At 39.1% G+C, this 60892-nt stretch overlaps 2 protein-coding genes across 10 annotated transcripts; one reads left to right on the plus strand and one right to left on the minus strand.

The window, feature by feature from the left end:
* Positions 1-1568: 1568 nt before the first annotated feature.
* Atg3 (autophagy related 3) lies at positions 1569-29901 on the minus strand. Of its 3 annotated transcripts, NM_134394.3 has the most exons (11): positions 29511-29901; positions 26371-26412; positions 22237-22286; positions 19496-19566; positions 17895-18002; positions 14050-14099; positions 10800-10881; positions 6463-6653; positions 5635-5762; positions 3226-3294; positions 1569-1837 (listed from the first exon to the last, which is right to left on the minus strand). In NM_134394.3, the coding sequence occupies exons 1-11, from the start codon at positions 29580-29582 to the stop codon at positions 1756-1758; spliced, it is 945 nt and encodes a 314-aa protein (NP_599221.2). In that variant the 5' UTR covers positions 29583-29901; the 3' UTR covers positions 1569-1755. The 3 variants fall into 3 exon arrangements, with proteins under 3 accessions (NP_599221.2, XP_038943876.1, XP_063126333.1); XM_039087948.2 differs by lacking the exon at positions 22237-22286 and having other exon boundaries at positions 1603-1837; positions 29511-29544; XM_063270263.1 differs by lacking the exons at positions 14050-14099; positions 17895-18002; positions 19496-19566; ... (1 more) ...; positions 26371-26412; positions 29511-29901 and adding an exon at positions 13852-13953 and having other exon boundaries at positions 1603-1837.
* A 154-nt stretch (positions 29902-30055) lies between these two features.
* Positions 30056-51124, plus strand: Slc35a5 (solute carrier family 35, member A5). Of its 7 annotated transcripts, none has more exons than NM_001191927.1 (7): positions 30056-30238; positions 30997-31185; positions 36123-36221; positions 37256-37389; positions 41568-41635; positions 47461-48241; positions 49717-50341. In NM_001191927.1, the coding sequence occupies exons 2-7, from the start codon at positions 31017-31019 to the stop codon at positions 49780-49782; spliced, it is 1317 nt and encodes a 438-aa protein (NP_001178856.1). In that variant the 5' UTR covers positions 30056-30238; positions 30997-31016; the 3' UTR covers positions 49783-50341. The 7 variants fall into 7 exon arrangements, with proteins under 7 accessions (NP_001178856.1, XP_017453533.1, XP_038944504.1 ...); XM_006248343.5 differs by lacking the exon at positions 30056-30238 and adding an exon at positions 30267-30479 and having other exon boundaries at positions 37259-37389; positions 49717-51124; XM_006248342.5 differs by lacking the exon at positions 30056-30238 and adding an exon at positions 30342-30479 and having other exon boundaries at positions 49717-51124.
* The last annotated feature ends 9768 nt before the right edge of the window (positions 51125-60892 follow it).

Genomic DNA, 60892 nt, shown 5'->3' on the forward strand with positions numbered 1-60892 from the left:
TGCCCATTAAGTCATTGTCTTCATCATGGCCTTTTCTTCTTAATAAGATTTGAATGGCAATTTAAAGAGAAAATCAAAGGCATTAAAGGGAAGATTTCATTTTTCTTTACAGTTGAGCAATATCCACTGTGAAATGCACATTTCTCATCCATGAGTAACATCCATTGTGTATCTGTACATCTCTCATGCATTCATCAGCTGGACTTGATAGACTCCATTTTCTAGGTAGTATGAATAGAGCAGCAATGGATGAGCAAGTTATCTCTGGTGCGGGATGTAAAATCCTTTGATTTCTAACTGAATTTGATGTCTGACACACTAACCTGATTAAAAACCCACGACTGGAGAAAGATCACAGGCGTTGGGGGTGCAAGGTAACTTACTGACAGTGTTTCACTAAATAGTTAAGCAGTCAAGCCTCCTAATTCATATTTATGTTTATACCCATATCCATAGATAGATGCTGCTTTCAACCTTGGTCAAAGAAACTTCTTACATTGGGCAGCAGTTAATAAGAGACTGAATGCTCAGCTGTATGAGTCATCTATACCAACGTCCCCCAACCAAGGTTCAAGAAACATCATGGAAGAATGGCAGAAAAGAACGTTAAAACCTGCAAGAGCTGTGAAGTGCTATCTTTTCGACATGACATGGCTGATGCCCCACATTACCACCTCGTAATTTCTATGTTTGCTTACACAAAACTGGCACAAGGTCAAGTCAGTGGAAACTTGGAAGAGGCTAGGGAAGGGCTGTTATGGCCTCACTCCTTTCAGCAGAACTGCTCAGTTACTGGCTGATGAGGGAGGGTCACTTTCTTATGGCCAATTAGCGGGATGCCCATGCCCCAGAAGTTGGCCTACATCTATTCAAATATGGCATGTACACAAAGGGTCCTGGAAGAAGGGTGGGGAACTAAAGGGAGGTATGGAGGGGAGGTCAAATCACAATACATGGCATGGGTGCGTAGCACTTTCGAAAGCTTTTAAAGTTAGAGGGATATTCTTAGATAATGTAAACAAAATGGAAGACAAGACAAGACACTACGCTTAACAAACTAAGATGGAGACTGAGTGCAATGCAGGGATTTAAGGCAAAGGTTAAAAACAAACCAAAAAACAAAACCAAGGAGCTGGATTCTTCTCCACAGCTTAGAGTATGTTGTGTCAGAAAAATCTGCTTTTTAAACACCCAAGCCCAGATTTATAAACTGACACAATACAACTAAAGATTCCCCTTCAAATCCCACTATTCTACTGGCAGTTATGTTAAGAAAATTATCTCTAACAGCCTTAATTAGAAAGAAATCTGGATGATGCCAATAAATCAGGAAACAAGTAATGTTTCTTGGCATACAGTTAGCACTTGAGAAACGGGAACTACAAGCACAGAGCAGGTGTGGGACAAGGCAGGGAATGCAGTAGGGAGGAAAGGAAGGCACACAGCCTAGCACGGAATACTTTCTAGAGCTAGTTCTGACACTGGTAGATGTTCAACAGCATCCTGACTCTGCAATCATCCTCTGACGGGGAAGCCCTACTATAACCTTCTGATAGGAAATGAAAACATTTCTTCACACACATTTTATTAAACAAATAAGGCTGGTAGCAGAAAGTTTTTATTTAATGCATAAACATATCAGTCCCATTATTAGAGAAATTATTCTTATTGGTAAATATGGTCAATGGTCACATCTATGTATTAATTCTTTAAAAATCAGAAGCAGTAATTAGGATAGACTCTATATCCTCTCCACTACATTGTGAAGTGTCTTGTGTAGTCATATTCTATTGTTGGAATGACAGCTTGAACAAATTTCAAAAAAATTAAAAGATACCTGAATGTCTTTAGCTAAGGAAAATAAGATTTGTAGATAGTATTGTTCTAAGTCCATAATTATCAGTTTTATTAATTTATAAAAATACGATAAAATCTTATATTGAATCTATTAAGTTGCCTAGATAAGCAAATCTTTATCTGCTTAAAAGAGGTGCTCTACAACTGACTGGCTATCTGCTCCAATATTTGAATTTGAAATTTCTTAATGAGAAGTTCAGATATGTTGAATTACTACAATATTTATAAGGCAATGCTGTCTTTAATGCATTCAAATACGTATAAAACTCATTCGTTTACTTTGCTCCTTTACTGCTTACAAATTTTCTAGAATTTATATGAAGTTAAAATGAAACAAATATGCAAACACTGTAGCAAATGAAAAACAGATCAGATGCAAACACTTCATAAGGGATTCTGAATTCATAAGGAGGCATATAACAAACCATAGAATGGGCTGTACTGTACCATTTCCATTTCATAAATGGTGGAACTTTCTTTTATTGTATCTAGAAACATTGCAAGCTTACTTAGCTTTCAATAGGAAAACTATTATGAGTCACCTATAGTATTCCGAGCTGCTCCAGCCTTCAGCATAGAGGCAAATGTGAAAGTTAATGTACATCAACATTCCAGAAATAAATCTTATTGGACTGAAAAAACTTGGTTGTTTCCGTTATAAATCAACCCAAAGTTCCCCTGCAGAACATGTTTTATTAACAATTCTCAGGTTATCATACATTTAAGGTATGAGTAACCCCTCTCTCTCTCAATAAATGGTATTAACTACCAAATTCAACACAAACCTATGTCCAAATTAATTCAGTTTACTTGCCATGTCATCACTCTCTGTGAGTACTCTGAAGAACGCATCTTGCATAGATGTGACAAATTGCTTGGACATTAATACTCATTTGTGCTTCCTGTCCACCCAGAGACTTAGCAAAAAAGCCAAAAGATTATTTTTCCACAGGAGAAAAGTTTACATTTGTTCTTTACTTTTAATTAACCTGTTTAGCTTGAATTCCTTGCTTCAGGGTGGGCTAAGGTTGATACAACCTTAATTTTACCATCACCTGATGAGAACACATTGTGCTAACATTACCTCTTTAACAAGGTAGAGTTCACTGGCACATGGGCACACACACACACACACACACACACACACACAAATGGAGTATAACCGATGAGTGTGTGGTATGTGGCCTACTTTTCATAGTATATAACACATCCCAGAGAAAATTAAATTTTCACAAGAACTTCCATACATGAGGAGCTAAAATAAACTACAGGTTGCTATGAAAGTTACACTAAATTTCCAAAATGAACAACAACAACAAAAACATTTGTAGGAGCCATTTTCCCTGACACATATACACGTAAGGATACATATGAACACCAAGCTCTCCCCCGCCTTCTGCAACGGTCTCAATAATTTTCTTCATCACTTCAGCATGCCTGAAAGCAAACAACAAATCTTATTAGCATGGAGCAATTTGAGCAAAATTTTGTATTTATACAAAATTTTAAAAAAGCCTTCTGTAATTCCTCAAGTTAATTTTTAATATAATTAAACTATAAAATACTCTGTAAATTGCTGAGCCCTGAAAACACTTTCATTTGAAGGGATTTCTAAAAGTTATAATCATCACCACAGACTCAATAGCATCAGCTAGCTTTCTGATAACAGAGGTAGAAAACCCAAGGGAAAACCCTGCCAAATGGTAAATGTGAAGCCAGGGCTGTTTGCTCTGGAAACATAACAGGGTATGCAAATACAAAACAGAAAGAAAAAAGCTATGAGACCCTCCATAATCTCGTAATTTTACATGTTATTGTTAAAGTGTGTGTGTGTGTGTGTGTGTGTGTGTGTGTGTGTGTGTGTGTGTGTGTGTGTGTATAGATATATGCACACCATGAACTGTGAGGTCATTGGACAATTTTCAGGACTTCATTCTCTCCTTCCCTAGTGGATTCCAGCATCATGAAGTAAGAGCTTTTACCAATAAGCCATTGTGCCAGCCCTTAAATGTTTAAATATTTATTTAGCTTAGGAAAAATCGATAGCTGAAAGCTCAAGAAAAGCTAAGAATCAGAGCCAAGTTTATATTTCCCCTCTGCATTAGTGAGTATTATTTATTTGGTTCTACTTAAAAGAAGACTCTGGGTTTACATGAAGACAGTACTATCTCAAGGTTCTGTCCTATGCACAGATATATACATAATAAGTCAAGTCTCTCCAACAGTGCAAATTGAGTGGCATCAACTACAGGGGGGAAAAGCAATATACAAAACAAACAGCTCTTCATACATTACCTAGTTCCTACAATGCTATTTCAGTTCTTTTTTTCTTTTTTTTTTTTTTTTTTTTTTTTTTCGGAGCTGGGGACCGAACCCAGGGCCTTGCTAGGGCCTTGCTCCTGCTAGGCAAGCGCTCTACCACTGAGCTAAATCCCCAACCCCACTATTTCAGTTCTTATACACAGTCCTTTACACAGAGGAAGATCCTCAGGAAACTTGCAGTCCAAGGCAGTCCTAAAAATGTCCCCATTTCTTCTATAGGGCCTCAAATTTTTATATCTTATCTCATTCTATTTCATATAATAATCATTTGTTTTATTAAAATGTTTAATGTAATTATCAGATACAAATCCCTTCTTCTCAATAAAGTAAACTTATGCCACAGATACATATTCCACTCAATCAGAACCTATTAAAATTTGAAACTGATAAAACAGATTGAATCTCAAAAAATGATCAGCTTTAGATAAATTAAAATTAACAGCAGGCCATACTATAGGCTGTTCTCACTACAGAGAAGGGGAAGGCAGAGTAAATCTACCTATATGCACTTAGCCCAAGTCTTGTGCATGGGTCATATAAATGGAGAACAGGAGAAGAAACAAGAAGTAACAATGAATTCCTAATGAATTGCTTTACAGCAATATTAAAATTCTTGGCATAAATAAGCTGAAAAGTGGAAGCCGGCTTTCTCTTGGGTAAAAAGTTCAGCAAATAAAAAGGTTGCATAAAAGAAAAGGACACCAACAGTTTTTAGCTTTGGTACACACTGTGCAACCCAAAATGGGCTAGAATTTGCAATCCTGCCTCAGTCTCCCAAGTAAGAATGTTGCGATTATAAGGGTAACCCACCATGCTCACCTAAACAAATTTTTTTTTGAAAAATTCTCATCAAATTTTTCAATAGATTATCATCATTCTCAGTATCATGAATATTACTTGTTATAAATTACTAATCCAAAGAAACAAGCAGCATATTGCTTTTCTATAAAGAACATTTGAGACAAATCATGTACCTTGGTTCAGCTTGACTATACTTGGACTCAGGAAAACACACTGACAGAGAATGCCAAAGCTCGCAATCAGTTGCCTTGGGAAGGCTAAAGAAAGACTTCCTAAAGCAAGACCTACACTCCACATTCACGTAATGAGGCACCCGCAACACTGTACCCCATGGCTAAAGGATGAGTGCTGAGTTTACAACAAGCTGCCTAAGCTACTGATAAAATGAGAATGATCGAGAGATCTAATCTATAACTAAACACAGAAAACCGAAACAAAATCCTTAGTACTACATTTAAAATAAATCAGTAACACCGTCCTTTCTCTTGGATATTTAACTAAGCAAAAGAACATTTCTAAAGATGAAAGAGAGTTTTGCTAATAAAGTAAAATTTTGTTACTAATGTTTACACGTCCCCAAATAATGAACTAATGAAGTTGACACACATGAACAAAACACACATTCTCTTTCCCCATACACGTATACACCCAGACCTGCAGGGGTGAACTGAACACATAGGAGGTGGTGGGAGGTGAGGATGGTTTTCAATGGTCACTGTTTTCTTCACATGATCTTGACTGATGTCTTCATACATGTGCTCAACTGTTAAAGGCTGCCGTTGCTGAAAGCATAAAAAACCAAGCATGTGAAACAACTATCGAAGCTTGTAGTCTACATCTATTTATAAATATCAACTGTCTACTATCACTTGTAATTTACAATTTCAAATTATTTACAATGACCAGGTTGTTTGAGAAAGGATTCTGAACACTCGGGCTATGTAATAGGAGCCATCGTTAATGTTGAAAAGATGCCACAAATAGATAAGTTTATAGATGCCAAACAGTTTTAAATTTTAAGAATTTATCCCTTATGCCCACTTCATTTTTTGTTTCCTTCTAACAAGTCATAAAATGGCACAAGTTAAATGAGTTGATCTTACTTCAATTATTCTCTAATCCAATATTAGAATAAAAATTTGTAAGGGAATATAATGACATAATTGGTTTGTAAATGTTTACATACTCCACAGATGTATCCTGACAAAATAAAAGGAATTATGCAAAGTTCAACATCTCGAATTTTGAAGCAATAAACTTAAAAAGACTCAGGAGTCAGTATATAACATATTATTTTTATTTAATACTTAGCACTGTCACACTGAATAGTTTATTCTAATTGTGAATCAAGATCAATAATAATAAAACTGTAAAAAATTACTACATAAATTTAAAAGACCATATATACTCATGGATCAAATAAAGAAATTGAATTAAATGCACCAATTTAAAGTATTTACTTTCTCTTTCTTTCTACTGTACCTCATCATAGCCAAACAGCCAGAGCCGTGGCGTCTGGTAGTACTTGTCGTAAGTGATGTACAGGTCATAGGTTCTTGTTTGCAGAATGGCGTCTTCACCCCCAGCATCAGCTTTAGCTTTACAAGCTTCCACTATTCTTCTGGTGTCTAGGGTAGCCTCATCTGTTTCCAACAATCCACTCTCTTCATATTCTTATATAAAAAAGAAAAAGAAAAGTTCACTGAGTTGAACTTAACGTTTTAAGACTTTAATCTTTTTAGTTTGATATATTACCAGCAAAGTAGCATGGTCTCTTTTCTTCTTGATATGTAATAAACAGTTGTTCTCACCATAGAACTTACAACCTCGGTATAAGTTTTTTTATTCTTATCAAATCATGGGCTTTCACCTTCCCACTTAAAGTACTTTCCAGATTCTCTCAGACATACCCAACTGTCATGAAGGACCCTTTGAGACCATTGTTAAGAAGAATAAGCCTATTGGAGCACAAGCACTGCAACACCATGACAATGGCCATGATATAACTGAGATGCTTACAAATGGGCACCACATAGCATGCAGCACAGATATGATGGACAAAGGGATCACTTGTGTATCATGGATGAAAGATACTGCACAGTATAAAATGTCACTGTTTTACTCAGAAACATGCAATTCAAAACTTAAAACTGTCGCTTTTCTGGAATTTCACATTTAATATTTTCAAGACAGTAGATGGCAGGTACTAAGGCCTCTGAAGTTGTGTTATAAGGTAACAAGCATAGCTGGCCACCTGCAATGTGTTCTTTAAAGTTAGAAGTGGCTTCTGTTTCAGTAGTCCCAAGCCTATATTACTAGTTTCCACCTTTGTGGACTCAGAGGCAACTAATAAACCAATGTAACTTATTCCTGCACACTGAAACACTCTGAAACACTTTCCTTGACTTTCACATTATATTTTATTGCCTTTCTCCTAACTTTCCTGATGCTGCTGTTTCCTCGGTATTTTCTACTCTGCTTCTTTTATTGCACTTTCTTTTTTACTGTACTTTTAATACTTTAGCAACAGAAATAGGAAAGATTTCAGGCCTGGGACTTTGTCTTCTCTAACATGCTGCCATTAAAAACAAACTCATCAGATTCAGTGATTTTTTTTCCCAAAAAATCATTAGGGTTAGGGTTAGGGTTAAGGTTAGGGTGTATAACATGGACCCAGACTTGATTTTGCAACAACACTGGATGACGAATGGGAATTACAAATCATATATCTAAAAGTGACCTGACTCCTTTCCTCTCAGTCATTGGCATTTCTCCAGACATTCAGATCACATTTGTCTACCCTGCCTTTCACACTTCACATCTAACCCAGCATATTGCTTTCGTCCTATCCTCAAAATATTTTCACAATTCTGTTTCTCACTGCTATCAATATTATCATCCTAGCCCAAGCTACTATTATTCTGTATTTTTTTTTATTTAGTCTATGTTATAAAAAAGAGTTCCCTATTTTCTTTTTCCTCTCACTATAATTTAATTCTTGGTTGTCAACTTGATTAAATATGAACTTAAGTAAAACTGAAATGTTTAGACACACCTTTGAGAGATATTTTTCTTATTATTTGACAGGGAAGATCCACTTCTAATACAGATCTTTGAGGTGAGAAGATGCACCTTTAATCTGGGCAGTCTGTATAAAGGACAAGGAAGAAGGACACTCCTTTTTGCCTGCTTGCTCTCACCCTTAGTAGCAAGTCCATTCCTTTACTGGCATTAGAGCCTACTTCTCCCAAGGTTCTGGTATACACCAAAGATTAGATGAGACACGTGTCCTCATGGACTCAACAACTACTAGATTCTTGGACCTTTTGTTCATACACAGCCATTGTTGTATTAGCTGAACCAGCCTGTGAGTTATTCTAATACATGCCCTTTATAGACTCCTTCTATAAGTTCTGTTACTCTAAAGAACTTTGACTAACACAACCCCAAATTTTACAGTCACAGTGATTCTGTTCAAATGTTAAACTCCTCGTTTTACTTAGAAAACTGCTTCAGTGGCTTCTCCTCTCTAGTTAGGACACCATACCTCTGGCTCCCAGTCACTTGCCTGACTCCACTCTCACTATCTTATTCTTCTCTAGCTCTGGAATACTTTATAAAAGTCACACGTTCCCACCTCAGGACCTTTGTAGTATACTCCAACATAAACAGCGTGTTTACTCCCTTCATTGCAGATATATTCTCAAAGTATATTTCTTGACTAACAGCAAAATATAGAAATAGTACTCCAAGATATCTTATTCTCTTACCTCATCTTTCTCTCTTAACACTGAAAACAATCCAACACAATATATATTTCATTTTATCATTTTCTGTATTTTTATCTAGTTAAACAAGAATTCCAAAAGATCATGTCTGTTTCATCTCCAACCCTAAATGGTATCTCAACACATCCATTTTTAAAAAAATCTGAGGGATGGAGGCTAACAATGATGCAGTAGTATTTAACAGCTATGCAAGAGAATAAAAGGCCCGATGGAAGACATAAAAGTTAAGGATGAAAACCCAGTCACAAAAATAAAGGGAGAAAAAAATAAGAGGGTGTGCTAACACAATGAAACAATAAAGACACTAAGTACAGTAAGATGGTCTTTAACAAGGAGGTCATTACATGGCATAGCAATTCTTTTATCAAGTTTAAACTATCTGAGATTTCATTTCTATTAAAGATTAATGAAACAGAAGGGGCTGGAGAGGTAGCTCAATGGTTTGGAGCACTGGATGTTCTCATAGAGGACTAGGACCTCGTTTGCTACATCTACATGGTGCCTCACAGTTATTGGCAACGCTAAGATCCAACAACCTTTTCTACTCCCCTTCAAGAGCCTGAGGCACACTCACATGCAAGCAAAGCACTCACACACACCGAATAAATAAATGTAAAAAGATATTTATTAAGACTTCTAGTACCCCGCTATGCTCAGTCTGCACCATCCTCCAATAGAGGTTCCTGTTTTGAGTGTTGCCCTTCTGTCAGCACTGTTTTAGGAGGTACGGCCTGACTTGTGGAACAAGTCAGAGGGGCTGGGTTTCTGAAGGCTATAACTTAGCCTTTGGTTTTAGCTGCTCTGTTTAAACAGCCATTTTGCCAAATGTTCCTCATATCAACAGGGTCAACTCCACCATGTTTTTCCCACTAACGATGAACTGAAAGCTCTTAAACCCGAACCCCAATCGATCTGTCTTCTCTTGCTTCTGTCGTACAGCATGCTGATGGAGATGCGTTATTCTGTTAGAACAGCTGGTTTTCATCCTTCGTAATCATGTTTCATTAAAACACCTCCCTGCTCTTCCAAATCCATGGCCTCTTTTCTCATTAATGGTTGTTATATGCAGCAACAAATATAAATATCAGAACATAAACTGCTTATGTCTGTACAATGTCACTTATAAAATATGTTTGCAAGACAATTTGATATTGGTGTGCTCTTCCCCAGAGAAGACTCCTTGTCCCATTCTCAGCACTCCTTAGCTGCCTGTGGTTCCTGTGTAGGTTGAGGCCTCCTGAGCTTCCCTCCACCCACCTGGCATGTCTACTGTTGTCCTTTTTCAGCTCTTGTTTGGGTCGTCATGCTGATGAGCTGTTAAATGGATATAGGTCCTGACACTATTTGAAGACACAGTCTCATGGCAAACTCCCTAATCCTTTGGCTCTTAACAATCTTTCCACCCATCCTGTGGTAATGTTTCCTGAGTATTAAATGTGGGAGTTGTTTTGTTGATGATGATTCTTATCTGGTAACTAAGGTTATTTCAAAATCTGAAGGAAAAAAAGGATTCTGCACAGCTGCACCATCCACATCATGTACACTTTAAGTCCCTCATAGCCATGCATGACACACACCTGTAATCCCAGCACTCACAACACTGAGGCAGTGAATCTCAGGCCAGACTGAATTACATAAGGAGGTCCTGCTTAAAAACAAAACAAAAGAATGAAAAAACTACTATCTTTCCATGTCTAAAAGCACAGGACTGCACTCCTAACACTTAGAAGACTGAGGTAGGAGAATTTTTGAGCCAAGACAGTATAACAAAATGTTGTTTAGTGCAATCTTCGGGATTTATGACTAATCATCCTAGTAGAAATGATTCTGTCAAAATCACTTTCTAATTAAAATAGAAGGATGTAAAATCAAAATAAGTTTTATTCTAACCTGATGAAGTTTAAAATAAACTAAATATTCACAAGGCTCTTAAATGTTAAGCCAACAGAAAAGAAATCTTAGTGCACATGAAGCATAAATACTCTAGAATGGACAATCTAATAGAATTGACGCAATCTAAACTGGCAATACCTTCCATGTCTGCAGCTTCCCCTTCCTCTTCCTCCTCCTCTTCATCGCACAGCACTGAGCAGTCTTGGAGTTTTATACTGTCCTTTAAAATTAATTACACTTGAGTTATGCAAGCTCATGCTCATTAGTTCAATATTAAGCATACTTAACATGAAATTTTTATCAGCAGTATTTATTAGACAGCCTGTCCTATAAATGCTCCTATTCTTGGCATTGGTGATAGAATGAGGACACAGAATCAGTAGCCTCTCCCTGTGCACCCATGCTTCTTCTGTGAATTCCAGCATTAGTGTGGCCATCTTCATAAACCTTCACACTGAACACTGAGCACAATGGTATCTAACCACAGGAAAAAATCAATGTGATCTAATCAGACATGTATGTTCCCTAGAAACTCACATACCAATGACAAGACTAACCCACAAACAGATCACTGGAGTAACATGCTAATGCTGTGATTGAGAAGCATCAGAGGGTATTACAATAGGTTCCAAAGTCACCTTAGGTGACCATTTAAGTCATTGCCAATCAAACTCTCACTCACCAGTACATACTTTTTTAAAAACATTTATTTTGTGTGTGTACACATATATGGAGTTCAGAGGAAATTTTTAGAAGCTGGTTCTCTCCTCCCACCATGTGAGTTCTGAGGACTGAATTCAAGTCATCAGACCTGGCAGTAAGCACCTTCACTCACTGAATCATCTCACAAGCCCCAAACAGTACTTTTACTGTTAACTACCAGTGCACTGGTATTAAAAAGCTAGTTCAAAGTTATGTTAACCTGCCTATTTACAACTTAGAGAAAAACTATATATTTGTAAGCCAAAAACATTTGTAATTTGAAATGAAGATAAAGCTTTATTGTATTCTGACTTACTAAGAATATCCTAGCTGCATTAATCTAAAGTTATAAGAACTTACAATGATTATATTTTCATTTACCTTATTAATAATAATGTCTAAGAAAGAATAATGCCAGTGAGAGCCTACTTAGGGCTTATTTGCCACTAGAAACAAATCACATATATCTCTACTACACTTAAGATGTAAACCAGAGAAGATAGGAAGGATTTGGGGAAGTTAATGAACTCTCCACTGTGTATCTGACATCGACACAACAGGGTAGAAAGGAACAACACTTGAGTTCAAATGGAAAATATTGTAGAGACTTAATTACAAAAAAGAGAGAAAAGCAAATTCTATTTGTAGTAAAACACAGAAGCCATATACCTAGTTTAAAAAATTAGTTCTCCACTTCCTCTTTTAGAACAAAAAAGTTAAGTAACAAAATAATCATTACTGTATTCGTTAAAAGAATTTTTAGGCAGGCCTGCTGACTTAAAACAGGTAATTCCAGCTACTGGAAACCTATAGCAGAAATAATTAAACCAAGTTTCTCTGAGCTACGGCCAACATGGGAAACCTAGTAAAATGCTGTCTCACAACAGAGGAAGGGACAAGCAGCTCAGCAGTAAAGCCCTGGCCTAGCGCCCTGGAGGCAATAGGCTCCACCTTCAATTCCTAGTAGGAACAAACAAAACACCAATCATATTACTTTGCCATCTGTAGTTACAAATCTGAAGTAGACACAATAATAGACAAAATAAGCAGCATGCTCTGAAACAACAACACGATTTGTGAAATCTTTTCTCAGTCATACTTCCAAATATTACAAAGAAAAACAAAAGGTCAAATTCCTAGGCCAATGAACCATTACTCCCAAATAACAAAGGGTATTTTACTTTCTTATTCTTTAAATTCCAGGAAATAAATTCCAAAAGATACAGTTATTAAAACATGCGAAAAGGGCCTTATGTTAGTAATTTATGTAAGCAACAGGGGACATAGTTGTTCTAGCCAAACATTCTACCTCTGAGAGTTCTGAGAGATCTATTAAAAATTTGAGAACATACACACACATGGGGGGTTCGGGGGGATATTGAGGGGAAAAATAGCAACACATATACTAAAACTAGAATACAAAGAACATTTATATGATCCCTATATAAGGATAAAATAGAAATTAAGAAAGCAATCCATATTTTTATTTGTTAAAAAAAAGAAAAGTAGGACTGGAGAGATGGCTCAGAGGTTAAGAGCACTGACTGCTCTTCCATAGGTCCTGAGTTCAATTCCCAGCAAACACATGGTCCCACAACCATCTGTAATGACATATGGTGTCCTCTTCTGGACTACAGACAGGCACACATGCAGGTAGAATGCTGTACACATAATAAATAAATCTTTTTTAAAAAAAGAAAAGTAGCTGGGCAGTGGTGAAGCACAGCTTTAATCCCAGCACTCAGGAGCCAGAGGCAGGTAGATCTCAAGTTCGAGGCCAGCCTGGTCTACTTAGTGAGTTTCAAAAAAGCCAGGGCTACAGAGAGAAACCCTGTCTTAAAAAAAAAAAAAACAGAAAACATCAAGTATTCTGTATTTTTTCATAGCATTTCAATAATCGTATAAAAATGTGAAGCAGGGGCTGGAGAGATGGCTCAGTGGTTAAGAGCACTGACTGCTCTTCCAGAGGTCCTGAGTTCAATTCCCAGCAACCACATGGTGGCTCACAACCATCTGTGGTGCGATCTGGTGCCCTCTTCTGGCCTGTAGTCACATATGCAGGCAGAATGCTGTATATTAAATAAATAAATAAATAAATCTTTAAAAAATGTGAAGCAGATGCAATCAATCTGAGAAAAGATCTAAACCCTCTAACCTAAACCAAATGCATATGAACTAGCACAAACGCCTCACCCAATCGCACTTACATTTATCCACACAAACTTAAATGATTATTCAAAATGTCACCATTTTGTGATATTAGAGTACACAGTGAAACCTCTAAAAACAGAAATTTAGAAGTTACCACCAGCAATTTAAAAAACAAAATAATAAAATTGGTTAGAGTAAACTACAAAATGTAATATTAATATAGCACTAGCACCTGCTAACCAGCAAAGGTAAGCTCTCCCAAATTTTCCTTTTAACCATTCAGTGTACTTGAACAGCCACTTTTCTTATAATCCCTAAGAGTTACAAGCCTGATTACCTCAGTAACTCTATCTGCTGGTCCCAGAAGATGGAGCAAGAGAACCAACTAACCACAGCCGTCTGTCAGATTTCTCCATCCTTGCCTTGATACACATAATCCCGCAGACACACCCAATAAAAGAAATACAATTTAAAATTTAAAATTGGTATATAGGCAAAAACTAGGATCACTGACTTTAGAAATGATAAGCAATACCTTGCTTTCCAGTGTAATCTCCTTAACTGCTTCAGTAATTCCTGTAATACCTGTTTAAAATTCAGCAGAAAAAATTAACTAAAATTAAGCTGCAAACATCCTATTTATGTGAATAAACAATTTATTTAAATTCTCACAACTTTGAAGCAGACATATCTTGACAGAATCTTTACAAATGAACTTTTACAAATAACCCCAAAGGTGCCTCAAAAAAATATAATTTAGAAATTTATCTATACTACCATGACTTGGCCCATTTGCTATTCTTCATTTGAATTTTTATCACAACACACCCTATGTTCAAGAGATTATATGACTTCTATTTACACTTTAATTAGACATGCATCAAAATTAGGTTTTGGTTATGATGATATACTCTTTGCTTCAAAACTCTTGGTGATCTGAATGTAGCAAGACCATACCACACAGACCTTTTACTTTACCAAGTATTTTTAATTTTATCCTTGCAAGCTCCGTCTGTAAAAGAGTAACATTTCCCCCTATGAAGCATGGTGTTGACAGACAGACTTGGTTGATTCTTCTCACTGTATTCAGGGGGTCCATCCTCAAAAGCCCGTCACTGAAAGGTGTAATCAGAGAAGCAGCAGCACCACACCATAGCCCACATGTTTCAATCCCAGGCACCTATCAGTTCTCAAAAGGACAGTTCAACCAGGATGGGGAACTCAGTAAGATAGGAGTACCAATATTACTACAGATTTAAAGTCCTAAATTCAAAATGTATTTAACTCCTAATAAATGTAGCATATTTTCTTATCCTAAAATTGGCATGCCTTTAACATTCCTAAACCAAAGGATGATAAGCTCACCTTCACAAACGGAAGATGGCACACTTCAAAGACCAGCACTACATGAGTTTATGCCATAGCAGTTTGGCTATCATCCTATAATAGATATGATCAATCAAAACAGTAAAACCCAAATCTTCGTCAATCAAACCAAAAATACAAAATTATTTACTGGACATAAAAAGAAACCTCATCAATCTGCCAAAATATAGTAATGTATCAGTCAAAATATAATAATGTAGTAGCATCCCATTAAACCCAACCCCAAGGCATCGGCTGAACGAGTTTCTCTCTACAATGGGAAGTGGTAACGCAGAGATTCATGATGGTCAAAAGGGCTGAGACTAATGCCTACTAGATTCTTAGCCCTGGGTGTGACTCTTCACCAACACCCCCGAGGCTCAGAGAACTTCAGGGAAGACGTGGTAGAAAGGAAGGAAAAGCTGGTGGGTGCGAAGGAGTGCTGAGGGATGCTGTATTCTGGTATGACACGGACAATGCACTCACGAACTCACAGCACCTCTCTGGTTATCTGCACAAGACCTACATAAGATTAAAGCCAATCAAGCTAATAGCACGGATGGGGAAGGTGCTCATGAGTTCCATCCCAGGTGAGTATCACTGGCGTTGGTGGCTGCTCAGAGAGAGAGAGATTTGTGTTTGTTTTGCATACAGGTACCACTGGTGGGTTGCCCAAGCTCTGGTGGTTGGTCCCACACGCACATGTAGACTACACTACTTCAACTCAGTGAAAGCATTTAAAAAGAAAACAAAGGAGGGGATGCTTAGAGGTTAAGTGCACTGGTTGCTCTTCCAGAGGACCCAGGCTAGGTTCCCAGCATACACAGTAAATAACAACTATCTGTAACTCCTGTTTTAGGAAATCCAATACTCTTTCTTCTGGCCTCCCCAGGCACTCTACTGTGTGCACATGATGCAGACATACATATTGTTAAGTCATCATCCATATAGGCTACAGAGATGGCTCAGTGGTTAAGAGCACTGACTGTTCTAGAGGTCCTGACTTCAACTCCCAGCAACCACAGGGTGGCTCACAACCATCTGTAATGGGATCTGATGTCCTCTTCTGGTGGGTCTGAAAACAGCTACAGTGTACCCCTAAATAAAATAAATCTTAAAAAAAAAAATCAATAAGGACATGAGAAATTTTTTAAAAGGACACAAAGGTGAGGGGTAGCCAAGGATATGAACAAGGTATACTAGACATATGTACATATATAAAATTGTCAAAAAGATAATTTTTAAAATATTCTTAAAGTATAGCATACCTGACAAAGCAAAAGAAAGTTTAAATGTTTCTAAATTCAGCCACACTCCAGACTTGTGATGCTTTATTCTGTCAATCTGGTTAGTGTTGGAATAGCCAGCTATCTGGTCAAAAACTAATCCAAAGGTTGTAAGTGGAGGTACTTTTAAGAGGCTTGAATAAATATTAAAAACAGTACTAAATAAAGTAAATCGTCCTTCAAAAGGAAGGTAAATTGCATCCCATCAGGTAAAGGAGAGAAAAGGAAACGAAGGCCAAGAACCGCCTTGCAGTGTCGACTGCTCTTTAGCTCTCCAGCCTGTGGGGCACACCCTGCACAGTTCAACTGTCACATGAGCCAACTCCTTACACAGAGCTACTTATATCACAGTGCAGCAGTGATCCTCAAAGGGTGGGCACTGGAGAATTAAAATTTCCACAAGAGATCCTATCTTGGGAGAGAATGACATTTAAGTCCTGGCTATAGAGGGAGAGGGAAAGTGTTCACTTGGGCCTGACAATTCACGTCACAGCTAAATCTACATTTTATCAATTCCTGGACTTTGTTTCATCTTTTCTGTAAAATCATAGCATCACTGAAGAGAAGGAAGAGATCTTTTCTCTTCCAGGTGTAGCTAAAACTATAAATAAATCCATTCCTATGCCCCACGGTTTTCCTCTAGCATGACAGAAACCTCCACTTCCCCTGTCATTCTCACCCTTCCAGCAGTACCCTGTACACCTCCTACTGGTCTGCATCTCTAAAGATTGACTAATGTAGGGCTAATAAGAGGAAAAGCGGGTTGGGGATTTAGCTCAGTGGTAGAGCGCTTGCCTAGCAAGCGCAAGGCCCTGGGTTTGGTCCCCAGCTCCAAAAAAAAGAAAAGGGGGGAAGAAAAAAAAAAAGAGGAAAAGCAACAGTGAAACCTGGATGAGGTGAAGCAAGGGAAACTGGCCTCAGGTGGGAGGAGGGAGTACTGCCTCATCCCGAGACACAGATTAAAGTTATAATCCTCTAAGTATCTCTAATGAAGATCAGAATTTACTATATGCACTTAATAAACTGAAAAACAATACTATTGTTATTTTCCACAGAGGAAACTGATGTTACTTGTTCTGTATCTGTAAGTAAACATTTTTTAGCAGACAACTTTTTGTAGACTTTTGCCAGTCCAAGCATACTAACACCTACTTAGCTCTGTGCATTATGACTCTATATGTGGGTTCAAAGTTTAGGATAGTGTTTCTAAAATAAAATACAACTAGAAAATAAAGTATCTCTCCAGCTTTTCAGAGAAAACCACACTTTAAATAATCATTCTAGACAGTTAACAGGCAATTCACTACCCACATGCTACCTGTAACTTCCAGCCCCAAGAAAACTAATGAAGAGCATTTAAGTCTCTGAAGGAGGGGGGAGGGGCTAACAACGTGAAACAGATAGGAGAAGGACTGATGGAATGGCTTTAAGATGATGCTGAACCTACCACTTCCTCTGGGCTTTAGCACAAGAGATTCCGAGCAAACGCATATGCACAGTCAGTACTTTGTATGGGATTTATTTTCTCTTCAATTTAGAAACAATGAAAATAAGTGAATATTTCAAATTGCAATTGAGGCAGCAGATACTACCTTTCCTTTTTTGTCTTTGGGGACAAAATTGTACCTTATGTATCCTTTTTAAAATTTTAAATCAAGCCTTTTATAAAAGATTGTGAAAACTTTAAAAAAATTTAAGCTAAATACATGTTGTCCTGTACACCTCTCACCTGTGTTATGGTACGTGTCTACCCAGCCCCCATCACCATCATCTTCTTCAATGATAGCCTCCAATTCATCCGAATACTCCATCTGTTTACACCGCTTGTAGCATGGAACTATTAAAACAAACAAACAAAAGCCAACTCCAATTACTACTATATAACCCTCTAATAATAAGTCCACTGGAAAGAGAAGGCTTCTATCTTAAAAAGAAAAATATGAAGTAAACCTTTCCCTTCCAATGAGACTGGTAATTAAGAGCTACACTCAGCCCATAGACACATCATTATCTAGTCCTATTAGTCCTTCCCCAGGCTGTTTTATCAGAAGACAAGTAAAAAGGCTCTGGTGTGAGCATCTCTGTCTTCCTTTACCATGATCTGTGAGGAACAGCTGCCTGAAGCCATATGATGGTGCTCAGTTGCAAGCTAATGAATAATATTTCACTCTAATGGCTCTGGTCTCAGAATATGCAAACACCACCTGTCACACTGAAGGGTGGTAGAGGTGACCTCTGGAATGCAAGGCTAAAATAACTGTCAATATGAATTTCATAATTCTTATTTAAGTTCCAATTATTTACCAAGGATAAACAGATTAAAATTCAATAATCTGCTAAATTTTACTTCCTAATAAAGGTGCCAAATTTTTCATATAGTTGTATTAACAAGTACAATTATTTCATAAACCTAAAATTATTGATATGTTGTATAAACATTCTGCTCAAGATATCATCAAATTCATGATTAAACAACCAGAATATAAATTATCAACCTTAAAAATATATACACCGTAGGAAAGAACACCTGGATTTGTTTGGGGGTTTTTTGGAACTGTGTATCAAACACAGGGCTTTGAGCTGAGTAAGCCCTCTACAATAGAGCTGGCATTTGCCTTAACTATTGAGATCAAGTAGGAATTTTAATCATTGGAATTGAAGAAGTACTGCTCAGGCTGGCCTTGCACTTACTATGCAGCCCAGACAACATTCTTTCATGCATATATACAAGAAAATGCACATGGGAACATGACTGCAATAACTGCAGTTTGTTACATATTATCTGCCTTCCAAGTTTAGGTTAAATTACAACAGAAGTCAAAGTACTGTTACATGATTATTTTAAGATCACAATCTTCTGATGTTTAAAAATTAATTTCATAAATAAGATGACTTCTATTTTAAAACAGTTGTTGTACCTGTGGGTAAACTTTTGATGGCACAATGGATAATAAAATCTTTAATCTTAAGATTTTATATGTCAAAGGTGAAATCAATTTCATATTTCATAAAAATTCACATCTAAAGATTAAAATCAAACAGCTAAGTATATTGCAATTATAGAATCAACTTAAAAAACTATAAAGAGGAATCTAAGTTTTCCTAAGAACTTCTTCCATTATCATGACAACTAGATCTTTCTGATAAAAAGAACTGAAAAGGAAGAGATAAAAATCAATCAGAAAACATTACTGGAATAAAAAACCCAAATCTTCATGAAATTTTCGTATTTTCATCTGCAAGAAGCCGAACTTCAGTAATTAGTATCAATTACTATAAATTGGACTTTATTATTTCAATATACTATGCATGCAATGATATAATTCTTACCATTTTTGGTTACCAAAAACTGTTTCCCTGTTGGTAGATATGCCTTCACTTTCAATTCTTCCCCTGTAGCCCTTTAAAAACAGTGGAAAGCACAAAAATACAAAATATTGTAAAAGTCAAATGTGTAACAGATATCCCATGAAAATCTCAAGACTATTAAGGCTGTATTTCTGTGGAAATTGTTTTAGCACGGTTAGGGAAGTCTGCCGTTAAATAAGGGCACAGAAAAGCATATACTAACATGAGTAAAATATATTGGAAGATGCAGACAAAAGGAATTTGTATTTAATATTAGGCTAAAATGGTAGACTAATAGAACTAGGAAACTATTATACTTGCTTCTAAACAAAAATAAAGTGCAGCTCGTTCATAATGTAACCCATCATACCACCTCTCAGACAGTCAATATCAAAGTACTGCTTGTTTTGAGATAAGGGCAAGGGATGGAAAAGTTGTATATTACACACAAAGTAGACAACTAGCAAGATCCCTTACTCCCTAGAAGTGGGGATGGGTTGGGGAGGCTAAGGGGGTAGTGGTTGAATATGAGCTACATGAAAAAACTTCTTCATAGAACCTATCTCTTTGTACAATGACTATACCCTAAAAACTTTTAAAATCCCTCTTCCTACTGTTGTTTAAAATTGAAACTAAAGGTACTGAATCAAAGATGGTAGTACTGGAAATAATACTTAAAAGCAAACAACAAAATCTTGTTACAGCCCGTAATTACAGGATTCCCAGCTCCAACATGAGCTATTCATTATCAATACATTCTTTAAGGCTACCATTACTGTTGCCACCTTATAAATGACAAAGCTAACATTTAAAAGGGTCAGAGTGCTCACAATCAGTAATCAAGGCTGGCAGAGTCAGGATCAAGTCACGTGACCGCAGGACTCTTCTTCACCCACTCCTCCTATGAGTCAGGACCAACTGCTAGTGATTTGCAGTGCTCTGGCACCTCTCTCTGTGAATCTGCTCGGTCTTCTGTGCTCCATCTACTAGACCTGGCCAGGACGAGCTGGCATATGGTGCCGTCACAAGTATTAACACAAAACCTTAAGTTATGCTGCCTTTTCAAGCCTCTTCAATTTAAACTCATAGATTTGAGAACAAGATCAAGCCATGAATATTATGTATAAACCTTATGATCTTCTTTCAATAAGCTCAACTATCAGATTCAACACTGGTGCCTGAAGTTGTAAGAGAGGAAGGAGTTAAAACCATGATGGCTTATGTACACAAACATATCAGCATGCAAATATTTGTTTCTGGGACTACTTTAAAATTATTACTCCTTGGCCCCAGCAATTCAGACAAAAATGTAGGCCCTGTCATGGAGTATGACTGAGTTCTCAGTTACAGTTTAATTATTTCAACAATCACAATTTATAAAAGTGAAGCTGGCCAGTATTTCAGTGGTAGCCACCTGAGTTCAATCTTTGGCATCCATGAGGTAGGAGAGAAATGACTCCCACATGTTATCCTGTGACCCCCCACATGCATGCTCTGGCATGCTGAACTCAAACACACACACACACACACACACACACACACACACACACACAAATTTTTTAAAAATCTATAAATATAGTAATCATAACTAATACCTGTTAAAAGGTATTTATACACAACTCCCCCTTGCTGTGCTATACTTGCATCAAATAAGTTCTTCTAGCCAAGTAAGTGTTACCCTATTTCTATACTTATTCGCCTTGAAAAGGATGGAGATATGTGGATAAATACACACCAGAACCTAATTATAGCAAGAAATTTAGAACACATTAGAGAGCTTCTAAGGATTTTTAAATTTTAGAGCAAAACTACAGACATGTACACATATTAATAAATGAAGCTGGCAACCTGCCATTTCTTGGTAATACCCTATAAGACACACAGCAAATGATAAAAGCCAGTGACAACTATTTCAGGTACATGTTAAAAACAAAGATGAAAGGAACTACAGGTTTAAAATAATTCAGGTGATTAAATTCTTTAGCTAAAAAGGAAATTAGAACCAACTACATCCTTGTCATCCTAGAATCCAACAATCAGTACTGTATCTTTCAAGTATAACTAAAAGCATCATTAACAAGAAGATCCATGCTAAAACATTTATACAACATATACATGAAAACAGTTGATTATATAGACAACTATGACCTAAACAAAACAGTTCAGCCACTACTGAAATAACAGTTTAGAAAAAACCCATCTATTAGTACTAAAAATAAACTTTTATTCATTTTAAAGCATATTTGTGTTAAATTACTTTAGTATTTAAAAGTAATGTTAGTGAAAAAATTAATTATAATTCTTTATGGGCCTAGTCCCAGGTGATTTCCAAAGCAGGACCTCAACATTCACCTGTGATGTTAAAGTTCAGGTATTATATCTTAAAAAACAAAAAACCTCCATAAAATCTCTGCATTCTTCATAAAATGTTCAAATTTATTAAACTCCTAATATTTTTAAAAGAACCAAAAATCAGACATAAGGAGAATAAAGAAAATACTAGCAAAGGAAGTTAAGTGGATTTGAGTGTCCACACTTTGTGCTAACAAAGTAAAATACATGACACCTATTCTCCCCCGACCCCGCATTTCACTGTTTTAGTAGAAGAACCTAATGAAAAAGGCTATGGTCGCTCATCATCCTACTTTTCATGTGCTAACCAGTTTACAAACTGTGACCCTAAAGCTTCATCACTTTTCCAATTTTCACTCAACATTACTTACCATTGCCATGTTGGACAGTGGTGGACTAAGTGATCTCCAGCTGCCACAAACTATGCAGGGATTGCAAGGAATATGGAAAAAGCGGAAAAGATACATTGAACATCACTGAGTACAGGATGGCAAAATACCAAACTGATCACCCTGCCTGGGTAACTCTGAGAATCAATAATCAATTAAAATGAAAAAAGCACAAAGCCTGCTTTATCAACCTGAAGGTTTTCAATTAATAAACTTAAAGTTTTGTTTAGCACCTATAAAACCTCAATTTTGGAAGAAAAAAAAAAAAACATTGTTATCATCTCGTTTTGTGTTCTGTGTATCCCTGACTGTTCTGGAACTCGCTTTGTAGACAGCCTGGCCTATCACCTGCTCTGCATCCCAGCGAGGCACCACCACACCCGGCAAACACTGTTATCTTTAACTCAAGTTTTATTATCAAATCATGTTTCAAACCTGATATGAAATTGCCAAAAGTAAGGCAATGAGCCTCAAGTGTTAAAATCTATCTTGCAATTCGACAGAGTCCTGTTAAGGACTGGAAACTCAAGGAAGATGTTTAAAGAAACAGATACAGGTCTAATGTCAACCCATTCATTAAATTACAGTGTTTTCTTCTTCCTCCTATGTTATTTCTCAGTTCTTTCTATTAATTTATTTATTTACTCATTTTTAATACAGGAAACTTATCACTCTACTCTCTCTCTCCTCCCAGGACCTCTTCATACAGCCCCTAGCCACCATCCCCATCTCTTCTCTGAGAAGGCGGAGGACCCCTGGGTACCAACCAACCCTGGTACATCAAGTCCCTTCAGGACTAGGCACGTCCTGTTTTGCCTGCATGTATGTTTGCATTCTTGATGTCCGCAGTGGTCAGAAAAAGGCATAGGTCCCCTGGAACTGAAATGATGGATGCGCGTCTTCATGTGGTTGCTGGAAACCACACTCAGGTTTTCTGCACTATCTAGTGATCTTAATACTTTAGCCCTCTAAGATACTTTTTTTTATTTTCTGGTGGTTCTGTGGGAATCAAACCTGGGGCATATTAAATAAGCATTCTGTGTCTCCCCCAGCCCTGAACCAATATTGAAAAACAGTTTTATTATATTCTTAAAAGGATTCATTAAAAAAAAACAATTATAGTATAGTAACAACATGGGTTGAAGGGTTGGGAGGAACTTAAGTCCTAGACTAACTTTGAAAACATCTACAAAATCAGGCTTTGGGTCCACACTGGATCTCCGGCACCTCATCACACCAAATCTGGTGGCAGACACCTGTAATTCCAGCATTTCTGAGGTAGAAGCAGGAGGACCAAAGAGTTCAAGGGTCTTGTCAGCCACCTGGTACATTCCAGATTAGCCTGGCATACATGAGACAGTCCAAAAACATTTTAGAGGGAGAGGTGTAGAGGGAGAGGAGGAGAAAAAGAAAAGATCTAAAAGATTCCGTGGGCATTCTGAGTAAGCTGAACATTATATAAGCTTTCATTTTTCATCACGAAAAAATTCAGACTCAGGAAAAAGCAATTTAATATTTAAAAATGTCCTAGTTCACATGAACCTAGCTGAAGAATACTAACTGCTTTAAATAAAGAAAACAAGAGTTTTCGAGGCAGAGCTACATTGTAACAACTGGAAAGATTTGAAAATGCTTTCCCAACTGCCTCTATTTCACAACACTTCTAACCTAGAACTCTGTACTTGTGGATTATTACACAGCACAAAATCAGGATACACATCATATTCTCAATACCTTTTGAAAAGTTCTATCTAAAAGTCAATTTTCAATTGAGAGAGTAAAATTCAGCCACATAAGCACTCAGAAAATAGCCTAGTTAAGTGATAAATCACCAAAGTTAAGATACGGCGATATTATTCCAAACATAAACTTTCTTCTTCAGTTAATGCATTTGGGGGTTACCACAACCAAGTGTTGCTTTTAGCTGTGCAGTTGTCAGGAATTTGTCAACACACAGTAACAAGTTAATAAAATGTAAGCCAAAGAAATTATTGAAAATGAAAATTCATTAATTATACTGCCTTCAATCATAAGACATTAATTTTATATAGTGGTCTCTTGATAGTAACTATTTAAATATAACAAAACATTATGAAATAAAACTGAAAAAAGAAACCCACAGAATTCCACCAATAATTAGCACATGTGGATGTCTGTCCTCATTAGCAGAAGCCATTATTACTACTTTCAAAACTTAAGTGAAAGAACATGTTACAGTCAAATTTCAAATCACCAATTGCTTATAGTACCTTTTTCAATAGTAAATATTCTTCTGTAATGTTTTTCGATACATAATACTGGTTAGTACTGTAACCAACAAGATACAACCAATATTTGCATTTTAGCAAACACTATTCCTCAACTAACCTTTAATTCATGTATCACTATTTAAATTAGTTATAGCTGCATTTCCTTTTCCCCAATAGATACAGTATCACCCTGCCTCTCTTTTGAAACAAAAATCTTTCCACATTTCTCAATGAAAACAAAAAGAGAGCAAGAAACTGGTGGGTAAGAGCCCAGAAATAAAAAGAAACAAATTAAGGACTCAATTCAGTATGTAGTATTTATCCCAAGCAAATCATACCTTCCCATTGTCTTCCCTCTGGCTCATTCTAATTTAACTCAATCCTTTAATTAAGCTCTATCTGAGCCTAGCATTACATGCTTTATACCTAATTAAGCTAGTTTTGCCTTAGTTTTTTTTAAGGGAAAATTCATACTAAATGGGGCTATTAATTTATTCATGTTAGGATGAATTTGTTTTAAAACAAATTGATTCTATGGAACTGCAGCCAATAAATAGTTATATTCACACAGTAAAGATACAGCAAAGTATGCAAGCACAGCATATGATTATCTTTGCTCTTGATTTCAGATAATTAAAAAGCCACAGCTAAACAATGCCTGTTTGAGAAGAAAATTAATGAGATCCTTAAAAACAAAACTGACTTTTAAAATTGATATTGAACATATTACACCCATGCAAAGTAAGTCCTTTCAAAGAATTTCTATTCCAAACCCCTCATTTTATACATGGGTAAATATGATGCCTAGACCTATATAGCTAGCTGATTTGCCTAACGTGAGAGAAATTAGACAGATGGTTCTAGAAAGCACACCCCATAGGCTCTTTCTACATTTCATGTCTTTAGTAAGAATAAAGGCAGTTTTTAAAAAGTCTGTAAAAATGTCTGATCAGTACAGTAAGCCATTATTATTAGGCCTCAAAATGAACTTGATTGAGGAGAGTAGCACCATAACTGGAAAGCGAAAGATCAGTTAATTCTCTGGTTTAAAGCCTTTTAATTTAGAGCCAGAGCCAGAGCCTCATCACATAATACAGCTTATTTTATGTTTCTTACAAAACAAGGAATATGATTCTATTGCTAATGAATGTTTTCAGTGAAAACTGGAGATCAATTTTAAATAAATCTGTTGCTTTTACTAAAAACAAGTAACTGTAATACAAACATAACTATTAATAAAATTGAAGTCCCTGGATAGTTTGTCTGGGGGGTGAACTATTAATGAGATCATAATGCAAACTTGTTGAACAAATAAAATGAAGAAGTGAAATTCAAAATACTGCTCTATGGGAAAAGTTTAAAAAGTATAGGGAGCAAGTAAACCCCCCACAGTTCTAACCGTACTTAACTTTCAGCACAATTTGTTTAGCAGACAAAGTGAGAACATGGTAAAATACTCAGTGTCGACTATGTAAAACTAAGCTAAATGACAGGAGAAAATCACTATCACGTTTTCCACACAATATCATAAAATATACATTTGGTCTAAACAGAGCCAAGACAGGGAAGGCCAGAGCCAGCAGGGTATATCCTGACACAGCAATAAAGACCAGTACACACGGCTATCTTTTCAGCTCCCCTTCCCAACCATCTCTTCCACACAGTTTAACTACAGAGAAATATGAGAAGCAGCAAAACAAAAAGATGTTCAATATCATCTGCTAAGGAAAGTAGAAATTCTCTTAACCTAGTTATTATAGTTACCTAAGTATAGTTTTAATAAAGACGTTTTCTAATAAAGAGAAAAAGACACTAGTCTAAAATAATTCTAACAATATAAAGGCTTTAGGGTATCTTCAACACTCACCTCTTCTGGGGTGATTACACCTGTTTCCTTAAATTTTGATTCCTAAAGAGGGCAGAAAGGATAAAAGTATTAGACTATGTTCACACTCAACTAAAAATTATCTTAGGGACAAATATTTGCCCCTCCTAGACAATGAAGAATATATTATGAAACAAACAAAACACTAAAACCTAGATATACTGTGTATAGCACTGGTCCTTGCTAACAAAGACAAATGGTATAATGTACAAATGTATAATGGAGATGCATTGCAAGAAATCGCAGTACAATCTGATCAGTGCGGTTTTTAAAAAGCATGCTAATATTTAGAGCACATGTTTAGTGGTCCTGCGTGGTGAACAAGCCACTTCATCACCAACAATGTTTTATTTAAATTGAGTTATATTAGAAACCTGCAGAAGAAATCTTTAGTATTCAATATTCCCCATTATTCTCATCTCCACCATAATTTTTTCCTCTTGTTCTGATTTACTTTCTTCTGGATTAGGTCTTGTTATCCAGGCTGAGCTGGTATGTAACTCAAATCTTCCTGCCTCAGCCTCCAGAACACTGGAATTCTAGGCACTGTGTCACTACCGCCATGTCCAGCTTAACCATGTTATCGCCATGTTAAACTTTTAACAGAATTTTCTCCTCTGAAGCAACAATGCTATTGACTAATTTTTGTTCCACATTTCTACTTACAAGATTTTGTGGTACAGTCTACAAAATAAAAAAATCCATTTGTAAATATTTTTTATTCGATAAATATTTACCACTATATGACAGTACTATTTGAGACAATGTGCTATATGCAGAAAAATAAATCAAACTCATCTTTATACCAGGAAGAAGAAAAAACATTAAGTAGGGGAGAGGTAGTATTAAAATTAAAAAAACAAAACGACAACAAAAAAAAAAAAACCCTCAACTAGGAGTTCAACTTAGCACCTCCAGAACCCAATGGAATTTCAATTGGCTTGGTCTTGTACAGGTAATCATGGGCACTCTGAGTTTGAGTTTATCAGTCTCAAAACTCCAAAATACTTTCAAAGCAGTCCTCCCAACCTCTGGCAGATGATGGGCTGCAATGAGAAGATAAGTCTGTTTTCTTCAAGTTGTGGCCCCTGGTAGGTTGTCCATGCTCCAATGGATGACCCTATACACAGATGACCCACAACCTACATACAAGCAGCAGTGATTGGGCTCAGAGGATTAAAAAGAAAACATGAAATTGACAGAGGTATATGGTGAGGGTGACCTGGAAGGAATTGGAGGGATGGATGTAATCAAAATGCATTGTACACATGTATGAAATTCTCAAAAAATAAGAAATAAACATACATACATACACACACACACACACACACACACACACACACACACACACACACACACACACATATATGATAGACAAAAGACCAAACCATAAGGCTGTTTGGAGTAAAAGCACTGCTGGCCAAGGGAGGAAAAAAATTCTAGAAGCAAGTCTGCTTGATGGAATTCTAAGGAGGGAAGCTATGCCAAAGTACTCACAAGATAAAGGAGACTGGGACTTCTAATATCCAAAGAAATCCTTCAAGATCACTATAAGGGTTTTTGCTTTACTACACAGCTGTCATCTAAACAAAGCATGCCATCTCTAAACCTTCACTTCCTAATAAAACATCATCATGTCTTTCTGGATATTTCCTTTTTTCTCTTTGCCTTCCCTTATCTAGGAGGTATCAGTAAGGATTCTTTTCACAGGAGTGACAAGGAGGGGCCATTAATCCTGCTTTCTTTTCTACTAAAAACATATGCCACACATTGCCTCCAAGCATGGCAGCAAAACACTTTAACCTCAGAACTTAGGAGGATATCTAAGAATTTAAGGTTAGCCTGGGCTACACAATGAGTTCCAAACCATCTACATCTACACAGTATATATTTTTGATTCCTCAAAAACAGTTCTACAAGTTAACAAAATGCAAGTGGTATACACAATAGCCATTTTATATTTAATTGAGAGGTATTTTGCTCATCTCTCCCCCAGACTAAAATTAAACTGATGGCACATTATTAAAACACTGTAAATCTAGACAGATACAATATTCTGGAAACATAACATACAAAAGAAGCATTTAATTCCAATGTAGAAATTATTTTCCAATTCTCAAAATAGAAGAGTAAATGTTAACTAAAATGACTGTCACAGTAAACATATAAATAAAACAAGATTCTCATTTACAATTGTTCCGAACTCTTCAAACTAGATCCAAAGATGTATTATTTTCAAAAGTATTTTAGAAATAATTATTGAAAAGCATCCCCCCCCTTCACAAGGAAAGATCGAACAGCCTACTCAGCCTATTAGCAGATTTCACCCCTGCACTAAGATTGGTAAAGTTCTAACTGAAAGCTATATACAGAACAAAAACTACGTAAATTAAATTATCTTCTCATTTACTGCTCCCTTTTTGCAAAGCAAAATCCATTTACCCTATGTAGCCTAGAAGGTGTTAAGAAAGCTCTACACGAAGCTCTGGAAATTTACTTTGGAAAACAAGTAATCATCTGTGTTAACAGCTAACCTATCAACTTTTTCACTTAAAAATGTTAGAGTGTTTCCAATCTATACAATATACAATCCGGTGTGCTGAACTGTTGCTGGAGTCCAAGATTAATAACCAGTTACGGAAACTTTAAAGGCTTGGGAAACTACAAGTTTAGCTCAAAGTTAGTAACATGTTACAATTCACTATGTTCCTCTGAAACCTAAAGAAGTTAGGAATTAGACCACCCGGAAACCAAAACTTCCTATGAAACTTGGAAGGAAAAGTGCCATACTTGTTAGCCACCAAGCTGTCATCTCTTCAAAGGTTAACCCAGTTTACCGCTTTAAAAGACTTTGAATATCAGGACCTTAGTACCTCCTGCTCCGCACCACCTCGCCTAGCACTCCAAGGTACTGAGGAATGATCGGTGGAGACAGCAGGCGCCGAGCTTCACTCTAGTTGAAGCGGGGAAGCCAGCAAGCCTTCTACACTGGCCCAGAAGCCCAAGCCAAGAGGCAGCACCCAGCCGCGCGTCCTGTCCCTCCACCTTCTAACACACCCGTCCACGCTGGGGACCCGGACTTGGGCGGCCAATGCAGAGCAAGTCAGACCCTCCCCGCTTACCTTGAGGACCGGGGTCAGGTACTCGGCCACTTCCAGAGCCTTTCCCTTCACCGTGTTGATCACATTCTGCATCCTGGGACCGGAGCAGCGATGGGGCACGGAGAGACTGTCGCAATCCGGGCCAGGGAGTCAAAAACTGCCCCGGACGTGCCCGACTGGCATCGAATCCCGCAGCGGCACCCGCCCGGCCGGGAGGGAGGGGCGGCGGCACGCGGAGGCCCGGCCCAGCTGTCACCTGGCCGCGACAGCAGAGGCCCAGCCGGCTGAGCGAGAGACGGGTGCGCGCGCAGCCCCCGGCCTTCTCGAAGCTGTCTTTCGTCCCCCAAGCTCCACTTGAACCCCTTCCGGCTTCCCCTTCCTCTTCTCACACTCTCCCAACAGCCCCGCCGCCTCCTAGGCCTCACGTGACTCGAATCTCCCGGGACACGTGACAGAAGTAGGCCCGTGGGGCGGGACCGGCCGCTCCTCGTTCAGGCCCGCCCCCCGGAAGCGCCGGAATGGGCGCGCCTGCGCAATGGGCGAGCAGGTCGCTTTTCCCTGGCACTCAGCTTTGTGATCCAGCCCTGCAAGGCAGCGGGAGAAGGGTATCTTCTCGCCTTTGTTCCCGGCTCATACTTTCCCCACCAATGGGCCTTCAAAATCTACTGCTGCTACTACGGAGCTAGGCAGTCACTATCTCAGCTCTATGATGTCCGTTCTTCCACTAGAACCTTCCCTGAGCGACTGAGGTAACCGCGCACCGCGCCCCCGCGGGCAGTGTTGCACGAGCGTGTTAGGGGCTAGGGAGCCGCCCGCTATTCCTATTGCGCATGTGTGGGAGGGTTTCCCTGACAGCGAGGGAAACCTGGCAGTGGTGGAGGAGTGCTGACCACTAGCCTTCTGTTCGCTTGCGCCCACCTGATCTCTAATTTGGGCCCGTGTCTACGGCCCTCGACGGCTCTATGTGCCCATCCTACTTGTGCGCTTTGGGCAAGTATTTACCCTGTCTGGAATTTCGTGTCCATCTGTCATGAAAAAATTGACCAGTTAGGCTCACTGGCCCAAGACGAGCCTGATGCTCCCATCCTGGCTCCGTAAAAGTCATTAGCTGTGTTTCAACTATTTGCACTGTGACTTTTTTTTTCTGTAAAAGAATCGTTCCCAGTAAGCTCTTTTTCAACTCCGAAGGAAGAGGTGCTATTAAGAGTACCCCAAAAAAGTCCATTCCAAAATTCGTTCCTTTCGGACCAAAGTTAATATGAATAAATTGCTTTTCTGCAGTCCCAGACGGTCAGTTACGCACTTCCTAACTTATATCCAATCTGGCCATCCCCTTTCTGTCTCGAGAATTGCCACTCCTATCAGATTTTGGCAGTATTGTTCGTTTCCCGTAAGTTCTCTCTGTTCTCCTCAGCCGTCTTCGTTCTGATGCAATTGTGGCCAGACATCTGCAGGTTTCCTTTTCTGTTATGCAGTCTAAAGTAGTTGCATTGTGCTTAATCCTTAGGTCTGCCGAAAGGGCTGCTTATGAGAGTGCTCTTTTTAAGACAATTTAAAAAAAGCAGTGGAATGGAAAGAAAATGCTTCAGGCGCCCCGGGTTAGGCCCACCGACTCTGTACACATTCCTGTTAGGTGTCATATTCATCACTCTAAGTTCAAGTCGCATCTTACTGGTCAAATACTCTGCCAACGAAGGTGAGTTAAGAAGTAATGTGTATGGGGTACTTGTAAGCATTTGTCTGGCGTTCTTATGAGTAAATTATACACGATACCTTTTAAAGTGCCATGCTTTAAAAGGTCAACGATAAAGTGTATTTAAAATTTAAACTTCAACCTTGTGTTCCTTGGCAAGATTTTTTGACCCTGAATGAAATTTGGATCATTCAAGTGCAAAATAAAGCAATGTGCCATAGCATCTGATTATACCTCACCCAACAAGTGTTTCCGGATCTCTGGCAAAATAGACGACTGTAGCCTATTTGGAAAAACAATATATTGGCTTAGTTTCTTGGCATTTGTGTGAGTCAGCATAATTTATCAATGGGACAGTAAAAAGTTTGGTATGTATGCTCAAACTTTTTTAAGGGTTTATGCAAACATTCAATTCCACAAAACTGCATTGGTGACTTCTTAACTATTGACAACTATAAAATCATGACATCGTGACCAAGTAGGTAGCCTACTTGGGCCCCTACCTGTGAATGTAAGTCTTAACTTCGGGTAATATTTATCTTACAGGCCTGGGCTCAGTTTAAATGGTGTGTTCGTTTCTTCCCTCGTTGCTCTGACAAAATTACCTGCCCAAAGCAGGTTAAAGGGAAAGGTTTCTCTGGGCTGGATGTCTGAGAGTAGGGCTCACCATGGCAAGGAGGGCGTGGCAGTGGAAGCTTGTAGCAGTTATTCACATGTCACCCACAGGTATCCAGAAGAGATAGAATAGGCTCGGGGCCAGAGAGATAGCCCAGAAAAGCAAAGAACACTGGCTGGTTCCGTTCCCAGCAAATCTCCTAAACACTCTTCTTCTGCCACCTAGCTAGAAGTCTTCACCCATTCACATGATATTACAGGAAAACTCTTTTTAAAAAAACGTTATCGTCTCATATCTTAGTTATCATAGTCTTAAGATCCCACCCTATGAAATGCTGTTGCCTGTGGGTCTTCCCACCTCAAGATAAATTTACATAGTCCCTTACAGGCATGCTCAGAGGCTAATCCAATTGAGATAATTCCTCACAGGTATGACCAGAGGCCTAGTTTCTTAAGGGAGTCTAGATCCTTGGTAATATTAACCATCACAGTCATAGAGTTCAAAGTGCATAAGATACAGACCATGTCATTAAGAACTCAGTTTATTAGAAGAGATAAACATGTGTAATAGAAGTCTATTATAAGAAATGCAATAAAAAGACTATGTCCAAGATGCAGAGATAGCCTATGAAAAAGTATTGTGTATGTCTGGGAAAGGACGGCGGGCAGTGCATAGAAAGCAGGGCCACTTCTCATTAGATGCCAGTTGTTTCCCAGAAGACCAGGGATATGGGGTATTGAAATAGAAGACAGCAACCTATAAAAAGGAACAGAGGCAAAACAGCAAACAGCTGGGGCAGATTATATAAAGATTTATTATGTGATGGTGACCCACACCTTTAATTCCAGCACTTGGGAGGCAGAGACAGGCAGATCTCTGTGAGTTCAAGGCCACCACCCTGGTCTAGATCATTTCAGGACTGCAAGGCTACACACACACACAGAGAAACCCTGTCTTGAAAAAAAAAAAAAATCAAACAAATGGGAGAGAGAGAGGGAGGGAGGGAGGGGGAGAGAGAGAGAGAGAGAGAGAGAGAGAGAATATTGTTGACAAAACACTTAAAAGTGTTGTGTCACAAAGGGGGTTTGACTAAAGAGAGAAGCAACACATAGTTAAAGGCTATGCCAAGCTGTGGTGTTCTGTCTAGAGTGTGGGCAAATAAATATCTGAAGGATTATAACTGCTTGCCAGTAGAAGACTGAAAGAAAGCCAGTTAGATAGATTATTGAAAGTCAAGCCACATGATAAAGACTAATCAACGCTGCTATCAGAATATAGACGATAGAGTCAAGAATATTCAAAACACAAAAATACGCAATTGGACAGTGTCTTGAATGTGAGGGTTAAAGGAGATGAAATACTGGATTTTTTAAAAATCTTTCCAGTTCAAGTAGTTGGATAGTGTTTTTAGCTGAAATGTGGAGACTGTTAGTAGGAAAAGTAAGTTGGGTCAAGCTTGGAAAAAATTACAAGGTGTTTACCTTCCAGGAGGTATGCCCTATTTACTACAGTGTGTTACAGTGACCGCACAAACACACGCAAAGATAATACCTAGTAAAGGAGTAAAAGGAAGTAGTTACTTGTTTTTGGTGAGCTTTAAACTAAACGTTACAGAATTTAGATCACAGTTATTCTTGAACTGATATTTAGACTTTAGGAGCAGCAGCTTGTGCAGATGAGAAGACAGCAGTGAGAATTACATTAAGTACAAGGCCAACATTCCGAACATAAAGAATTCATCAGAGCTGGGAGCCAGGGTCATACACATTTGATAGGTTTTTAATCCCAGGATTTGGGAGGTGAAGGCAGGAGGATCATAGGAGGCAGAGGTTCACGTGCAGACTTTGCAAAGAGAGTTGGGAAAGGAAAGAGAGGTGGGGAGCCCCCCACCCACCCACCCACATGTTTTAGTGACTTTGTTGCTTAGAATGTGAAAGAGCTAGCAAACTCAAGGGAGGGTTTGTTTTGTCTTAGACTGTGAGAGGACAAAGTGCATCATGGCACTTTGCATAAAGGTAGAAGTGTGAGGCAGCAGCTGGTCATAGCAAATCCATGGGAATCAGAGAGATAAATCCTACCAGAGAGCTCGCTCACTCTTTCCCCTTCTTACTCAACCTGGACCCAAGGCCTTATGGTAGTTTGCCTCACTACCTTCAGGATACTTTATCCCTTGTCTAAAGCTCTCTGAAAACATCCCTACAAATGCACCTAGAGGCATGTCACAGGGGACTCCACATCTAATAAAGATGACAATGTAGACTAACCAGTTAACCAAAACAGATAAGACAAAATCGCCACACCATGAAAAGGTACCCATTAAAACAAGCGCCATAGCATTTGTAATTAGACAATATTTATCAAATATTTGAGCCAGACGGTGGTGGCACCCACCTTTGATTCCACCATTTGGGAAGCAAAAGAGAAGGGTCTCTGAGTTTTAGGCCAGCCTAACCTACAGAGCTAGTTCTGGGACAGCCAGAGTTACACAAAGAAACCCTGTCTTGAAAAAAGAAAAAAAAAATAAATAATTTGAGTACAATAATAAAGTAAGAAACCAAATGGATGTTGACTGACAGACTTTTATGAGGAGGGATGTGTGACAGGGCCTGATCTTACATTTCATTTATCAAATTTTAAGCTTTATGAGTGCTGAAAGTCAGATTAATAGAGGAATAAAGGAGCAATGCTGAAGTCAGAGTAGGTATTTATTGAAACTAATCCTGAGAAGCACAGATTCTGACAGGAGAATGGGCAGATGTAAGGCCATGGTTCCTTTCTCTGGAACTAGAGGAAAACCATGTCTAAGTATGTGTAAGAGATAAGTGGGCTGAGGCCATACATACTGTCACAGTTTGGGATTATCTGTGAGAGGAATACCAGAAAGAACTAACAGAGAGCAAAACTGAGCTAAATAACATTTTCACCGTGTTTACTATTGTAATTGGAGCCTCCTTGTGTCTCATTTTCTTTCATTTTCATTTTGTTTGTATATCATGATGAAGATTATGAAAAGTGCCTTTTAAGGATAACAGTGTGATTTAAGTCTGACTTTAAAATGAATAAAGGGAGGAGGTAGTCTTTGACCGGTGCATAGTTGAACAAGCAAATATTTACATTCAGCTGGACATTTATTAAATGCCAGTTATATGAAGGTGACCAAAGGCTGGTCTGTTTGTCTTTGGACATTTACTCTCTAAGAGTTTCATAAGCATAATAAATAAACAATATGGTCTGTCAAATGCTGTTGTAGAGGTTGATAGATTGTACCCAGAAACAGACAAGTAGTCAATTTGGCATGTGTTGAATGTTCAAGTGATTCTGCAGCAAAGAGGGGGAAAATTGGAGAGAGAAGGTTAAGTTGGCAAACCACCTACCATGTTTGCCAAGTTTTAGTACGACTAAGAGAAAGCAAGCAAATGTTTGCAAAAGAGAAATGCATTTGTAAAAACAGTACTTACCAAAGACTCTGTTTGTTCTTGTCACGATTATAAAGCAGGCTATCGTTAAGTACTTAGAAAAAAAACCAGGTTATTACTGAGACCAAAGCATGCTAACCAGACCTCATTCTTAATTCAGTTGACCTGTTACCTAGAATATGCTTTATAATTTGTCAATGGGTGTAGTGACCCAGAGTTACTGCCTCTCACCCTTAAAAATAGCAAAGTTCTTTGCCAGATAGTTTTTTCTACCCCATTGTACCATTTATGCCAAGTGCCGGTGAACCAAGCAGTGTTCTAGTATGTACTATAATATGAACCAGCTTGGGCTGGAGAGATGGCTCAGGGGTTAAGAGCACTGACAGTTCTTCCAGAGGTCCTGAGTTCAATCCCCAGCAACCACATGGTGGTTCACAACCATCTGTAGTAAGATCTGATGCCCTCTTCTGGTGTGTCTGAAGACAGCTACAGTGTACTCACATACATAAAATAAATAAACCTTTAAAAAATATATATATATATATGAACCAGCTTGGAAAAGTCTGAGTTAAAGACCCATCATTGGCAATGTTATCTTGATTTTTGTAAGGCAAATGAGTCAGGCTAAATACTAATTTTGCTGGTAAATTCCTAGCTGTTGATGAGTCAGGTGCTGACTGGTAATTAGCTGTTTAGAAGTCAGTCTCTGCCTCCACCCCATGGAACATTCTTTGCTCTTGGTTCTAACCTACCAACATATGTATCCAGATATGGAGACAAACTGTGCCAGCCGAAAACACATTTACTTTAACAAGCGTTATTTGATTTTTAAATTTAAAATATATTAATTACATGTAAACGCATGCAGAATAAACTGGATGGTTTTAAATTTCCCTGTTACATTTCAGAGAACAAGTATGACTACCTCCCTACTACTGTGAATGTGTGCTCAGAGCTGATGAAGCTGATTCTCTGTATACTTGTGTCCCTCTGCATTGTGAAGAAAGGTAATTGCTAATCCTGTACATTCCCTAAGTCATGCTATCAAGAAACATTAGAACCGGTGCAGCGTTTATATCATTTAGTCTAGTCCAGGCATATGTATATTTTATAAGCAGGGAAAGAGGATCAAAGAAAATGTTAGGAGAGTTGTATTGGAAGGAGGGGAGCTGGGAGCTTTTCCATTTTATTTCCCAGTGCCCTGCTCCTCACTGTTGAGTTAGATTTACTCAGTGGGCTTTTCTTAATTCTCCATCTCAGTTCCCCAGTTATGAGCCTTGGCACTATTGTATTACTCTTTCATCTCGTGCGAACTAAACAGAGCTTTTAGAGCATGAAAGTGCTTGCATAGGAAGTCTTCACATCACACAGTTTCAGTCTGTGATGAGTTTCTAGTCAGTTGAGTGCATTTCATAATTTCATGAAATGTCTGATTGCTTGAAGGGTTTAAATCTCTCTCTCTCTCTCTCTCTCTCTCTCTCTCTCTCTCTCTCTCTCTCTCTCTCTCTCTCTCTGTCTCTTCCCATTTCTATCACAGCATTGCCTCCCTAAGTCTCTGGAAGTCTGGAGCAGGAATAATAGATAAACCAATATTAGTAAAAAGTTAACCATCTCCTAGTCCATGTGCAGAAATGTTCACCTATGAGTTCCTTTCTCTGATCACCTCTTGAGGGGAGAATGAAAGCATAAAGGCTCCACTGGTTTTTTCTTTCACTTACTCTGTTGATAGAAGTAAAGCATATAAGTCTATCTGGAGTCGCTTTGAGTTACTAAGATTATAGTTCTGTTTCTGCTAAGGGTCTGGCCAGTTGTTCAATGGCACACAGGTGGGAACAAAAAGAGATACTAATAAAAATGCCATATTATCTTTTACTTCTGTAAACCTGAAGTCACTTCCTGGGCAGTTTAATAAGGCCCAGTTTATAGAATTACACTAGTAATCAAATATAGTGTCCTTTCAATAGAAACATAAGCATTCTCATTGAAGATTGTTTGCTGGTTGTGTGATTGTTTTGCATGATTCATATCTTTCTCCCTTCAGAAGATCATCAAAGTAAACATGTGAGATGTACTTCCTGGAAGGAATTCTCCGGTTTCCTGAAGTGGTCCATTCCTGCCTTCCTGTACTTCCTGGACAACTTGATTGTCTTCTATGTCCTATCCTATCTTCAGCCTGTAAGTAACAATGCAGCAGAGGAAATTCCATCCAGAAGACACGAAGAAGTGAATCCCCAGACTGGCCTTCCTTTTGCTCATTTTTCCACTGGCCTTTCTGACACTTCTCTAGAACCATCTGAATACGGATTTGCCTGTCTGTGCCAAATCTTCACATTGCTAGTGATCTCTGTGCTGGGTTTTTGGTGGGGTGGGGACTTGCTTTCAGGCACAAGGATTCAGAAGCCATGGTGATTTGTGTAAATGATCAGTCTCCCTTTAGTTTGAGCTCTCTCCTGACCATTCAAGACGTCCACTCAGATTTCCAGTATGCAGAAAATAGTACAGCTGATGGACCTCCCTTTCCCTGTTTTAATTGTGTAGTTTATCCATTTACTATTTGTAAGTATGTATACCCATACTCACTATATGACTTCTTCTGTTACTTTTTTTATATGTTTGTATGTATGTGTGTACACATGTGTCATGGCAGAAAGTAGAGGCCAGAAGAGCTCGTCGTGGGTGTCTGTTCTCTCCTTCTACTATATGGGCTCAAGATCAATCAAAGGGACTGGCTCTAAGCCCCTTTTCCCATCTTGCTAGCCCATTTCTAAATTAATCTTATCTATAGATTCCTTAAGAGTGTAGAACTATATCAATTCAGCTGATAATACTAGGAATACTCGCTTCTGATACATCTTTTGTATTAATTTGGAAAGGCATTGGTAATCACAACTAAAAGCCTTCTGCCTGGGTGGTGACTCACACCTTTAATCCTAGCTAGTGCTTCAGAAGCAGGGGCAGGTAGATCTCTGAGAATTTGAAGCCAGCCTGTTCTACATAGTGAGATCCAGGACAGCCAGAGCTATGTAAAGATCCCCACTCAAAAAAGAAAAGAAAAAAAAGAAATTCTGTTTTCTACTTTACCTGTAGTTAGTTAGGGTTCCATTGCTCCCTTCCCCCAATATTTTTTAAAGTGAGGGATTTTATTGCCTATGTTATATTTTTTAAAAATAATAAAATTAAACGCTTTAATTATAAGTAGTATTTCTATTGGCACTGATCCTTTCTGTGAAGCCTCCCTGATCTGCTTTAGAAACAGGTGAAGAAGAGGGAGCAGTAGAACATAATAGGAATCAAGAGCTTGGCGCTTTTTCACATGTGAAGTCTGTGTGACTGGGAGTGCCCTGTCTTCCTTCCCTCTGTTTCAATTCTTCTCTCTATAAAATAGAGGAAAAAATGCTAAACCAGCTCAAAGGTACTTAGGCCAACAAACACCTGCCTTCCTACCTGCTCTGTGATGTGGGGGACGTTTTTGTCTTTTGTTTTATTTGTTGTTTTGTTTTTCATTAATTTATTAACTTTATATCCTAATCAGAGCTTCCCTTCCCTCCTCTCCTGCCAGTTCCTCCCTCTCCTCTCCCTTCCCCCTTAGGCCCTTCTCTCTTTCTCCTCAGAGATGAAAAGACCTCCCTTGGATATTAACCCACCTTGGCCTATCAAGTTGCAATGAGACTGAGTAAGTGTATCTTCTCCTGTTCAGGCCATCTAGATAGGAGAGAGGGAGTCACAGGCAGGCTACAGAGTCAGACTCAGCCCTGCCTCCGAGTGAGGAGCAAGCTGTACATCTGTTACGTCTGTGAAGGACTAAGTCCACCCTATGCATGCTCTCTGTTTGGGGGTTCAGTCTCTGTGAGCCCCTGTGCACCCAGTTAGTTGTTTCTGTAGATTTTCCTGTGGAGTTTTCTGACCTCTCTGGCCCTTTCAGTCCTTCCTCTCCTCTTCCACAAGATTCCCTCTGCTTCACCTAGTATTTGGCTTTGAGTCTCTTTGTGTCTGTTTCATCAGCTGCTGGGTAAAGCCACTTGGATGACTGTTATGCTAGCCTCCTTTGCAAGTATAGCAGATTATTGATAGTATCAAGGGTGGGCTCTCTCTCATGGCGTGGGACTCAAGGTGGGCCAGTCATCACTTGGCCGGCCATTCCCTCACTTTCTGCTCCCTCCTTATTCCCTGCACCTCTTATAGCAGAAACGTTGTGGTTCGAAGGTTTGTGTCTGGCTCAGGATCACCACCTCTCCATTGGAAGTCTTGCCTGGCTATAGGACGTTACCAGTCCCCTCTTGCTAGGAGTTAGCCAGGGTCACCCTTACAGATTCCTGAGAGTTTCCATTGTCCTAGATTTCTAGCTTGTCCCAGAGATACCCCCACCCCACTCCACACACACAGACACACACTGATTCCAGTTCTCTCTCCCAGCATCTTCCCTACACTTGATCCCTCCTGTTCCTCTTCCTGCCCTTTCCAACCCAGTTCCCTCTCTACATCTACCCCAGATGTCTATTTTATTTTCCCCTTTCAGTGTGATTTGTAATAATGGTAACTGTTCAGTTTATGTAACATACCTACTTCTAAATTCTTCTTTACTCCTTTTCAGAGTTGATAATTCCTATCACAGCAATGTGATTATTTGTATTCAATAGTAAATATTACCTATATTTTATTGGAAGCCAGCAGATTAGCTGTACATTTATACCTGTTCCCACACACTCATGATTAAGCAGAATTGCAACTTCCTTACTCTTCTTCCGTATTTATTGCTTGGCTCTTCCCGAGCAGCTACAACCACAAATATTATGAAACAAATTATATGATTTATTCTATGTATTTCTTGCCTAATTCTCCTTAAGAAATTAAATAAAGGCACATAGATAGAAGTGTTAGGACAAGGACTATATATAATTAGATGCAGTCTCTGGTGTTAACACAGGAAACAGTCAGACTGACTAGTTATGTGCATTTGCACTGCTCTGTGTGACCGCTCAGCACCACTACTTCCCTACTCTAACCAGCCTCCTTCCTCATCACCTCTTCCTCTTCTCTCAACCTGAAGCTCACAAACACTTGTGTTATAGTTAGGCGCACTGAGAAAATCCACTCATTGTCTCCCAGGCAGACAAATAATAAATGATTGGGAAGCTAGAAGTGTTGATTACCCAGATTCAGTCATTAGACAGTATGTATTTATAATAAATTACTATTTTTATGACCACTAAATACATATGATTGACTAATTCTTATTACAAAATTCAATAGAAAAACATTATATTCTTAGAATTACAACTAGTTTTATTGAGTTTCACTTTTTTGTTTTTAACTGTTGTAGCTATGTTTGCTTTTGTTAGTGGTTATATAAGACTCGGTAGTGTCCGTTGTTTGTTTATTTAATTTCTTGATACAGAGTTTTACTATGTCTCAGACTACACAGGAGCTCCAGATCCTCCTGCATTAGTCTTCTGGGTGCTAAAACTACAGATAAATAAGAACACATCTGGTTTCTCTGTATGTCCACCTGGCAGTGATAGCAAGAAGTAAAGAAAAGTGAAACATACCTTTTGATTATTGTTTAAAAATATTAGCATTGCCAGATCCAGTTATAAGTTAACAAATCCAGTAGAATTTCATATATTCTGAGCAATACATACATGTATGTGTGTTGTAGTCAATTTAAACAGAAATATAACTGTATTCACAAAAACAAACTACTACAAAATCTAGGTAATACAGTTCTAAATATTTAGAGTGATTCAAATCAAATCCAAAAGACTATCTTATGTGAATTATGTTTTAAGTCATGTCATTTCAGCTAGAAAACTGATTGTTTCTAAAATAACAAAAATGCTTAAAGATGTACCTGCACTTTCTTACCATAGTAATAGGCCTTCATGTCCCCTTCTCTGCCCATAAAGCCAGTATTAACCAGTTGTAAAGGGCGTATGGTTAGAGCTCAATGGTAAGGTGTCAACAGCTCTTACTTGATTCCCAGAACTACACACACAAAATTAATAATTTTTAAAAGGTCTATAAAGTGCTTTGACAGCCGTTAAAATAAAAATACAAAAGTATTCTGTACTTCACCTTTAGATTTTGTATTTCTTGGTCTATATACATTCAGGTCATTTATACATGCCTTGGCCAAACTTCAACACATATTGTCAAATCCTGACTAACTAACTTGATCTTATCTGCATAAATTTAACAAGCAATAAAATGGAATTTAACCCTGCAGTGAAACTGCTGCCCTAATAACCCTCTGCTTTGTGACTGAAAAGCTTTTGTGTCAGGTGAACTGGCAAGCTGGAAGGGCCTGAGGTCAGTGCTTCTCCGGGATTGTAATCCTATCTTCTCTCTCTTTCTAGGCCATGGCTGTTATCTTCTCGAATTTTAGCATTATAACAACAGCTCTTCTCTTCAGGATAGTGCTGAAGTAAGTAATTCGGAATGGAAGCACAGGCCATCCTTTAAAGTGGGCCAGTCAGGCTGTCGGTAATTGACGCAGAGTGCTGAGCCTTCAGAATCCATAGGCCACCATTTCATTTCTCATCAGCCTTGTATATTCGGTTCCTTATTCATCCAGTGAGGAGAGCAGCTCCAGTGCTGCTTAAGTTCTCTGTCATCAGGTGTATGAAATACCTTGAACTTTTCAAAAGTAAGATATTTGATTACGATTTGTTGGTATTTTAATTTTTGTGGCTTTTTAAAAGATGTTTGTTTTGTGACAAGATCTTACTTTGTAACTCAGAATAGTCTGGAACTCACAGTCCACCTGCTTCGACCTTCCAAATGCTAGGATTGCTACCCACATCCAGTCTACAAGGGGCCGCACCCTTGAAGAACACTAACTTCCCTGTTCTGGCAGCCATTGGTTCCTAACCATTCTTTATGGAGGAATGGGACTGTGTGCCCACCTGCCTGCTGTATGCTCTCTTTCTCTCTCTCTTGAGCTTGCATAGGTCTTGTGTATGCTGTCACAGTTGCCATATACAGTTCATATACACATCTGCCCAGCTGTGTCCAGAAGACACTGTTTCCTGAAGTTATTCACCACCTCTGGCCCTCACCTTCTTTTTGCCACCTCCCCATTTAAGCCCTCAGCCTTGGGAGGAGAGAGTCAGACAATCTCTTATTCTCTGAACTTTGACCACTTGTGGGTCCTTATGTTAATTACCATCTAATGCAAAGCAAAACTTCTGTGATGAGGGTTAAGAGATACATTAATCTACAAGTGTAATGGTAAATCATTGGGAGTTAGTTTAGTAGTGTGCCTATTTATAGGATAATAGTAATAGATACTCTTCTAGGGCTATGATCCGTCTAGCCACAGGCTCCTGTCCCTGATAACAGTGCAGGTATAGGCTTCAATTTGTGGGGTGGGCCTTAAAGTCAATAAGAGGAGGTCGGCTACTTCTGTGACATTTATGTCACTGTTGTATCAGCAGGGATGTATTGCTAAGCTGATAGTTACTGTATTTCTCAGGGTTCCCAGCTGGGTAAGGTAGATAATTGCTTTTCTCCTCTGAGAGCATATATAGCACCTTCCGGCACTATGAACGCTAACCTATAGAAAGCTTACAAAGAAGGCAGGAAGCAGTATGGAGCCATTTCGAGGGGATGAAAGAACCTCCAGGAAGATGAGATCCAACAGAGTGCCTTAAGAGTTAAAGGGAGGACAGGAACAGAAAGGGTTAAGTGGGTAGAGAGTTGGAGACCTGTTAGAGGAGTGACTATGGAGAGGGATAACTGACACCAAAGACCTTCAAAAGTCATGTGGAAGCTACTGAAGTCCTGAAATATATACACATATAGACATAAATGAGTCTAGCTAGAGTTACCCTGTAATGTGACAGCAGTACCCCCTGTAGACACTGCAGGCTAACAAAAAGGCAAGTTCCAGGAATGGTTCCCTCCTTTGAGTTGTTGGCCAGTGGTACGCCCCATTCTTTTCTTGTCAGTTCGCCCAAGCCAGAGTTATCTGGGAAGAGAAACCTTGGTTTGAGACAGTGCCTCCATCAGATTGCCTGTAGTCAAGTCTTTGGGGCCATTATCTTGTTATCTTGATTAATGATTGATAGGGGGTTGAGGGAACCCAGTTCACTGCCAGTAGGGCTACTCCTTGGCAGGTGGCACTGGATGGTAAAAGAAAGCAGGTTAAGTAAGCCATGGAGAACATGCCAGTAAGCAGCCTTCCTCCAGGATCTCTCTGCAGTTCCTGCCTCACATTTTCTGCCCTGCTTGGGTTTCTCCCTGGCTTCCTTCAGGGAGGAACTGTGATTATGTAAGCCAAATAAACTGTTTCCTCCCCAAGTTGCTTTTGGTCAAGATGTTTGTCATAGCAATAGAAAAAAAAGGAGAACATCCCCCAGGCGTTATAGGCCCTGCCAGTGCTCTTGAGTCCTCTCCAGAAGCCGCATTATGACTGTCACTGAATACATCATGTACGTCATTCAGCTAATTTTCTTTGTTTCTTTTTTTTGTAGAACTTTATGCAAACATAATTATTTTTATTAGAGAGAGAGAGATGTGAGGATGACAAATGTGTGCATGTGTGATGCTATAGTACTCATGTGGAGATCAGAGAACAGGTCTCATAAATTGTTTCCTTCGGTTGTGCGGTCGCATAATCAAGCTCAGGTGGTCAGGCTTTTACCTACTGATCCTTCCTGCTGCCCAGATTTGTTCATAGTGGAAGCCGATGGCAGGCATTATTCCTCAGATCCTCTCTCACCAGTTTGTTCTCACCTTGCATAGTTCTGTCTCCTTAATTCTGGAAAACAGCCTTACTTGGGGGTTGAATAAAAATGGTCAATAATAATTTATATACCAAGTATAAGTTTTCTCCAATAGAACCAGAAAAAAAGTATTACTCATTAATACAATAATTTTCTTCAAAAATTTTCATTTGAGGAATCTTTATGATCATTATAAGTCTGTATCCCTAGGAACTCACTCAGTGCTACCAGGAAATATATTTTGTATCTTTTGTATTTTCTTGAGAAAGCAGTCAGGTGAGTCCTTTTATTGTTTTATTCTCTGCATTGCTTTAAATACAATAGAAACAATAAAACTGCTCTTACCTGACACAGTTGAACCTAATTTTCACTTAATAGGTAAGCTAATGATGGTACATTATATATAGTTACCTCTAAGAAGCCATAGGATTTGTTCTAGAATGCCAAAAATTATGTGAAATTCCCTTAAATAATGTTTAGTATCCCCATGTAATCTGCCGCGTTTTCCAAGTGCTTTATGTTACATATGCTGCCTAATATAATGTAATTGCTATACAAATAGTTTTAAATTATTTGTCCTGCCTGATATGATGTAAATATTTCTACTTTAGGAATGATAAACTTTGCTCCTGATCTATCTTTTTCAAATACTTTCAACCCATTAAGTCTGTGGACACAGAACTCCGCTCACTGGCCAGGAGTTCATCTTAGTGATGGGGGATATATCAGCAGCCTAAGTGGATGCTTGAACTGTGTTAAACACTGCTTATTGCTGATCCCCACCCCCAACACACACACACACACACACACACACACACACACACACACACACACGTACACACGTGCAAAATTCATCTTCATTTGACCTAAACACTTAGGCCACATACATCACTGTAACTTTTCTAGTTTGAGATCATTTTATAGTTTGTAACAGCAAAATTGGGATAGGTTTTTTTTTTGTTTTTGTTTTTGTTTTTGTTTTTTTTTTTCACTTCATGAACAGATTTTTTTTTTCCTTCAAGTGACCCTAACATCCTTAACTTATTTTTTCCTTTCCCTGCTAAGTTGAAAGTTTTCAGCATTTTTCTGAGAGGGCGCACCTTTCAGCAATCTGGAAGTTAAACTGTCAGTACCACACTTCTTTTGCACTTTGGGGCTATGAAGTAAAATAAGGGGAGCCTCACTGTGAACGCTGATGCCTCAGCAGTCCCTCAGAGCAGCAGATGCAGAGACTGGCAGGGCGGTGTCACACACACACACACAGAAACAAGGGGCAAAGGGTGATTCACCTAGAGGATGGGGCAAAAGGAGCAGGAGATTCTCTCGTGCTTCTCACATAGCGGACAGTTAAAATCCCAGTGTTGACAAGATGGCTCGGCAGATTAAAGTGATTGCTATGGAGACGATGAACTGATTCAGTCCTCAGGACACACATAGGGCAAGGAAAGAACTGTTTCTGCAAGTTGTCCTCTGATCTTCACATGTGCATACATGCATATGCACACACAAAAATGTAGTAAAAGAATTTAAACAAAGCAAATTATCTGTTCATAATTTATCATTTATGTGTTAAGCTGTAAGAGACTATGAGATCATTTTGTAAAAATCATCTAAAGCATAAATTGATGTTTGTGAGAGCAGATGCCTTCAGCCATCTCTGAACACCAGGCACGGTCCTACAGGACAGTGGAGTGAGTGCTCGGCTCGGTGAGCTTCTGCTGTTCACTAACTGAAGAGTGAGCTCACCATGTGGGGAGACGTCGTCACCTATGCACAGATCCTCAGCAGAGTAGCTGATGAAACGCCATATTCCTCTCCTGAAAATACCCCATGTTCATCCAAATTCTTAGTCATTTTTGTCTTCCCTACAGCATTAGCTTGTACCAATAGCTATTTGCAGTGGCTACTTTTGACTGTGTTTCACGGCTTTTCCTTTAGATTCTTTTCTTCACAATATTAGCAGAAAATCTGTAGCTGCCAGTATGAAAACCTTCTGAAGCTTTGAACGTCCTCATCTGCCATGTACAGTAATTAATTATAATTACTTCCATAAATTAGATGTCCATTCTCTATCTACGTTTTTTTCTTTCTACTCGTAGCTTTCCACTGCTTACTGTGCCACCTGCCTCTCAGCAGTGTTGTGGCTCTTTGTGGTTTTAATCCCATGTTGTGGGTATGACGGAGGTCTAATCTAGTCTAGTCTGATCACTGGGATCTAAATCTATTTAGAATGAGAAGGCATGATATACAGATGCTACTTCCTCAGCTACCGTCAGCACTTAGCAGTTTCAGAGAAGGAAGCTATAGAATTGAAGTCAGACCCATTTTCCTGCATATGTCCTGGGAGTTTAGAATGAGTCTTAAAAACTGTAGCTATCTAGGAGGAAGAAGGTACACAAAGCCATGACAGATCTCTCTCTTCTTCTTTCATAAACACATGAGCAAGGAAATCATTTACCTCTCACTTAGCTTTTTCCCTAAGAGCAGGAGTTGCCTGCACTGTGCTAGGCGCTCAATAAATCCTCTAGTGATTGCATTCTTATTACTTCCAGCTCTCACTTTGACACTTACGCTTTGCTTGGCTTTCCCCCTCTTCTCAGGGCCTTACAGACTGTCCCTGACAGAGAGATAGATGCACCTTCTTCATGGCCTTGCCATAGTTGTTTTTCGGCCTTACCTCCACAGATACCCTCCCTCAGTATAGCCCCCTGGATCGTATGTCTCAGGTCTGCCATCACTCAGCTACCCCAACTCTCTCCTGATTATAATGCAAGCTCCCTCAGGAGGGAGGGTAAATCTTTATCTGCCCAGTTTGCCTATTGATTGCATGTTCTTGAGCAGAGTAAATGACCAAGTAGAATACAGTACAAACCCTCTACAGTTCACAATTTTATTGTCAGGTGAAGCGATGAGTAAAGCCTTGTTGGGTTATACAATAAATGTTATCCAAGCGTAATTTTTTCTTCCCTTATCGTCCAATACTTTGTTTTATGATGGCTTATTCTTGGGCCCTTGACCCAGGAGCTGATGCCGTCAACAGTGAGTCTAGTCTCCTTTGGGAAAGGTTATCTCTCGATCACTGAAGCTCATCCATATTGCTTTTCTGATTCTTGCAAACTGAGCTAAGGTCCTCTGTCAGAATTTACAATTTATCACAGTTAAAATCCAAGAAAGCCCTCAAAGACAGGAGGCTGTGTTATACCTACACATTCATGGTAATTTGTAGGAAGGAGAAGTTTAAAATGTCCCTAAAGCGTTCTGAAAGTAAATAGAGGGTTGGGTTTGAGACACAGGCCCATCAATTTATAGTGCACTCGGGTTGTAGGGAATACTAGCAACTGGGTATAGTTTATCCAACCAAGTATCCGAGTTCCCAAATCTTCATTAGAACGTTTAACAGGGGAAGAGGAGCCTTCCCCTGTTTGTTTGTTTGTTTGTTTGTTTGTTTGTTTGTTTGTTTGTTTTTTAACCACTTCACTCAAACACAGATGTGGTAAAATCTTGTTTTCTCCCTTTTGCGTAGGCGGCATCTAAACTGGATCCAGTGGGCTTCCCTCCTGATTCTGTTCTTGTCTATCGTCGCCCTAACTGCCAGTACCAAAACGTCACAGCATGACTTGGCAGGACATGGATTTCATCACGATGCCTTCTTCACCCCATCTAATTCCTGCCTTCATTTCAGGAGAGACTGTTCCCTAGGAGACAATTGTACATCGAAGGAGTGGGCTTTCAGCGACGTCCAGTGGAACAGCACAGCCAGAGTCTTTAGTCACATCCGTTTGGGCTTGGGCCACGTTCTGATTATAGTTCAGTGTTTTATTTCCTCAATGGCCAATATCTACAATGAGAAGATCCTGAAGGAAGGGACACAGCACACTGAGAGCATCTTCATACAGAATAGCAAGCTTTATTTCTTTGGCATTGTGTTTAACGGGCTGACCCTGGTCCTTCAGAGCAGTAATCGTGATCAGATTCAGAACTGTGGGTTTTTTTATGGCCACAATGCATTTTCAGTAGTCCTTATTTTTGTGACTGCCTTCCAGGGCCTTTCAGTGGCTTTTATCTTGAAATTCTTAGATAACATGTTTCATGTCTTGATGGCCCAGGTGACAACTGTCATCATCACAACAGTGTCCGTCCTGGTCTTTGACTTCAGGCCCTCTCTGGATTTTTTCCTAGAAGCCCCATCAGTCCTCCTCTCCATATTTATTTATAATGCTAGCAAGCCTCAACATCTAGAATGTGCACCTAGGCAAGAAAGGATCCGAGAGCTAGGTGGCAATCTTTGGGAGCGTTCCAGTGGGGTAAGTGGTGTAAATGCACTTAGTGCTTATTCTTAAATTCAAAGAATTATTCAAGGAAGACAATGTCATGCACTAGACTTCTGATGCTGGCGAGGACTATGTAAGTCACAGTGCCCTGAGGATTTTGTGTATTAACTATATAATTGTATCACATAGAACCGCAAACCCCAAAGGTACTCATCCTTTGTCCCATCCTGACTCCCCCAGATATATGATTAGGGAGTGAGCCAAATACTTTATAGACATTAAGTAAAAGAACTGCTAGTGTGCTATGGGGTCTGACTCCTAGTTCCTTGCTTTTTCCACTACATAGTAGTTGTGGAAAAGAAAAACTAATCTTTTACATTGATAAATCATGTGAAACAGAAAACTTGTTACCTTAATCTTCCCCATAGTTATCTGTTTATTTCGCATATGGCTTTTAATAAGAGCTCTCTTAGATAAGAATATATTCTAAAAATATTTACTCTGAACTTACAATTTTTATCAACAAAAAAGACGAACATTTAAATTTCACATCATGAGTCCATTTTACTCTGTAGGAAAATCTGTCATTTACTGGGCTTATAGCAAAAGTCCACGTGTTATGTCTCTGAGGTTTTGATAACAGATTTTAAGATTAAAAAACAAACAAAAAGGGGTTGGGGATTTAGCTCAGATTTAGATCTGGGGATTTAGAGCGCTTGCCTAGGAAGCGCAAGGCCCTGGGTTCGGTCCCCAGCTCCGGGAAAAAAACAAACAAACAAAAAACACAACTTGATCATGTATCCCAAACCCAAGTCAGCAAGAGAGTACACTCAGGAGTCCTCTGCTCTTTCCAGTGAGGTGATAATAACTACCTTGCTCTTTAAGGAATTACAGTCATCTTAGGACCAAGACTTCTTTAAAATCATTTACCGTCCTTTAATCGCTTCCCTGAAAGACCTGCAGGTGGTGGTCTTAGTCTGAGTTGAATACACTTCACTTTTTTCATTATAAAACAACAAAAAAGATTCAGATTTATTTTATTGTCCGTGTCCGAGTGTCTTGCTTCCATGTGTGTATACCGTCCGCACGCCCTGTGCCCTCAGAGGTAAGAAGACACCCCAGGGACAGTGGTTACAGGTGATCGTTAGCCACAGAGAGTTGTGAAGGCCCGTGTGGGTGCTGGGAACCTGGGTCCTCTGCAAGGGCAGTAAGTGCTGTTCACCACCGACTCTCTCCTGTCCCATCTTTACTTTTTGATCATCATCTGTGCTTTTAACTGTAGTAATTTCAATTCTTTAATTTGACCAGATTATTTACATATGTGTGTGTGTGTGTGTGTATATATGTGTGTGTATATATGTATATGTATATATATGTACGTTTGTGTATATATACAGTTAACAAACTGAAACTCATAATTCAATGAATAAACCTTCGATTTATGTATTCAATAAGATATTGAAACATCTTGAATTCTAACTAGTTACTCGTTTCATGTTTCCTTTTAGGATGGAGAAGAGCTGGAACGACTTACCAAACCCAAGAGCGATGACTCAGATGACGACACTTTGTAATGGTACCTGGTTGGTGGACATCTCCCACTGTCTTTGCACATTTTCAGCATTTGTGGCAATTGTCTTTCTGATAAACTGGTGATGATTGAAAGCATAATATTCTTTACATGTATCTAACCACTGAATTAATAGCTCCATCCAAGACCTATAGAAGCCACAGGGTGGCAGCGTTCTGAGCCATGAACTTAGGGCTGTGTGTAACTGAGTACTCGATGAGTCAACAAGACACATATGCAGATGGCTTCCTCAGCCTCCGGCTTCCAGAAATCATGTGAATTTGACCCTACAGATACACAAATGGAGACAGCTTGCCAGATACTAATCATCGTGTCATATCATCTGTCTGCCAAGACCATCTCTGTCTGTGTCATTGTTATATTGTCTAGGCTGTCCCTCAGATTTTGAGGCCTTAGCAATAGTCACTTTGCTTTTATTAAAGCAGTAAGACTCTAAAAGTTTGGGCTGAAAGACCTAAGTATCTGGCTGTGCCATAGACTTTAAATAACTTCCTTTGTGATAAATATTTTTAAGCCTATTCAGAAATAAAATTTCAAATTTTTATTTGTTTTTTTTTGTAACTTATAAGAAATTGTATTCTTAGTAATCATCTTTTTTTTTTAAGCTTTATTTACATGTAGTTGGTTGCTACGTTATCACGGTTAGCACTTGTATTTTACATCACCTAAGCCATTGTGGACTTTGTTTGTTTGTTTGTTTGTTTGTTCCATCCCCGGTTTGTACATTTACAAAATCTTAACGTCATTACCTTTTAATGTTGAGTTATTGTGCTGAGAATTAAGTTATTTTATTTTTGAGTTACTGAACTCTGTAACTGTTACCTACCTTCCTTTGTATAATATCCTATTCTAAAAGTCAAGACTCTGGCTTTAGGACACCTTTATAAGAATCCTTTTGTAAAAACAATAATGACTTTTAAATAGAGTAGTATTACTCCAAGAGGGCCAGTAATCAGTAAGTCACCTCTCAACAACACTTCCTATTTATAAGTGCATGGTATTCTCAAGCTAGGTTTGCATGTAGCCAGTTGACACTCCATTGCTAGAGCAGTCACGTGACAGTAATTAAAATGTAAGGAAATAGAGGGACCAGTCCCGGGCGTCATAGCTGAGTGGTACTAGAAGCAAGCTTCACACCTGTGTGCTTACACACCCTGACATTGTAAACGGAATTGTAAGCTACCATGCGGTTTCACAGTCCTTCTTTAAGTCTCCATGCACTTGTATAAAAGATATTACTATTATTATAATCTACCTGTCTACCAAGAAAAATATAACTGTCAATCATTGCTAAAACTTTTTAATTAAAGTAAGTACTAAACTCATATCTTGTGTCTGTACTCTGTCATATGAGATGTGGTGGTGTGGAATGCTTTTAAATTTTAAAACAAGGGAATAAGGCAAATAATCAAGCAATTTAAAACTTGGTCTTTGCCTAAATCTTGGTGTCTAAAGAATGGTTAAATTCTCTACCTTATCGTAGGCATTCTCTCCCCGGGTTACAGGAAATGTGATCAGCCAGCGTGATTCATATTAAAGATAAGGAAAATAAGATAGACAGGACTTACTTTTAGAAGCAAGAGCATGGAAATTATCTTACTGAGCTTCAGAAGAAATTGCAAAACTGTCACCTACAGGACGTAGTATAGCAGCCATCTGTGTCAATGGTAGGGGCAGTTTGATTTTTCTTATTTACAGTGATTTTTTGCATTCTTACTCTTTGGAAAGCAATCATTGTTCACCATCAGACTTATTTGTGTTAACTTGCTACTCCCTGAAGGGGCTGAGCTAGAAATAAGATGTCAGATACATGCACTTGAGTACTTTAGAAGCATTTCTGCTTTAAGAAGGACAGTGTGAAGAAACCATTTCCTAGATACTAATGGAGTGAGAATTGTATGACCAAAAAAGTTGTCACACAGAAAGGGAGTAAACACAATAGACATGGTTTCTACTCCAGGAACTAAGTGGCAGTGAGGTAGCAGGACAACCCAGTTGACACACATGGGGCAGAAATCCCAGCAGGTCGTATTTCTCAGCATTGGGCAAGAAAACAAGAATGTGGATACTGATTGTGAAGGGGAAATGTCTTAGACCAAGATCCCAAGTCCTTCCAGCTGCTTCTTCCCCATAGGTTTTCAAGCTCTGTGAACCGAGTGGCCGGGTCAGGACATGTTTGCTCAGCTTATAGCTAAGACTTACTTTCCTGTTTGCCCTCTGAATCCCCTTGTGGAAGCCCTGTTGCTTGTGAGGTAGATATTGTGGTTTCGTAACTGCTAATGTTGCTGTAACCCTTTCTGTATAAGCCAACTCGCTGGATGTGCCCAGACCTTCCTTGGTACCCTTCCCTTTTCCTACAATGATTTTTATCTATGGGCTCATAACATTTTAAGCAGAAAAGGCTAAACATAGTGGGTAAGAGGGTGATTTTTCTCTCTAAAGCCTAGATCAGAGTCCTTGAAATTGGGTAATTATATATTTTCACTTTTAATGAAGAAAACATTTGATAAAAGTTTAAGCATGAATTTTTACTCTTATTAAAGTACATCCAAACAATGTGATATATGAACTTATTTCCCAAGACAGATTCTCTTTGTGTACTATAGACTAGCCATGAATTCCCTTTGTACTGAACTTAGAGTCATCTACCTGCCTCAGCCTCCCAAATTGAAATTTCAGCTATGAGTCACCATACCCAGCCTCGCTTACATGTTTTATATAAAAACCAAAATACATTTACAGAATAAAATATAGTACTAACAAGATCAATAAATTTTAAATTAAAATACACACTTTGCTGGCTAGCTTTATGTCAACTTGATAAAAGCTATAGTCATCTAAGAGGAGGGAACCTCAATTAAATGCCTCCATCAGACTGAGCTGCAAGCAGACCTGTAGACTATCTTCTGAATTATGATAGGTGGGGAGGGACTAGCCCATGTGCATGGTGCCATCCCTGAGCTGGTGCTCCTAGGTTCTATAAGAAAGCCATGGAGAGCAAGCAAGACACACACACACACACACACACACACACACACACACACCACACACCACACACACACACACACACACACACACCACACACACACACACACACACACACACACACCACACACCACACACCACACACCACACACACACACACACACACAGACCACACACACACACACACCACACACCACACACACACACAAACACACACACACCACACACCACACACACACACACACACACACACACACACACACACACCATGGCCTCTGCATCAGCTCATGCTTTTAGGTTCCTGTCTTGCTTGAGTTCCTGTCCTGACATCCTTCAGTGATAAACAGTGATATGGAAGTCTAACCCAAATAAATCCTTTCCTCCCCAAACTGCTTTTGGTCATTGGGTTTTATGACAGCAGTAAAAACCTTAACAAAGACAGAAATCAGTCTGTGGAGTATTGCTGTGACAGACGTGACCATCTTGTTTTAGGGAGGATTGTACAAAGACTTTGAAACTTTGACCTAGAAAAGTCACTGAGTGTTGAGCGCTCGGTGGACTGTTCTGTAGGAGCTTGGAAGATAAGTGTTGCGAGCAGTGCAGAGAAGCCTGCTTTGTGACGTTTCAGAGGGAAGCAAAAAACTCTTAAGAGGCCATTTGGAAAATCTGTGATTTCTGGTCAGCTGGAGCTGAAGAATTAGCTATGATTAACAAGAGACCAGACCACTAACATGAAGCCTTCACTTTCCTGGGATAATTGATGCTGGTCATCTGGGGCTGAAGAATTACCATGTTCAATAAGAAAGAAACCAGAGTCTTTGAGGTGAATCCTCTGGAATGTGTCTCCTGCGAGTCAGCACAGAGAAGCTGTGTTCCAGAGGTAACCAAGGTTGTACCTCATGCTGGCATTCCTGTCTCCTTATTTTATATTTGGAGACCGCTCACTTTTGGTTATCCTTTTAACAAAGAATGGGTTGTTATGAACTATAATTACTCTGCTGTAGTATCAAATATTGATGCCAGTTCTTTCTATGTCACTGTTGGGGTCCCCAGTTTCCAACTACCCTGTATTACCCCTGCTGCCACGCAATTCTATTAGTCATTGTTCCACAGTCAAATCAACTTTTAAGGCTCTGCATGTGGAAGATCTTGTATTTTTTTTCTATTTTGCTCACCACAGTGTCTTCCAGATCCATTGAGCTTACTGCAAATGATAGGGTTTTTTTTTATGTCTAAATTATATCCAGCACATGTATATACCACATTCCTTCAAATATTCCTTTACCGATAGGCAGCCAGGTTGATGTCATATTTCAGCATTTGTTATGAGCACTGGAGTACAGTGCCTGATTTCTGTGTATGTATATCCAAAAGCAGGACAGCTGGTCTACTCTCAGTTTTCCTAAGAACGCACTCACTGTTCTCCATAATAGCTGTGCCAACCTTTCCCTTTCCTTTACGTTTTTGCCAGAACATTGTGTTTTCTTTTGATAATGGCCATTCTGCTTTGCATGACATGGTCATGGCATCATTATTTGACAGTTCTTTCTCTCGTGGCTGAGTGTTGGGCAGTATGTAATGTACGTATTAGCACTTAACTTTCTTCTTTTGAGGAATGTTTATTCAGATCACTCCCTCAGTTTTAACTTTAATATGGATGTGATATGAAGGCTACATGTTTCTGTGCTTGTTTGCATATGTGTAAATGCACATGTGTGAGGGGTGTAGGTGCAAATGTGTGCATCTGTATATAGATGCCTGAGGCTGACATCCGGTGTCTACTTTGATTGCTTTCCACCTCACTCATTGAGGCAGGGTATCTCAGTTGAACACAGGGTTCAATGGCTTTTATAGCTAGTCAGCTTGCTCCAGGGAATTCATCTCTGCCTTAGATTCTAGGAATCCAAATACCTGTCCTTGTGCTTGATTGTGTAGCAAGCAGTAGAACTACTACGCTATCTCCCATAACCCATTTCCCCATTTTTTGGATGATTCTTACATATTCTAGATATTAATCCTTAGACAAGTGAATAAATAGCAGGTTAATATTCTTCCCTTTCTCATTTGTCCCCTTACATTCCTGTCTTTTTTACTGTGCAAGCCTTATTTTGCTATAATCCCATGTGTATAGGATTAGTTTAGTTTTTATTTTTTTGGTCCTAGGTATGTAAATGTGAGCATGTGTGTCTGTGTGTGTGTGTCTGTGTGTTTCTGTGTGTGTCTGTGTGTGTGTCTATGTGTGTGTCTGTGTGTGTGTGTGTGTGTGTGTTAGCTCTTTTATAAAAAGAACATCTGCCTATAACAGTATTTCAAAGTGTTTCCCTTTCTAGTAGTTTCAAAGTTTTGGGTAAAATCCAATGTTTTTAATTATAGCATAGGTATAGAATAAATGAGGTATAGAGGGAACATACTTCGGCATCATAAAGGAGGCACATATACACGTGTTCACACATTCATTACACCATCATCACATTAAGTAGGGGAAAATCAGAAAGCATTTTCTCACATATCAGAAATAACAGTCAGATAACTAATTGTAACTGTATTCAGTATTATATTGGAAAACTTAAGACTGTAAGTCTTACAGGATTTGGAAAGAGGAAAGAATAAAAAGATTGCATAAAGGAAAGGAACAAGTAAAATCATTTCATTTTGCAGAAAATATTCAATAAATAGAAAAGCCAACATATTGAATAAATGGTTAAATGGGAATAATGGAAGGATAAGGATTGAATGAGTGGGGTTTAGGGCAAGGTAGAAGTTAGAAGTAGGGGTTGGGGATTTAGCTCAGTGGTAGAGCGCTTGCCTAGCAAGTGCAAGGCCCAGGGTTCGGTCCCCAGCTCTGAAAAAAAAAAAAAAAAGAAAGAAAAAGAAAAAGAAAGAAGTTACAAGGAATTCAGGAAGGGATAAGTAACACTTAACACCATTCAAAGAAGTCATGTGGAAACTTAGGATGTTGAAGCAGCATAAAGTACATGTATACACATATATTTTAAAAAGTGGTCGAGTGTGAGTGCCATATAATGACACAGCAATGTCTCTAGACACAGGCTAATGAATATTCCAGAGGCATGAAATTTCATGTCTTTTAGAGTTGCTGACAATGTCCCAAGAGCCTTACAAACATCATAGGCTACCCCAATGCTCTTGAACCCCCACCACAGTACTTAACAATAGAACAGGATAACTGAGTCACAGAACATGAGGGTACCAATCCCCTACAGGGCTGAAAACTTCCCCTTAGTTTTCATAGTGCTGGAAAGAACTATGCATGCTACTGGAGGAGAAAAGCAATCAGCTACCTCATCCAGCTCTGAATACTATTAATAAGCTACAATAATAACGGTCTGCCAAGGCATGCCAGACTGGTATGAGAGTGGCACGAAGGTCATAGGAGTGTTCAACACTTTCTGATGGAATTAAGGCCTACCCCATAAGTTAACACCCACAACTATAATTGTTATCAAGGCATGAACCTATGGCTAGACATGTCATTGACTATAGCATAACTACTATAACCACTCTACTAACTTTCCTTAGTATTAAGCTTATTATTATAGCCATAGATTAGTACATCAGCCAACCTTCATTAGCGAGGCTTCTTTCTATAGTAGATGTTGATTAACAGAGACCCACAACTGGTCAAGGTGCATCGAGTAGGAGACTACGGAATGCTCAGCCTTAAATGAGGTGTCTGAATCATAACCCCTTCCTCCCTAGACTTAGAGATCGTGGCAGAAAAGGAGCCAGAAACCTTTAAGAGCCCAAGTGCTGGATATCTACAAAGAAACATCTTCCAGACACAATACGGAAGTTACACATTCTGCCTCACAGCAGTTTGTGCGACAGAATCTGCCCAAGCTCAAGCCAGACAAATGCAACATGAAGAGGGGAGGTGGTCCCAGAATCCTCACCTTGGCTGAGGAGCTCTTGGCAGCTGAAAGTTGCTCAGAGTGGGAGAGCTAGCTTGCTTTCTGGGTATTATTTGGGTAGGTCAAACATATTTCAGTGAGAGGCCAAGAGTGTAGAAGTAGCACAGACTGTCACTGACGTAAGTGACAGTAGTCACAATGGTAAGTGTAATAGCTACTTTCCTGTTGCTGCGATAGCATATCATAATCAAAGGCGATTTCTGGAAGAGTTTATTTTATCTTATGGTTCTGGTAAGCTGAACACTTACATCTTCAACTGCAAGCATGACGCAGACAGAAGGGACAGAAAGAAGAATGAAGTCTGTGTAATGTCAATGACCATGCCCAGTGATCCATCCCACAGCAAGGCCACACTACCAACCCCTTTCCAAACCATGCCACCAACTGGGCAGTGTGTGTTCAAACACCCGAGTCTGTGGGCAGGGGTGGAGGTAAGGGTGGGGGTTTCTCATTCAATCCATCACTGTACGGAAGAGGAAGTAGATCTTGGGGTCTTACTCTGCTGCTGTCTTCAGTCTTTTAAAGTTTTCACTGCACAAGTCTTTCATTCCCTTTGTTAGAGTTTACTCCATGATATTTAATTTGGGGATCAGCGGTACTGTGATAGGGTTGGTTCCTGATTTCTTTCTCACCTGTTTCTCTTTGGTATTTAGGAAGGTCACGTATTCGGACATGTTAATTGTGTAACCTGCTCTGTGCTGAAAGTATTAAGGAGCCTTGGCAGTTTCCTGATGAATTCTTTGGCTTTTCCTGTGTATAGATTCATGTCTCCTGTGAATAAGGATACTTTCACTTTTTCTTTTCATGACTCCCTTCTATTTGCCTCTCTAGTGTAATTCCTCTACCTAGGACTTCAAACAAAATATGAAATAGGAAGCAAGAAGACAACTAAGTAGCCGGTGTTGGTTCAGACTTCTAGAGTCTGACCCCGAGTAGGTTATTTTAGGTACATTTAAGCACAGCACTATTTGATGAAAACTTAGTCTGGTGACAATTAACTCAATCGCATGTGTACAACAAAGCATACATAAATCTCTTTGAGGAACAAATTAAGCTAAATACAGATTGGACACGACTACATGGAAACTGTTTACAAAATCCACAAAGGTAAATTCTACAGATTAACTGAGGAAAACAAGATTACAGTAAGAGTCTGAGGACCCCATGCTGGAAAAGTCTCTAGCCACACAGAGAGTGAAAGGACACCAGGGTATTAAACATGTTTGCTCCCAGACTGGTACAACCATTCTGGAAATCAGTCTGGAGGTTTCTCAGAAAATTGGACATTGCACTACCTGAGGACCCAGCTATACCTCTGTTGGGCATATACCCAAAAAATGCTCCAACATATAACAAAGACACATGCTCCACTATGTTCATTGCAGCCTTATTTATAATAGCCAGAAGCTGAAAAGAACCCAGATGCCCTTCAACAGAGGAATGGATACAGAAAATGTGGTACATCTACACAATGGAATATTACTCAGCTATCAAAAACAATGACTTTATGAAATTCATAGGCAAATGGATGGAACTGGAAAATATCATCCTGAGTGAGGTAACCCAATCACAGAAAAACACACATTGTATGCACTCATTGATAAGTGGATATTAGCCCAAAAGCTTGAATTACCCTAGATGCACAGAACACATGAAACTCAAGAAGGATGACCAAAATGCGGATGCTTCACTCTTTCTTTAAAAGTGGAACAAGAATACCCTTAAGAGGGGATAGGGAGGAAAAGTTTAGAACAGAGGCTGAAGGAACGCCCATTCAGAGCCTGCCCCACATGTGGCCCATACATATACAGCCACCAAACTAGATAAGATGGATGAAGCAAAGAGGTGCAGGCTGACAGGAACCAAATGTAGATCTCTCCTGAGAGACACAGCCAGAATACAGCAAATACATAGGTGAATGCCAGCAGCAAACCACTGAACTGAGAACGGGACCCCCGCTGAAGGAATCTTAGAAAGGACTGAAAGAGCTTGAAGGGGCTTGAGACCCCATATGAACAACAATGCCAAGCAACCAGAGCTTCCAGGGACTAAGCCACTACCTAAAGACTATACATGGACTGACCCTGGGCTCCAACTGCATAGGTAGCAATGAATAGCCTAGTAAGAGCACCAATGGAAGGGAAGTCCTTGGTCCTGCCAAGGCTGGACCCCTAGTGAATGTGACTGTTGTGGGGAGGGCGGTAATGGGGGGAGGATGGGGAGGGGAACACCCATATAGGAGAGGGGGAAGGCCTAGAGGGATGTTGGCCTGGAAACCGGGAAAGGGAATAACATTCGAAATGTAAATAAGAAAATAAGAAATACACAATTTAATAAAGATAGAGAAAAAAAAGAAACTAAGGAATTAAAAAAAAACAAAAACAAAAACAAAAACAAAAACAAAAAAAAAAAAAAAAACAGGTCTGCTCCCGATCTTTTGGGTAACAGGTTATACATTCCTGCCTTTGAAGGAAGAACCCTGTGTGTTCCCTGAGTGCCAATCTGTGAGCACAAGGATCCCAGTGTCCCTTACCCAATATAACCACTATGAAAATAAATACAGGGCTTTTCATTCTTTTAAATAGAACTATCATAGTTTCCATTCAGTCTGTCCCTGAAAGACTCTTACAGAGATACCTACACACTCATGTTTATTGCTTCATTGTCCTCAGTGGCAAGGAAATGACAGACAGTGGGATTTTGTTCAGCCATAGAGAAAACTGAAGTGAGATTTTCAGGGAAGAGAAGCAAACTCGAAAGTGTTACATTAAGCTGTCTGTATGAGGAGCGTGTGTGAGTAGACTGTATGCAACCAGAGAGAAGCTGAAAAATGAAATGTGGAGAAAACATGGTAAGGCAGTGAGGTGCACATGAGGTAAGAAAGAACAAAGGAAGGAAACCATGGGATGGATGGGTGAGTGCAGGGTACAAGGGGAGGCCAAGGACATTCGGAAGGAGTAGGGAGGGAAAGACATATTTGTTTAAAAATATATAAGGTAACCTAATGATAATTAGAAAGCAAAAGCAATAAGAAGGGCAAAGGCCTTTTAACCAATGTAAATGTGCATGAGTGTGGGTTTATATACAAACAAACATGCCTTTTCCCCAAGGCAGGCTAATTTACCCTGCTGCTCGGCTGTCTTTTTAACAACTCCCTAATGTTGTCTGTATACTGTAAACCCAGCTTCACATTCCAACTGAGCCTGCTATTTGCCATGAGATGGTGTAGGAAAAATTCCTCTCATGTCATCCCTCTTCGCTTGAATACTGTTTGATGGTCTTTGAGATAGTTGCCTCAAAGAGGAGGAGAGACAGGCTGTAGAACTTTACATCGAGGGCACAGTGGCTGTTCGTTTTCCTTCTGCATTGATAAAAACTCCTTAAGGACCACTTCTCCAAAGACAGGAGTAATGCCACCCTCTGTATGTGAGGCAGTTGGGTTTTACCTTTTGTAATGGTTCGTATATGCTCAGCCCACTATTAGAGTGGCACTATTAGAAGGTGTGGCCCTATTGGAGTAGGTGTGTCACTGTGGGTATGGGCTTAAGACTCGCACCCTAGTTTCTTGGAAGTGACTAGTCTTTGGATGAAGGAGTAGAACTCTCAGCTCCTCCTGTACCATTCCTCCCTGGATGGTGCCATGTTCCCGCCTTGATGATACTAGACCGAACCTCTGAACCTGTAAGCCAGCCCCAGTGAAATGTTGTCCTTATAGGAGTTGCCTTGGTCATGGTGTCCATTCACAGCAGTGAAACCCTAAGACACCTTTGCTTGCCTGTTTTGAAGTAGGTCCCCTGCTTTGATAAGAAGTCAGTCGGGTTAAATGAAATACCTCAGAGCAGCTCAGCTCTATCTGCAGCTATAAAGACAATCACAAGAATTCTCATTACATTTTATAGATTTCTAATATTCGTCGTGTGTGGTCTTAATATAGTATGCAAAGTATTTTTGTTATTTTAGGCTTAATATTTTCTATGTTTTATAAAAATATTCTACTCTTCCAAGTTTTCCCAAGTTCACATGTTGTTTCCTTGTTTGTTTGTTTACAGTGGTAGAGGTTAAAGAAACCTTATGCTTTAGGCATTCTGGGCCCAAACCTTGTTGAAACAGTCTCTGATGTACTATCATTTGGGTTTAGTTCAGAAGAACAGAAGGCAGCATTTATAAATGAGTTGG

The sequence above is a fragment of the Rattus norvegicus genome, chromosome 11 (genome assembly GCF_036323735.1).
Source record: "Rattus norvegicus strain BN/NHsdMcwi chromosome 11, GRCr8, whole genome shotgun sequence".
Lineage (NCBI taxonomy): Eukaryota > Metazoa > Chordata > Mammalia > Rodentia > Muridae > Rattus > Rattus norvegicus.

What these genes read in the sequence shown, in the direction of transcription:
- Atg3 (NM_134394.3), bottom strand. Translation starts at nt 29,582, where the DNA reads ATGCAGAATGTGATCAACACGGTGAAGGGAAAGGCTCTGGAAGTGGCC. An exon ending in GTTTTTGGTAACCAAAAATG is followed by an intron (nt 18,003 to 19,495) that starts GTAAGAATTATA and finishes TTGTTTTAATAG; the next exon opens with TTCCATGCTACAAGCGGTGT. An exon ending in AGACACGTACCATAACACAG is followed by an intron (nt 14,100 to 17,894) that starts GTGAGAGGTGTA and finishes AATTTTAAACAG; the next exon opens with GTATTACAGGAATTACTGAA.
- Slc35a5 (XM_006248342.5), top strand. Translation starts at nt 30,452, where the DNA reads ATGTGCCCATCCTACTTGTGCGCTTTGG. An exon ending in ATCCTACTTGTGCGCTTTGG is followed by an intron (nt 30,480 to 30,996) that starts GCAAGTATTTAC and finishes CTTAATCCTTAG; the next exon opens with GTCTGCCGAAAGGGCTGCTT. An exon ending in CCTCTGCATTGTGAAGAAAG is followed by an intron (nt 36,222 to 37,255) that starts GTAATTGCTAAT and finishes TTCTCCCTTCAG; the next exon opens with AAGATCATCAAAGTAAACAT.